The sequence below is a fragment of the Nuphar pumila genome, chromosome 15, assembly GCF_984573655.1.
Source record: "Nuphar pumila chromosome 15, dmNupPumi1.hap1.1, whole genome shotgun sequence".
Classification (NCBI taxonomy): Eukaryota; Viridiplantae; Streptophyta; class Magnoliopsida; order Nymphaeales; family Nymphaeaceae; genus Nuphar; species Nuphar pumila.
In genome coordinates this window covers 45,891,358-45,963,446 of record NC_143263.1, presented here as the reverse complement: position 1 = coordinate 45,963,446, position 72,089 = coordinate 45,891,358, and the positions used below count along the sequence as shown (strand labels likewise).

The 72,089-nt window shown below is 36.1% G+C and overlaps 2 protein-coding genes and 1 non-coding gene across 3 annotated transcripts; all 3 read left to right on the top strand.

Annotated features, from left to right (window-relative positions):
* Positions 1-23,718: 23,718 nt before the first annotated feature.
* On the top strand, positions 23,719-25,297 carry LOC149815316 (uncharacterized). The gene is made up of 6 exons (XM_089990521.1): positions 23,719-23,793; positions 23,871-23,954; positions 24,155-24,339; positions 24,449-24,587; positions 24,669-24,728; positions 25,157-25,297. Exons 1-6 carry the CDS (start codon positions 23,719-23,721, stop codon positions 25,295-25,297), a joined length of 684 nt encoding a protein of 227 aa, XP_089846647.1.
* A 16,089-nt stretch (positions 25,298-41,386) lies between these two features.
* On the top strand, positions 41,387-42,706 carry LOC149815315 (uncharacterized). The gene is made up of 2 exons (XM_089990069.1): positions 41,387-41,612; positions 42,435-42,706. The coding sequence occupies exons 1-2, from the start codon at positions 41,391-41,393 to the stop codon at positions 42,519-42,521; spliced, it is 309 nt and encodes a 102-aa protein (XP_089846195.1). The 5' UTR covers positions 41,387-41,390; the 3' UTR covers positions 42,522-42,706.
* Positions 42,707-69,661: 26,955 nt separating this feature from the next.
* On the top strand, positions 69,662-69,733 carry TRNAP-AGG (transfer RNA proline (anticodon AGG)). Its single transcript has one exon. It is a non-coding gene; the product is annotated as a tRNA-Pro (tRNA).
* Positions 69,734-72,089: the final 2,356 nt, after the last annotated feature.

Here is a 72,089-nt window from a genome sequence, read left to right as displayed (position 1 = left end):
TGCATCGGAATCAAATGATCTAAGAATTGATTCTTATAAAAACAAGCATATATATCACATTTGTATGGTCAAAATTTTGAAAAAAATATCAAAAATCCAATAAAACTTTCATTGGGAAGGTTTTCTATTGGTGAGGTTTTCATTTCCCTATATATATATATATATATATATATATATATATATATATATATATATATATATATATATATATATATATATATATATATATATATATATATATATATATATATATATATATGCAAACCTCCTAACATTCATAAATATGCAAACATTATGCATGACGTTTGCACAAATATATTGTGAACTGAATATGGTTAAAATCATCAAAAATTAAGATTTACAACATATTTGTGATGATATGTAGTGAATCACTTGAAGTTCACACAAATATGTTGTTAACCTCCTTACGTTCACACAAATATGTTGCTAATCTTCTAGGTGATTGTAACTATTTCCACAACATAAATTCGAAGGTTCACAACATATTTGTGTAAATGTCACGAGGTTCATATATATATATATATATATATATATATATATATATATATATATATAGTAAAGCGTAGGTGTTTGTGATACATGCTTGATGGATTTTTCTGCTCTTTTAGTGTTTTTTTGCAGTTCCACCCCCATAAATGTGTTGGGCATAGACGATTTACGAAGAATCCACACCTCAATCATGTGTTTTTGATGAAAAAATGATATTTGGAGGCTAAAAATTTTACAAAGATTTTAGACCGTTGAATTTTTAAACCTTATAAAAAACCACCAATGTGTCAAAATTGAATACTTCAAGAGCTGATCCCTATAAAATCAAGTACATAGATCACATGTGTATGGTCAGAATTTAAAAATAAAATGAAAACAAAACTTGAAAAACCCATCAAGAACATATCGCAAACACCTAATGTTCAAGCACCTACTCTCTCTCTCTCTCTCTCTCTCTCTCTCTCTCTCTCTCTATATATATATATATATATATATATATATATATATATATGTAGTGAAATTGAAATATGTTTATCAAACAAATATGTTTGCTGGTATGAATCGAGATTTTCATAATTTTTTTGCTAATCTAACCCTGTGGATGCATTTGACGTGATCCATTTGCTAGGAATTGACTGTTGGATCATCGTAATCGGATCAAGAAATATGATTTTTATGCTTAAATATTTATGAAAATTCTAAGTCATTGATTTTCAACCCTTAAAAGATCGTAATTGGATGATCTAAGATTCTGTTTCTATAAAACCAAGCATCTAGATCACATGCGTACGGTAAAAAATTCAAAAAAAGTAAAAAAACTATAAAAATCTTGATTCATATTAGTAAACATATTTGGTTGGTAAACATATTTTAATTATCCTATATATATATATATATATGAGTAATGGGCTCCTTCGGTCCCCTTTTTATTTTGCCCAAATAGGCCTCAAAGTGACCGTTCAAAAAAAAAATAGAACGGTCCATGATCTTTTTCTTTAAATGAAAAAAAAGAGCCCGCCACATACTCTCTCTCTATTTGCAAGGGCCTTCGACTGCGACCCAAGAACTCTGTCTCAATTCACAAGGGGCTTCGATTAAGACCCCAAAACAAGTCACAAATTTGAATTTCATGATCAACATATATCTCCATCAGATTCGAACCTTCTATATCGTCTGGTTGTTTGTCTTCTCGTTCTTGCTCTACCCAACTGTGGCAGGTTTGTTCTTCCTTTTTTCTGACAGCCCCCCCTCTCTCTCTCATCGTCCCTCTTTTTTTTTCCAACCAATGTTCCTAAATTCAAACACATCGAGGTTATCATCCTTTGCAACCTTGCAGCTTTTGTTTTTTTTGGCTGCCATATGCCCTTCTTGTTGGCGTTCATGTAAAACCATAATCGGAATGTATTAAAGAAATAGCACATACCAGTATTCGACATAAAAGAAATGAGCATTGGCGTTCACCTCAGCCTATCGATGCCCACGATGAGACTAGGCCATCAAGTCAATGGTGAGCAGGACCTTGAATCCAATAAAAAAAAAGGACACCTTGGTTGCTCTCATCAAGCAGCCATGCCTCAATTTATAATGGGGGAGTGTGGGGGTTTACATGCATGGCATTCATGTATGTGAACCCTTCACATGCCATATTGAATGTGAACCTTTCACATTCATGTAACTCCTTCCTCACTAATTTCCCACTAATGCTTTCACTAGTGTCAAACTGGGTCACACTTAGGGTTGAACCTGATCCAAAATGTTCAATATTCTTTCACTTGACCTATTGACACGAAAAGTTATAAAATCGAGATCTATACCATTATCTTGACTTAATTTTTTTTATGTGGGTTTACATGCTATCCGGTATCACAAGAATGAATCATATGAGTTATAGAGATGAACACCTTTTTATGAAATGTTATATTTTTCTGCACTACAATATAATTCATTTTCAGTATTTTAGCATGTTAAGATTACTTGTATAAATAGGTTGGTCTCTAACCCATTCTATTGATCCTTTAATATTGTTATTTTATTATTTTGTTATTTTCTCTAACCAAATGAGAGATCTTTTATGAAGAATCAATAATACACAAAGGCATAGAGAATCAATTTAATTTTACAAATGTGATCACGTATAACCATAATGTATTGCTATACATCAGAAGGAATCAAACAAACTCATCCCCTTTACATGTTAAGAATATAATCTCATTGTTAACCCTTCAGTAATGAGATATGCAGGCATTTCTTTCGTACTGATTGTATCAATACATATCAGATGATTCTCAGTTATTTTCTTAACAACAAAGTACTTTAACTCCATGTATCGACACAAAGTTGAACTTTTGTTGTTATTTGAGAATGACATAACTGCTTCATTATCACAAAAGATCTTTAGTGGTCTCTTAATAGAGTCCATAATTCTAAGACCCATAATAAAGTTTCTTATCCAAATGGCTTGAGATGAAGTCTCGTATAGAGCATTGTATTTTACCTCTATGGTATGAGCAGTAATTATAAACTGCTTTTTGTTTTTTTATAAGATGACACCACCTGCTAGTACGAAGATGTATTCAGTAGTCAACTTTCTATTATCGAGACATCCTCCTAAGTTCACATCAGAATATCTAATAACCTCTAGGTAGTCAACTTTTCTATATGTCAACGTATAGTCATTCATTCCTTACAAATAGCGCATGACTTTCTTTATTACCTTTCAGTATGCAATGTCTAAATTTAATTGATATTTACCAAGCATTTTCACAACAAATGTTATATCGGATCGTGTGCAAGTCTGCGTATACTGTAAATTTTTTTACCACCAAAACATATTGAATAGTTGTCATATGAACTTTTCATTATCATTATGAGAACAGTCTTTTAAGCTCAATTTATCTCCTTTCACTATAAGTGTTGAATCAATAAAATAATTCTTTATCACGTATTTTTTAAAAACCTTAAACTTTTACTACTCATCTAACAACTAAGGTCCACTCCAACTAGGTTGATACCTTTGGGGTTAATTGTTATCCAAAATCAAGTCAGCTTAGTCTTTTTTTAATTTTTTAAAAATTTCAAAATAATTGTTAATATAGACTCTAGCCCAAGGAGTTATATTCTGTCAAGACATAAGTTTGATAGGTAAAGCCAGCACGACTTAGTCTTTAGGTTGGTTTCTTCGTTTAAATACAAAAAAATAGTAATTTTTTAATAATACTGGTAATGTGCATAAGAAACGTGGCAATAGATCAATCAATGAGCTTATTTTTAGAACTCAATTGTCCCTCGGAGCCTGAGACACATTTAGGTGGTGGAGCGGATGACTAAAGAATGTGGCACGTGGAAAGATCTCAATTCAGCAAGGGGGCACGTGATAGGTGGAGCGGGGCGAGGGGAATAAAACCCCAAATATCCCATTTCGCGTCGCGGCCAGCGATGGATGTTCCCTCTACCTCATTCGCATAGAGGGTGGTGTATGTTCCCCCCCGATGATTCACTGAATCCCACGTCTGTGTTCGGGGCTTTGATTGAGCACCACGTATACAAGCACATGGGGCTCGTATTCCCGTGTATGTTGACGTAACTTTGCATCGGACTCTGGTGTTGTTGCAAAGACTTAAGTACCCTTTCTTGCTATTCTTCTCATAAAGTGATGGTTTGAGAAAATGACAAAAATGCCCTTCATTCAAAAAAAGGACAAACATGTCCTCCATCCAGAAAGTCGAGGATGATGTTGACTCTTCAAAGTCTTCTTCTTCTTTCTCCGTTCAAAAAAAGGACAAACATGTCCTCCATCCAGAAAGTCGAGGATGATGTTGACTCTTCAAAGTCTTCTTCTTCTTTCTCCGTTCAAAAAAAGGACAAACATGTCCTCCATCCAGAAAGTCGAGGATGACATTGACTCTTCAAAGTCTTCTTCTTCTTTCTTCGTAAAACACTGTAAAACCCTCTCTCTCTCTCTAGAGAAGAAATCAAGGGAGGCAAAGAGTTCTCCCTGGAGAAGGCCATGAACATCAACCCTCTCACTCTCTCTCCCTTCTCTCTCTACTTCTGTGCACATCCAACAGACGATCCTACATTGCTCCATCAAACACTGACTGACCTGCACACTGACTGTAGCATCGTTCAACTTGAAGAGTTGTGGAGTCTGATTCAGAGTTTTTACCCTTACAGAAGGGGGGTCTGAGGGCTCCTCTCAGCGTGGGTAGCATCATTCAACTTGATTCGTTGTGGAGCCTGATTTAGAGTTTTTGCCCTTACAGGAGGGGGGTCTGGGGGCTCCCCCCCGGTGCGGATCCCGTTGCGCGATCAACTTTTATTTGGTCTGTAGATCTTCTTTTGTTTATAAAACTGTGTTGGCGCTTTTATTCTTGATAATTTATTTGGGACAAAACTATGAAACTTGTTCATATTGGGGCTTTGTGAATTTATTTTCTGCCTTGTTTGGGGGCCAAGATTTAGGGTTTATCTTTGTTGAGTTCTTGCATTTGGGACATGGTTCAAGTCCTACAGGTCCTTGCTTGTCTTCTGGACAAAGGTACCATGATTGTTTTTTTACATGAACTGATAAAACCACCCATGGAGTAAGAGACCTGGTCTTGCTGGTCGCTGGTCAATGTCTGCCAGCCTATGGTCACTTACTGTGGTGCACCCCTCAGCTATAATGCAAGGGGTTGATGCCCATGGGATTCGTATCTTGACCGCCGTTTAGTGGCTTTGGCCCCATTCCACTGTACCAAACCCCTTGTGGTTAAGGTACCATGATTGTTACTCTGTAACTTTTGTTTGCTCGATTTGATTCAGTCTTGTTCAACTTGGCTGGGTCGTGTTAAAAACTCAGTTCGTTGCTCCAACTGCTAACAATGAACTTAGATTTATGTCTTGCATTTCCAACACTTAAAATAGAGCTAAAGTGCAAACATTTGAAATCACTGAGTCCACTTTTCATAAACAGAAGCGATGAACATATTGGAGCAAAAGGGATAATAAGGCCACAGACACAAGTCAATTCTACACATTTGGTTGTTATGTTTTTGTTTTTTCCTTTTTTCTGGTTTCCTCTTTGAAATTAACACACACACTGCGGGTTGGACTTTTCTTAGAAAAAGTCAACCCGTTGAGTGCTCTTGTGAAAAGAATTTCTAAAGATTGTGCATGTAAAAGCATCACAATAGAAACATATTAGAAGCTTTGTCCGAGGGTTGGCAAGGTTCGAACTGATTCTTGTTGGACTCTTTAGTTATCATTAGCTATGTGCAATTGAAATTCACAGATCTTAGACAGCATGAAAATTTGAATACATTGACATTTCTATGAAGATCAGAAAAGGTAATACCAAACTTGGTCCATTTGAGTGGCAGATTGTTCAGGATGCAGATCAGGTCATGCTGAACATGAGTTTTTTTTGCTCATGCTGACATCGTGGCCATCCGATTTGCATTTTAAAAAGCTCAAAAGTCAACAAAACCACATGGCATTCATCCAAAATGCAAACAGACGGCCACAATGTCGACATGAGCAAAAACGCTCATGTTCAGCATGACCTGATCTGCTTTCGATAGTTCAGATTCAATTCCTGGGGCCCCTTTTTTTTATTCGAGCTCGACAGGTTCATGCCACAAATTTTTGAATGTCACAACGTAGATACGTTGCGAACCTCCTTTAACTAAAAACTCGCACAAAGTCTGGATGTACATATGCAAATGTGTGTGACATTCACAAATATGTTATGTGAATGTCCTTACCTTCTCATGTTTTTTGATTGCAGGTTCGTGTCACATATTTGCAGACTTCATGACATTCATGTAGATACCATGGGAACCTCCTTTAACTAAAAACTCTCATAAAGTTTGAATGTATGTCCACAAATGTGTTTGACATTCAAAAATATGTGTTGTGAACATCTTGTTAATGCAATGACAAATTATTTTAAAGTGTGAATGTCATTTTACGAATGTTCTTATCTTTGCATGTTTTTTGATTCATATATAAAGTTATTGGTAGTTTTTTGTTTCTTGTTAGAACCCTAACCCTTTTTTCTTTAGAACCCTAACTATTTTTCTCTCTTTGTGGTGATTCTTGAAAATTTCATCTTGCAGCACTCCGATAAAGTTGTAACAACTTTTTGTTCAACCTTCCTCATTTTTCAATTTCCAAAACCTTATGAAAAGTGAGTTTCATATGTTTTCTTGCTTGATTAAGGTTTTTTTATAGATATATATTTATTGGCCTTGTAGTACTTGTGTTCAGCTATTTTTGTTGATGATTTATGTTTGTTTGTATTTTATTTAATATTTGGTATTAAATTGTATATTTATAATTATTTTATTTTGAAGTAATGGGGTTAGTGTTGATTGTGTATAAACATTCATTTGGGGTAACGATGTTATGGTTGAATTGACTATTTTTCAGTGTGAGACAACAATGTGAAAGGTGTAGGCAATTTTGTTAATTGAATATATGAATGCTATAAGAATGGTCTTTTGTTACATGCTACTTTCATTTGATGTATGATAGTACACTATCGCCTCATTGAATATCTATAATGGTGTCCAAAATATTAACTTTAAAAAATTTATGACTTTGATGTCTCATAAAATTGGATATGCCAAAGAGTATATGATCTTTAGGTATAATTATTCTATAAACATAGAAAGCCAAAAAATAACTATAGTGATGTAGACTCGATGTTGTGTAGTAGTGATGTTTACTTAATTATTTTTATTGTACTACATGACAAAGTTAAACAAGAAGTAGTTGTAAGTGACCTTCAAGTAGCAGTTGATGAACAAAATAGTTATCAAAGAAACAATGCTTCAAACGAAGATAGAAAATCTGCAAAGAATGCACATTTATATTAGACAATATTTGTTGAGGGCAATCACAAGGTGAACATCTAACTCTCTCAAATAATTGACAATATGGATGTTTGTAACATGCACGCAGAGATAATGCAATTGCTCCAACCAATTAGAGATATAAATGTCATACGTGAAGGCAATGAACAACTTGCTCAAACAATTAACATTATACATGATCAGCGGATGTGTGCAAAAAATGTGTAGTTATGTCAGCAAACCAATGCTATTGATGTTCACTGTAATTATATGGATAACATCTAGCCTTCTAAGGCAAATGACATAATGAGGTACAAGTTATTGGACTGTGTAATTTATGCTTGAGATGTAGGTGTTGTTATTTTTATAGTTAATCATGAAATTTGGAAATGTAGAAATAATGCATCCATTCAAAAAAATAAAGAGATAAATATAATGTCTTTGCTTTAGTTTGTATATTTAAATAACTAATTAGTGGTAGCAATGATCATGTAGACAATAAAGAATCAAATGATGATGATGACTATATCGTGTCAAATGATGGTGATTCTCAAACGATAGGAGAGGACCGAGACATAGATAACATAGGACAATTATTGGTAGATGCAAAAATGTTAATTGAAATGTTAAACCCTTGGTATGTTGTGTAAACTATATAAGCATTTATTGGTCAATAAAATTATTTTTTCTACTAATGAGATGTGGTTGAATATGCTATAATTCAATGAATTTTCATACAATAAAGAGCAATTGAAAATCATTAAAGTGGCGACATCTAAAATGACTGATGAGTTGCATAATGAAAAACTTAATGATTAGGAATCTTTTCAATGGTTAACGACATACTCAAATGATAGAGACACTATTGTCAGTCAAAAGTTTAATGATATAAAGCATTGTTGAAATTTTTTGAAAGATCATATGATCATGCACCACTATAAAACAAATTTGTTGAAGAACTGCAGTAATAGAGTTATTGTTATATACATGAGATAAAACCCACAGACTATGGCTAATTGTCCTTGGAAGACCTATTGCACAAAGGTGCACAAAACAACATTCTTTCAAGTAAAAGCATATGAAAGAGAGCATATATTTGATGATTCATTAGGCAACCTTTGAGTGAAAAAGTATCTTCCATGTGGATTCAGGTGTTATTCGCAAACGCCTGCATGATAACCTTAAGATTGAAAGTGCAGTAGGATTGAGGCAACAAGCACTAGAGAGGGGTGAATAGTGCCTTTAAAAATTGTCTGCGGAATATTAACGGATTTTACAATTTGAAAAGCAATCACACAAAGAACACAGTAATTTATCCTTGTTCGGTCTTTCCCGACCTACATCCAGTCCGCAAGCAAAACCCGCTTGAGATTTCCACTATCAACCTTGTGTAACTACAAGATCATACGGACCAAATTCGGTCCCACTTCCAGTAACACACCTACTGAAAGCAAACAACTCCTTTAAACCAAGGAGTCCTTCCTTTTACAGAAAATTGAAACAAGTAACAACTTATAATACAACCTATGAGCCCTTCTTTTGAATGCAAATGAAATGTAATTGGCTTTTGAGGTTGTTGAAATACTCTACTCACGAATTCACTATCTCTCAAAGAAATTTGAGTGAAAAACTGAAGTGAAAAATATCACGTGAGTGAGAAAATAAATACTTGAATGAATAAGAGTGAAAAGCAAGAAGTAATTCAATTGGATTTGATATATTTGAGTGTAGAATACACTCATATTTATAGTTGAAAGTTTTCATATGTTGAGGGTATGAAAGGGTGTCAAAACAGTCCATTTTGAACGATCAAAACGTTTGAAAAATGAAAAGACACGCCTTTTTGAAGTTTCAGAAAAAACGACAAAATTAGTCGACTGGAACAATAGTTAGTCGACTAATAGTTAGTTATTAGTAGACTGACAGTTATCGTCGGTCGACTGATCTGTTAATCGAGCTGTTTGAAAATCTGAACTTTTGAAACTTAGTCGACTAGAGATAAAATTAGTCGACTGATAATATCATCAGTAGACTGAAAAACCTTTCACTCGACTGCTGCTAAAATCTTCTGAAAAACAAACATTCTGTCCGGTCGACTGATAAAAGCATTAGTCGACTGCTGCTAAATTTTCAGAAAACACATGTTTTGTCCAGTCGACTGATAAAACCATTAGTCGATTGCTGCTAATTTTCCAAAAAACAGACATTCTGTCAAGTCGACTGATAAAACCTTCGGTTGACTAATTTGACAAAAATGATTTTTTAGAAAATATGGCGCGAAAGGATTAGTCGACTGGTGAGTCTATTGGTCGACTAATAAACACGAAAATTTAAGAAAAGAGTTTTCAAAAATGATTTTCATGAGGGGTTCTTTTAGAAAAGTTTTTCTAAAGACTTTTTAGGTGAAATACAATCTAAATATGCACTCTAAGTAAGGCTCTTACAAGAATCTAAGACTTTTAATGAATTAAACATTTGCACACTAGTCTTCAAAGATTCTTTATCGAATTCTTCAATGTCTTCATTGCCTTAGCTGAAATGTAGTTGATTTCACTTGCTCATCATCAAAACCTTGTACTTGAAGTATCATGTACGACTTCATTGTCGTAACAATCTCCCCCTTTTTTATGATGACAAACTTAATCAAAGATGAAGCATTTAGATGCATAGATGGAGATTTTACTCCCCCTATCAATATGCTACAAAACATTAAAAGTTAGCACATTTAAAGCACATATATCACGTATTGATTGGTTTGCATTTCCATTCATCATTACTTCATGCATTTAAAAACTTTTTCATAAATGCAATTTTTAATGCTTTCTTTTTCTCTTAATTTTGCATTTCTCATGCAATATCTCCTACAATTTCAATGTAATGCTATCTTTTATCTTTTTCTCCCCCTTTGTCATAATAAAAAAGAATAAGGGCAGAAATAGCATAAGCAAAATTGAGATATAAGTTTAAAATATTACAACCCATAAAGTATCAAAGTTTAGTAAAGACAGAACATAAAGATCAGAAAAGTGAGTTGAGCAAGTCCTTGATTGAAGTAATCTCTTTCTGAATCGAAGATAGTTGTTGAGTCACATCTTCACGAAAAGTGCGTTGATGCAGCTCCAATGCTTCCAGTCGCTGCAAAACTTCATCATTGTCTTGACTTGTAGAAAATTTCTTTTTTTTTGCTTGAGATGAAGGCGTCGCAAAAGATGGTGAAGGTTCAGAAATTGATGGTTCAGTAGGATCAGATGGTTCAGTTTGATCAACATTTAAAGGAGGTAGATATTTAATTTTCATTCTTTTAGAAATTGTTTGATCAAAGAACTCCTTTTGCTCAATATATTTTTCATTTGTTAAAGGAACTTTGAAATGTCTGAAAATACGAGTTAGAAGACAACCATAAGGAAGAAATGGTTTTTGTTTCCACAAATTAGTAAAATACACATTAGCTCAATTTACAGAAATATTTCCAAATAAAACATAAAGAGCCGTAGATAGATCTGTGGAATAATAATCAAAAGAACCAGCTTTAGGTAGAACATTGTGGGCAAGGATTCATCCAGTAATGCGTGCACGAGTTTGAAGATTAGTATTTTTGAAAGGAGGGCAATGAGGTGCACCTGAAAGAAGAATTTGTTCAAAAATTCTTTCATCATTTAGTTCAACAGTATTGAAAAGAGTGTCTGAAGATGAAATTTCTAGAATTTCTCCAAGTAGTTTAGAATCAAACTCGATTTCAACATCACAAACAAGAGAGGACAGAACTCCAGTTTCATGATCAAAATGTAAATTCGTATAAAACAAGTGAATTAGAAAAGGATAATGAAGGGTATCTGTATAAGCATCAAAAAGATGTAAAATTCCTGGAAATAATTCTCTTATTTTGTAACGAGAAAACAGGTGAAACAGTATATTTCGGTCTGGTAAAATAGGTAGTGCAGAAATCGATCCAAAAGTATCATATAAAAGAGGATTTTGGAGTAATCTGAGTGAAAATCCATGTCTTGAAGAAGGTGTAGGAGGAGGAGAACCTAAACCTTTTGCAGATGCAAACTTCGAACGAGGCATGGTTAAAAACATATTTACCAAAAAATAGTTGCAGAGAATGATGTTGACTTTCAAATGGCGTTCGGCGAGAGGAGGATGTTGTCGTGCGTCGTGCAACAGAAATAGAGGAGGATACGGTGGCTGACGGCGGGTGAGAAGGCCGCCACAAGGGGATTCCGGCAATGGCTGAAGATGTATCGTCACGGCAAGAGGGTTCCGGCGTGATTTGAAGATGCGCCAGTTACTGCAAGAGGATTCTGACGTTTCCTGGTCACGGCCAAAAGATTCCGGCGTCTCCTTGTCACAGCAAGAAAATCCCGGTGAGGATAGGATCGAACGACACTCCGAGGGTTTTTCAGAAGAGAGAGAGGAAAGAGAGAGAAAGAGAGTTTTCATTTTTTAAAGGGTTTTGTTTTTAAGAAAAACGAAAAGGTGTAAAAATAAAATGAAATGATGCCCTTAAAAAAAAATGAGTGTTAAAAAATCCAAGGGGTATCGAGTCCCTTCAGTTAAAATTTAAAATTTTTTTTAGTCGACTAAAACTTTATCGGTCGAGTAAGAATGTGCGACTCATTCTAAAAATTTTAAAACATCAGTCGACTAGAAATATATCGGTCGACTAATATGGTGCGATTCATTCTAAAATTTTAAAGCATCAGTCGACTAAAATTTTATCGGTCGACTAATATAGTGCGATTTTGAGACTTTGTTCAAAAATCAACATTTTTATAAATCCAAAAACGAGCAAATACCTAGTTCTCTCCTAATTCTCATAAAATCTTCATTTTTAAGAGGTTTAGTGAAGATATCAACATGTTGTTCTTTAGTGGAAATAAAATTTAACGAAATATCTCTTTTTAACACATGATCTCTTAAGAAATGATGTCTAACTTCAATATGCTTAGTTCTTGAGTGCTGAACAGGATTTTTAGAAAGATTTATAGCACTAGTGTTATCACAATAAATAGTTGTTGTGGAGTAATTCAAACCAAAATCTTTTAAGGTCTGTTTCATCCATAGTACTTGTGAACACGTTAAACTAGCTGCTATATATTCTGCTTCAGTTGTTAAGAGTGACACTGAATTTTGCTTTTTACTAAACCAAGAGACTAAGGAATTTCCAAAGAAATGACAAGTTCCACTATTACTCTTGCGATCAGATTTACTTCCTGGAAAATCTTCATCATTATATGAAACTAAATCAAAGGAAGATGATTTTGGGTAAAACAAACTGAAATCTGAAGTATCTTTCAAATAATGAAGAATTTGTTTTACTGCAGTTAAATGAGATTCCTTTGGATTAGCTTGAAATCTTGCACACATACAAACACTAAACATTATATCAGGTCGACTAGCAGTTAAGTATAATAGAGATCCGATCATACCTCTGTAAAGCTTAGTATCTACACTTTTACCATTTTCATTTTTATCAAGAGAAGTAGTTGTACTCATAGGATTCCTTCTTGATTTTGATGAGTCCATCCCAAATCTCTTGAGAAGTTCTTTTGTATACTTAGCCTGATTGATGAAGATTCCTTCTTCAGTTTGCTTTATTTGAAGTCCAAGGAAGTAGTTTAATTCGCTCACCAAGCTCATTTCAAACTCTTCCTGCATAGCTTTAGTAAATTCTTTACAAAGAGAATCATTAGTACAACCAAATATTATGTCATCAACATAAATTTGCATAATAAGAATATCTGAATTAAGATTTTTAATAAATAGAGTGGAATCTACCCGACCAATGGAAAAACCAGACTGTTCTAGAAAATTTCGTAGTCTTTCATACCACGCTCTGGGTGCTTGTTTAAGTCCATACAAAGCTCTTTTTAATTCGTAGACTTTTTTTGGATATTTCTCATTTTCAAAGCCTGGAGGTTGCTCTACATAAACTTCTTCATTGCTGTGTCCATTTAAGAATGCACTCTTAACATCAATTTGATATAACTTGAAGTTCATGTAACTAGCAAAAGCAAGTATCATTCGAATTGACTCCAATCGAGCCACTGGTGCATAGGTTTCATCAAAATTTATGCCTTCTTCTTGATTATAGCCTTGTGCTACTAGCCTTGCTTTGTTACGAATGACTTCGCCATTTTCGTTCAGCTTATTTCGGAAGACCCATCTTGTTCCAATTACCGGATGATCCTTTGGTCTATCAACTAGATCCCAAACATCATTCCTAGTAAATTGGTTAAGTTCTTCAGACATGGCCAAAAGCCAAAATTCATCATCACAAGCTTCAGTGATATTCTTTGGTTCTATTTTAGATATGAAAGAAACATTTGCAATATATTTTTCTAATTGCCTTCTAGTTTGGACACCACGCTTCATCTCTCCAATAACTTGTTCATGTGGATGATTGGGAACTTCTTTCCAAACTGGTTGAAGAGAAATATTTTCTTGAGAAGTATTCTCTATCAAGGGTTCTTCTTGAGGTATTACTTCTTCTCCTTCGCTTAGAGGTATAACTTGCTCATAATTCTCATCAAATGCAACATGTAAAGATTCTTCGATGCAAGATGTTCTTTTATTGAAAATACGATGAGCTTTACTTCTAGAAGAATATCCAAGAAATATTGATTCATCTGATTTTGAATCAAACTTATCAAGATTATCTTTGGTATTTAACAATAAGCATTTACTACCAAAAATTTTGAAATATGAGATCTTTGGTATACGATCATAATACAATTCAAAACATGTTTTATGTAAAATTGGTCGAATAAGAACACGGTTTAAAATATAACATGTATTTATTGCTTCAACCCAAAAGTATTTTGGTAAATTTTTATCTTGAAGCATGGTTCTAGCACATTCTTGCAAAGTTCTATTCTTTCTTTCAACAACTCCATTTTGTGGAGCCGCTCTAGGAAAAGCAAAGTTGTGAGATATACCATGTAGATCACAAAACTTTAGAAAAGATTCATTTTCAAATTCACCACCATGATCACTACGAATTTTAATTATAGTTGTAGATTTTTCATTTATAATTCTTCTACAAAGTTTAGAAAATTCTGAAAAAGCATCATTTTTGCTTTTTAGAAAAAGCACCCATGTAAATCGAGAATAATCATCTACTATAACAAAAGCATACTTGCTACCATTCAAACTTTGAATTCTAGATGGTCCAAATAGATCTAAATGTAAAAGTTCAAGAGGACGTTTTGTTGAAACTATATCTTTTGCTTTAAAAGAACTCTTGATTTGTTTACCCCTTTGGCAAGCATCACATAAGTGATCTTTCTTATATGGTATTTTAGGTAGGCCTCTAACAAGATCATTCTTGGATAACTTGGAAATTATTTTAAAGTTGACATGTCCAAGTCTCTTGTGCCATAACCATTGAATTTCATTTGAAACAATAAGACATTTTTCATTAAAAGTGGGTAACTCATCTAGATATAGTTCATACACATTGTTCCTTCTTTTACCTTTAAAAATGAGTTTTTTAGTTTGAAAATCTGAAATTAAGCATAAATCATTTTCAAAAGAAACATGAAAATCTTTATCACATAATTGACTAATAGATAATAAATTATGCATTAAATCATCTACTAAAAGAACATTTTCTATCAAGGGAAATTTTGGATTACCAATATTACCAATACCTATTACTTTTCCATTGTTATTGTCACCAAAGGTGACGGTTCCTCCATCCTTACTTTGGAGGGTGGAAAATAACTCTGGCCTTCTAGTCATATGTTTGAAACAACCGCTATCCAATATCCATTTGCTCCTTATTTTGTGTACCTAGAACAAAATTAGAAGACAAAGCATTTGACCCCTTTCTATTTTTAGGTCCATGAGAGTTAGTCTTAGGAATCCATATCCATTTGGATTTTGGTTTCCTTTGATAATAAATATTCTTTCTATAAAAAGATTTAGCATTTCTAGAATAATCATGTCTAGGCTTATAAGCATTGTAAGTTCCATGATTAGATGCAGTTCTATTAGAACTAGAAAGTTTAGTTCTATGAACAAATGGTTGAGAATAATGTCTTTGATTCTTCACCACATAGTTTGGTCTATTTTGAGTATCAAAGAAGCTATATCCCAATCCGGTTTATTAACCGAGCATCTTTGAGAACCAAGAAGTCTTTCTAGATTCTCTTGACCATTTGTGAATTTGGTCACTATAGAAAGAAGATCATTTGATTTTTCTTTTAGACTAGTTATTTCTTTTTGTAAGAGATTGGTTCTAACTCCACTTTCTTTTATCTCAAATGCTTGGCAAAAGTTTTCCTTCTTGAGATCTTCTATCTCTTGAAGTAACACTTTATTTTGAGAGTCAAGAGTTAAATTTTTAGTTTTCAACTCTTTGTTTTTAGAACTTAGACTCTTAAATTTAGCATATAAATCATTAAATGCTTCTAATAACTCATCATAGTTAAATTGACTTACCGAATCTTCTTGTGTTACAAAACACATGTTGGCGACTTCTTCATTTGATTCTTCATCAGAAGAGGAGTCACTATCATCCCAACATGCTTGAAATGCCTTTTTTCTTCTTGAATTGGTCCTTGGGCTTGATTTTGAGAAGAGGACAATCTTTCTTGATATGTCCAGCCTTTTTGCAATTAAAACACTTGACTTCAATAGGATTGGAAGAATCTGCTTTCTTTACCTTTCTTTGAAATCTTCCCTTTTTGATGAATCTTCTTAATTGCCTTGTAATGAGGGCAATATCTTCATCTTCATCTTCTTCTGAATTTTCTGAGTCAGAAGTAGTCTTAAAAGCAAGAGATTTCTTCTTGGGTTCTTCTTCTTGTCTGTCTTGAAGTTGGACTTCATATGTCATTAGGTTACCAACAAAATCTTCAAGAGTGAGAGTGTTTAAATCATTTGCCTCTTCAATAGCACTGGTTTTTCTCTCTCATTCAGGAGTTAAACACCTTAGGATCTTTCTGACTAAATCCACTTGTGAATATTTTTTTCCAAGGGATTTTAGAATGTTAGTTATATCGGTCATTCTTGTTACCATGTCCGATATATATTCATTTTGCTTCATTTTAAACAATTCAAATTTATGAACCAAAGAAGCAATTTTAGATTCATTTACCTTTGACGTACCTTCGTGAGTCACGAGAAGAGTATACCAGATTTCATTTGCTGTAGAGCATTGAGAAATACGATTGAACTCTACCTTGTCAACGGCACAATATAATGCATTCATCGCCTTGTCATTTAGTGAAGCAGTTTTCTTTTCTTCATCGGTCCATTGGCTGAAATCAGTTGATGGAGTTTGGTATTTTTCTGAAACAACTCTCCAAATATCGAGATCCATGGATTGCAAGAATATTGTTATTCTCACTTTCCAGTATTCATAGTTTGTTCTGTCGAAGAGAGGAGGATGAACAGAGGAGCTTCCATCTTTGTGCTGAGATGTTGTAGTTGCCATGCTAGATGATGATCAAATCAAAATAATAGCAAACCTGCTTTGATACCAAATGAAAGTGTAGTAGAATCAAGGCAACGAACACTAAAGGGGGAGTGATTAGTGCCTTTAAAAATTATCTGCGGAATATTAACAGATTTTACAATTTGAAAAGCAATCACACAAAGAACACAATAATTTATCCTTGTTCGGTCTTTCCCGACCTACATCCAGTCCGCAAGCAAAACCCGCTTGAGATTTCCACTATCAACCTTGTGTAACTACAAGATCATACGGACCAAATCCGGTCCCACTTCCAGTAACACACCTACTGAAAGCAAACAACTCATTTAAACCAAGGAGTCCTTCCTTTTACAGAAAATTGAAACAAGTAACAACTTACAATACAACCTATGAGCCCTTCTTTTGAATGCAAATAAAATGTAATTGGCTTTTGAGGTTGTTGAAATACTCTACTCACGAATTCACTATCTCTCAAAGAAATTTGAGTGAAAAACTGAAGTGAAAAATATCACGTGAGTGAGAAAATAAATACTTGAATGAATAGGAGTGAAAAGCAAGAAGTAATTCAATTGGATTTGATATATTTGAGTGTAGAATACACTCATATTTATAGTTGAAAGTTTTCATATGTTGAGGGTATGAAAGGGTGTCAAAACAGTCCATTTTGAACGATCAAAACGTTTGAAAAATGAAAAGACACGCCTTTTTGAAGTTTCAGAAAAAACGACAAAATTAGTCGACTGGAACAGTAGTTAGTCGACTAATAGTTAGTTATTAGTAGACTGACAGTTATCGTCGGTCGACTGATCTGTTAATCGAGCTGTTTGAAAATCTGAACTTTTGAAACTTAGTCGACTAGAGATAAAATTAGTCGACTGATAATATCATCAGTAGACTGAAAAACCTTTCACTCGACTGCTGCTAAAATCTTCTGAAAAACAAACATTCTGTCCGGTCGACTGATAAAAGCATTAGTCGACTGCTGCTAAATTTTCAGAAAACACATGTTTTGTCCAGTCGACTGATAAAACCATTAGTCGATTGCTGCTAATTTTCCAAAAAATAGACATTCTGTCAAGTCGACTGATAAAACCTTTGGTTGACTAATTTGACAAAAATGATTTTTTAGAAAATATGGCGCGAAAGGATTAGTCGACTGGTGAGTCTATTGGTCGACTAATAAACACAAAAATTTAAGAAAAGAGTTTTCAAAAAAGATTTTCATGAGGGGTTCTTTTAGAAAAGTTTTTCTAAAGACTTTTTAGGTGAAATGCAATCTAAATATGCACTCTAAGTAAGGCTCTTACAAGAATTTAAGACTTTTAATGAATTAAACATTTGCACACTAGTCTTCAAAGATTCTTCATCGAATTCTTCAATGTCTTCATTGCCTTAGCTGAAATGCAGTTGATTTTACTTGCTCATCATCAAAACCTTGTACTTGAAGTATCATGTACGGCTTCATTGTCGTAACAAAGATGACTACAAAAAAAAATCATTAATGACATCAGTCACGAGAAAGGTATGGTAATTAGTTACAAATAAGCATGGTGTAGACGAGAATGCACAAAAGAAGTGTTATATGGTACATATGAAAAGTCTTTCAAGATGCTTCCTTTATATTTGAATCATTTGATGAAGACAAACTCAGAAAATCTATGGGCCATTAAGACCGATAAGAAATATCAATTTAAGTGATGTTCGCATATCCCAGTGTGCAAACGCCAGGACATTCAAACACTCAGATATGCAAACATCACTAAATTTGAAGGTTAAGTTACTATGAAAATGTCTTGACCTCACACTAAGATATATAAACATCACTGAATTGGGAAGTTTAGTAACTATGCAAATGTCTAGATGTTTGCATATTAGACTGTGTAGATGTTACTGAATTTAGAGGTTAAGTTGTATGAATGTCTTGATGTTCGCACACTCGTAGTTTGCAAACATTTTTTTAATTGTGAGGTTAAGTTATTGTGTGAATGTTCTAATATTCGCACAATGAGATATGCAAACATCACTTAATTAAGAGGTTAAGTTACTGCATGAATATCATGATATTTGCATACTCTAATATGCAAACTTCACCGAATTAAAATATTAAGCTATTGCGTGAATCTCTTGATGTTCACACACTCTGATATGTGTACATCCTCATTCAAATATATTATAAAAAATATGATATTTACATATAATCTCATGTTTTTTGTCAAAATGTATTAAAATCCTTATAATACACTCACCTATTCAAACTCTGCTAATACATCCATACATTCAAACACAGTATAAACATCTATACATTAAAGCACAATATAAAAATTCTATTATCTACATAAAATCTCATATTTATGTAAATATCTTAGAAAATTACAACATTATAAAAGGTATTTAATAACTGCTAATACATTCATAAATATCAATCGCAATATAAAAAAGGTATATTATTTATAAAATATTTTATGTTTTTTTAAAACTTAAGTATCACATAGCTGAGAAATCTAAGGGTTGTGACTCTTATGGATGTCGTAAATCCTACAGGCGTGCTCTAAGGTCATGAAGATCTTTATCCTTCATAGAGAGCAACTCTTTCTGGGCTTGTAGAAGCTTATCCTTCATAGTGACTCTTCTTGAGCTTATAGAAGCTCCTCTTTCATAGTGAACAACTCTACCTAGGCATATAAAAGCTTCCTTCAGAGTTGCATGCAGTTGAGAGATTTCAACCTTCGCAATTGCTAATTTTGCCTTTGCACCTATACAATTAGTTGCAACTCTCACTCCACTTGAAGTCCTATGATTCAGATGCATAGCCCCAATTTGCTCACCCCCATTGCATTTGTAAACAACGTATATATATAAGTTTGATACTAAAATTCTGAATATTAAAGTGTATGAGGTAATCAAAGTATGTAATTTGCATTACCATCTCACTGCCCATCTTGATGATGAAATTGTCAGGCAACTGTTGGTTGTGAGCATCTATATACGCTTAGCATACACTTGCATCAGAGTAATATGCAATCTCATCTCCACCGTCATGCCAGTTTTGCAGTTCATTGAGGAATAGGGTAGGGTAATCATTCGATCGATCCTTTAAACAACATGAAATGCTTTTGCTCATAGTCGTTCAACTTCATTTATGTTATGCAACCATATGTAACCACATCATTATCATAATCTTCATTTTCTTCATAGGAGCACCACATTACCTACATAATGAAGTTTCATTAATTAATAAGTATATTACATTATTTATAAAATAAAAAAAACTCTTGCTTCACGTATACTCACATGAGTTTTAGTTTGCATGTGCAACTTCACACAGCAAAGGGACTTTCCTATGGTATAACCCTGCCATCTTCCATCTTTTTTCCTCACCCACCCCTTCCACTTTGTCTTTATTCTCTCCCTTACGTAACTTGTTTCACATTGCTATACGTAAAAACTCATGCACTAGGTCACACCTAATGGGACTTTCAATGGATATGTGCTCCCATATTCAAACCTACAAAGTAGACAAGTTATACTCTACGGATTACATCAATGATCACAAATTCATGTTTTTATATAAATAAAGTAAAATCAAGATATTATTTTACGTACCTTCAACAAAACTACCATGCTAACTAAGTTTTTTTCTGTATTGCTTCACCTAAGTCAGACTTGCATATAAGTGTTCAAGCGAAGTTACCCCACATACAAAGTCATTGTCATGATCGAGGCCTTGCACACAAGATGAATGGACTATCTTCCCAGCAATGTCGATAAATATACAAGTACCAAGGCAATACAATATAAATGCCCTCAACTCACTATCTATTTTGTGACAACCCTTTCCTCCTACACAAGGCAACTTCCCCTTCAGTTTCCTTGCTTCGCTAATTTCATATGTCCTCCTCAACCATGACAAGTTCAACCTATCCCCATTAAATGCATCATCGATTGCTCTCAATAAAACTTCACATTCATACTTGAAGTTTCCAAACCTTAGTGCATTTACTGGATTTTAGTGGCATTTTAATCTTATGATGTGTGCTATGTATTCCAAGGTGATGGCCAGGTCAAATTCAGAGAACTGGAAAGTGTTAGCAATGAGATTCCAAAACTCAAAACTGTATCATAAAATCTACAAAACTATGACCAATAGTCCATGGTGCAACCTTGAGGAACCATCGAAAGTGAATTTGATCCAGTCAGTTCTTTTGCTCCTATGATAGCATTAAAAACCATGCATGTGCTTGGAACCAATAGAACTGATGTTTTAAACAGTGTGGATCCTATAATAACAATAAAATTTGCATGGAATAAGTTGCATATCACAATTTATTCATTGAATATAACATTAAAATTGATTAATTTTAGTTTACTAGTTATAACTGCACATATCAACAAATAATTGATCCACTATTGCATACACATCAATAATTGAATATATGATAATAAATTATAACATATAACCGGTTCTCTTACAAATGTATTTCATACAAATTCATATATCATAAGCTAATCATTTAATATAATATTAAAATTGATTCATTTTAGTTTACTAGTTACAACTGCACATATCAACAAATAATTGATCGATTATTGCATATACATTAATAATTGAATACATGACAATTAATTGCAATATATAATTAGTTATCTTACAAACATGTTTTATATAAACTCATATATCATAATTTAATCATTGAATATAACATTAAAATTGATTCATTTTAGTTTACTAGTTACAACTGCATACATCAATAAATAATTGATTGACTATTGCATATGATAATAAATTGTAATATATAACTAGTTCTCTTACAAACATGCTTTATACAAACTCATATATCATAATTTAATTATTTAATATAATATTAAAAATTGATTTATTTTAATTTAATAAATAATTGATTGACTATTGCATATGATAATATAATTTTTGTAAGCATTATTTTAAAACATTATTTTATCATTGAAAGCATTTTGGAAAATCTCCAATCAAGTAATAAAACCAATTTTTCACGTAAGTGGTGAGTCAGATCGATCCATAGGAAACATGATACACTCAGATTAAAACTAAATATTGCATTTTATTGATATAGAACTTGTTCAATTATAGAGAATATTACAATGAAATCAAATTTGAACAAGAACGAAAAAGAAACATATAGTGACTTAAGCCCGCGAGTGCAAGGGCATTTTTGTCATTTCACTGATGTGATGATCGGCCATTGGTTCAAATTGCTCTTACTGCAACTTAATATCACTTGCACGATATAAAAACAAAGTTAGTAAGCTATTTACAGGAATAGAAACAACTATTTCTAAGTTAATGCTAAAATTAATCGCTAACCTAATTCTACGTAATATGAGAAACACTACAAGAAAAATGGCCATTAGCGACAAAAGTTTGCGATGGATTTTTTCTGTCGCAACTTTACGATGGATTAACGAGAGAAACAAATCCGTCACTAAAATCTGTAATATTTACGAAAATAGCGACGAAAAAACTTTCGTCGCTAATTAGCGATGGCTTAGCGACGTCAGGTTTTTGTCACAATATTCGTGGCATTTAGCAATGAATTTGGCGACAGAGGTTTTTTCTTCGCTACGTAGTGACGGAAATATTCCGTCACTAACTGGTCATGTAAATTTGACAGTGCGATGAAAGTAGGCCGTCACCAAATCCGTAGCTAAGTTTTCCGTAAATCCCTAATCAAAACCCTTCTTTCTCTTTCCTGTTTTGTCTATCCCGCCCAACGCACTCCCCCGACCGCCACCTTTCCTGCCCGACGCACTCCCTGGCCCACTGCCCGTCGCTCCCCGGTCCGCCACCCATCCCTCCCCCGGCCCATCGCCCCCCGTCCCTCCCCCGGCCCATCACTCCCTGTTCCACCGCCCGTCGCCCAGGTAAGTGGGTCATTCTTTTTTTCCAGCAGGGGGGGTTGCCCTCTGCCTCTTTTTTTCCGGCAGGGGCGGGGGGGGGGGGGGGGGGGCGAGGGGGCTGCCTCGTTTTTGCACAATCGAAGTTAGATCTTGGGGTTAAGGTGGTCTAACTGAAGGCATTTCTACAAATGAAAGCTCTCAAATTCTCAAAAATTCTGAAGCATATGGACTTCTTTGGATTCCAAATCCTAGATGAGTTTTGAGCTTCTTTTAGTTCAACTTTTTAAGATCCTTACTGGTTTAAGATCTAATGTAATCAATGTCTACTACCTATGAGTTTCTTACTTTGGGCCAAGGTGTTAACTAGAAAACACAGTTTAGCTTTTGCCTTTCAAAATTGTCGGCTTTTCTAAAGCATGTACAATACAACCATGGTGTTTGGTTTTGGTTGTACAAAGTTTGATGGTTGAAATTCTTGTTTTTCCGCCATGAATTAAAATGGTAGAAAGTAGAAACCGTGAAAGATAAGGATGCTTGGTAAGGTAAATACATTTTTCTGGAAAAGATATTTTACTTTATTAAGCAAAAGCCTGAGAATAAACCAATGTTATGGATCTTAGCATGTATTTTCTACATAAATTTGAAAGTCTTCATGCCTATTAGACCACATGGATATGCTAGATGCAAAAGTAGTTTTCAAAAACTGATCCTTACGTTTAATTTGATCTGTGCATGTTATACATCTTAATTTATCTCATGACTTATGAAATGGACAACTAAGCTTTTCTTGTGTTTGTGGGCGGATGTACGTTCACACAATGGCCTAGCATGGTGTCTTTCTGTAGATCTCAATAAATGGTTTATCCTTCAGCATATGATTATTATACAATTAGGAGATGTTTTAGGGTTTAGATAATGATTTCATCTAATTGATGAATCATATATGAGTGCATTGTCTTGTACATACTATAATTCATGTTTTGCTTATGTCACTTAACCAGCCTTGCAAGGGAATACTCCTTTTTGGTCCACCGGGAACAGGGAATTAAGACAATGCTAGCTAAAGCTGTGGCGACAGAAGTTGGTGCAAACTTTATCAACAGATCAATGTCAAGTATTGCATCCAAGGTATTTGATGCGTCTGATGAGTTATGTGCATCTTTAGTTATTGTTTCTGTTTAAATTTATGTTATTTTTGGTGGCAGTGGTTTGGTGAAGGAGAAAAGTATGTTAAAGTTGTTTTCTCCCTTGCAAGTAAAATTTCTCCCAGTATTATATTTGTTGATGAGGTTAGTCTTATGCACCAATAAAAGTGTCTAATTCCTGCATAACTATGTATTTTGCTATTTCTATATTTTTGTATGCTTATTCGTGGCTGCTGACCTTTTTATTGTTTGAGTCATTTACATAGACTGGATAGTCTTCTGTGGACTGCCATACTTTAGGTGTTCCAAACTTTCCCGCATCACTTATTTGAACTTTTTGATAGGTCGACAGTTTGTTGAGTAGGCGAGAAAATCCTGGAGAACATGAAGCCATGCGTAAGATGAAGAATGAGTTTATGGTTAACTGGGATGGTTTGCGAACTAAAGATAAAGAACGCGTTTTGGTACTTGCTGTTACCAATAGACCTTTTGATCTCGATGAGGCAGTCATTAGGAGGCTTCCGCGGAGGTGTATATTTTGGCATTCTTATTGATAATTGTGTACGATTTCTCTGGATGATAAATCCTCTTGCTCTAGTTGCTGATATCCTGGACTCGGTGATAAACAATACCTGCAGGTTAATGGTGAACTTACCGGATGCAGTAAACAGGGAGAAAATCCTCAAGGTGATATTAGGTAAAGAAGACATGGCACTTGATGTTGATTTAGGAGTAATTGCTAGTATGACTGATGGATATTCTGGAAGCGATTTGAAGGTGATCCTTTTAGCCACTCATCTTAATTATCTTGGAACTTGGTTACTTTAATATCTCATCTAATTTACCTTTTTGTTTCAGAATCTCTGCGTGTCAGCTGCTCATTGTCCTATTAGAGAAATTCTGGAAAAGGAAAAGAAGGTCAGTGCATTTAAGTCCATGAATCATGAAAGATCACTTCAAGAACTTGAATGTTTTTGTTATTCTGTTTTTTGGCTATATGCTATATGTTATATGTTTATGAAAATGCAAAAACAATAAGCTGAATAATTAGGCTGGGCTCATTGGCATGCTTACTTACTATTTATTCTTCAATTCCTCTTGGGTTCGTAGAGAATGCTTTTCCATAAGAAACCAAAGAGGGGAAGAGTTCATATAATTCTTTCCTAACTGTGAATCTGTGCTGAAGAATAAATACTATTCAAGCCCTTCTAACAAGACTTGTTCTACTGATATTCCTGCGACATTAGTTTTTTGGGAGAAACTTGATGTTTGGTTCATGGTGTTTATTCTGCACTCTTTCTCTCGAGTTTTTTTTCAAACTGTTTTTTTTTTAATCTTTTTTGCAGGAGAAAAGCCTATCATTAGCAGAGGGTAGACCGTCGCCAGCACCTAGCGTTGGTGCAGATATCCGTCCCCTCAGCGTGGATGACTTGAGATATGCACATGAACAGTTACTCTATACCCATGCTCTTTGTTTACTGTTTTGAGCCTGGTTTTTTAAATTGAATAATTTATTCCATTTGTTCAAATCAATGGGTGGAGAATTCATATGATTTGTGGAAAAAAAATCTTTACACTGTTTTGTCATTGTACCGTTCCTTTGAAACTAACGCTTAACAATGGCAGGTATGCGCAAGTGTATCGTCAGAGTCTGCAAATATGAACGAGCTGCTCCAGTGGAACGATTTGTACGGGCGAAGGTGGTTCCAGAAAGAGGAAGGTACTGAGCTACTTCATGTAGGTATCCATTTGTACAGCCCCCATTTTTTTCGTCCTCTTTTTTTTTTATTTCTTTTCCCCAATGTTAAGCTCAAGAGAAAGCATTGGTTACCATAGACATGGCCTTTCTCCTCTAACCTTCATGTACGGAACTCTGCTATTTTAGTATCAATGTAATGGTAATAATTGCTACTCCCATCTGTGTTGCTTCCATGGTTTTTTGGTGCCACGTATTCCAAAGTTTCCAAATTTCTTTTAGTTTCCCTCGGTACCCATGATCCATGACATTGACATTCATGTCCAGATCAGTTTTTGGTTGAAAATGACAAGAGTTGAAATCAACACATGAAATTTATGGATGGTGCACAATAATCCATAAATGGATTTGATATTTGATGTCGCATGAACAAAATTGAGTTCTACTATGGGTTCTAGTAATGTAACAACTGCAGTAGATAAAGAATCACCAAACGATGCAGTTAGTAGATTTTATGATTTACTTAGAGATGCTGATGATCCACTTTGAAACGGTTGCGAGAGTCACACTATCTTATCTGCAGTTCTTCAACTAATGAATTTGAAGTCTGAGTATAATTTGAGTCAATCATGTTTTGATCGTTTGTGCATGATTGCGAAGAGTATGTTGCCCAAAGATGAGAAATTGCCACAAAATTTTTATCGTGCGAAAGTTATGGTCAACGCTCTAGGTATGGGGTATAAAAAGATAGATGCTTGTCCAAATCACTGCATGTTGTATTTCAAGGATCAGGAAAACAACATATCATGCCCGTCATGTGGGCATCATCGATTCAAGTCAAAGACAAGAGGCAATGGTAGCACGAGATCAAAAGAAGTTTCATACAAGTTGCTTCGCTACTTTTCTATCACTCCTAGATTGCAATGATTGTATATGTCTTCAAGGACAACTAAACACATAAGATGACATGATGTAAACATTATTTTATAGGAGTCATATGAGCAACAGATGGTAGAGCGATATGACGATGAATCTACTCAGCATCCATCATTTGATCCTGCAGCATGGGTGACTGCAGCAGGTGAACCCAAAAAGGGTCATGCGTTCAGGTTTAGGAGTAATATGAACACCTCACCAGTCGTTGCTTCCTTCAGTCATGGCTCAGAGACTTCTTCCGTCAATATCAGCTCCAAGCATCCGAATGATTCTTGGGATGATGTACGCGAGATCGTTAAGGACACAAAGCGTGACTACTTCCATGAAACAATTGTCGACGTTCTCTAGGATGAGTTCAACAGTTTTTTGCAAAACAGGAGAGCTTCGTTTGCAGGTGCCTCACATGTATGAAAGTTTCATGTGATATATTGCATGTTGTTAAATTTCATATAACTTTGATTGCCTTAACTTAGGTGCATTACATATAATTTATTTCAATATATTTTGTTTATCAATACTGACCTTTTATATGATATTTCAGTATAATATTTTTACTGCCTTAGAACGCATATGAGCATGATAGAATCACATATACAGCTTTTTTACTGCCTTTGAACACATATGAGTACGATAGAATCACATATACAATTTTTTTACTGCCTTAGAACACATATGAGCATGGTAAAATCACATATACAGTTTTACGACTGCCTTAAAGCACATATGAGCATGGTAGAATCACATATACAGTTTTTTTGACTGCCTTAGAGCACATATGAGCATGATATAATCACATATACAGTTTTTTGCCTGCCTTAGAACATATATGAGCATGATAGAATCACATATACAGTTTTTTGACTGCCTTATAGCACATATGAGCATGATAGAATCACATATACAGTTTTTTTGACTGCCTTAGAACACATATGATCATGAATAATCACATATATATTTTTTTGCCTGCCTTAGAACACATATGAGCTTGATAGAATCACATATATAGTTTTTTGACTGCTTTAGAGCACATATGAGCATGATAGAATCACATATAAAGTTTTTTTGCCTACCTTAGAACACATATGAGCATGATATAATCACATATACAATTTTTTGTCTGCCTTAGAACACATATGAGCATGACAGAATCACATATACAGTTTTTTGACTGCCTTAGTGCACATATGAGCATGGTAGAATCACATATACGGTTTTTTTGACTGCCTTAGAACACATATGAGCATGATATAATCACATATACAATTTTTTACCTGCCTTAGAACACATATGAGCATGATAGAATAATATATAAAGTTTTTTGTCTGCCTTAGAACACATATGAGCATGATAGAATCACATATAAAGTTTTTTTACTGCCTTAGAACACATATAAGCATGGTAGAATCACATATACAATTTTTTTACTGCCTTAGAGCACATATGAGCATGGTAGAATCACATATAAAGTTTTTTTACTGCCTTTAGAACATATATGAGCATTATTGAATCACATATACAGTTTTTTGCCTACCTTAGAACACATATGACCATGATAGAATCATATATAAAGTTTTTTGCCTGCCTTATAACACATATGAGCATGATAAAATCACATATAAAGTTTTTTTACTGTCTTAGAACATATATGAGCATAATAGAATCAATATAGTGTTTTTTTACTGCCTTAGAGCACATATGAGCATGGTAGAATCATATATAAAGTTGTTTTACTACCTTTAGAACAAATATGAGCATGATTGAATCACATATAAAGTTTTTTAACTGCCTTCGAATACATATGAGCATGATATAATCACATCTACAGTTTTTTGCCTGCCTTAGAACACTAATGAGCATGATAGAATCACATATATAGTTTTTTTACTGCCTTAGAGCACATATATTTGAGTATGATAGAATCATAAAAACCATTTAGTTACTGTCTTTAGAACACATATGGGCATGATTGAATCACATATAAAGTTTTTTTACTGCCTTAGAACACATATGAGCATGGTAGAATCACATATACATTTTTTTGACTGCCTTTGAGCACATATGAGCATGATTGAATCACATATAAGTTTTTTTACAGCCTTAAGAACACATATGAGCATGATAGAATCACATATACTATTTTTTTACTGTCTTAGAACACATATGAGTATGATAGAATCACATATACAGTTTTTTTACTGCCTTAGAACATATATGAGCATGGTAGAATCACATATAGAGTATAACTTATTTCAGTATATTTTGTTTATCAATACTGACATTTCTTTTCTCGTGTAGGTTACTAACGATAATCAGCATAGTGGAGCTGAAGGGACAGATCAAGACAATGAACAAGAGGACACACAAAATCTTGGCGATGATTAGATTCATGTGTTGAATTTGTTCTACCTTTTTTTTGTTTCAAAAATGTAAATGTTGAATTGTAAATAATTAGAACTTGTGAATTTTACAATGGATCGATTAATTGTTTTAGTTTCCTTTTATATGTATTTTGATGTGTACTTTGTTTTTTATTCACAGGAAATATAAATTATTCAGGAAATATAAATTGTATTACGAGAATTTTTTTCTCGATATTTAATTTTCAATTATTTTTTAATTTTTTTTCCTTGTTTACGATGGATTAGTGACGGATATATCCATTGCTAATTACTATCAGCGTTGAATGTAGCAATTGATTAACGGCGACTATAAATCCATCGCAATACCAAAATTGTCATATAGTAACAACGACCTTGCGACGAATGTTGGCATTTGTTATTCTGTCGCAACTTAGCGACAAAACTGGCGATAGATACATTCTGTCGCTACCTAGTGACAGAATGGGCGACAAATATATTATGTCGCTAATTAGCGTCAAAAATTTTGTGATGGAAGCTATCCATCTCTAATCTGACGCTAATCCATCACTAATCTATTTAGCGACGGATTAGCATCGAATTAGCGACGGATTTAGGTCATCGCTAATCCACAGGTTTTTTGTAGTGAAAATACCAGAGCTAACTTCCTAAACTAATTATCCTAACACTATCATTAACTCTGGACTAATGTTAGGAACCTAATAAAACACTAAAAATTAAAATTAGAAAACTATAAAAAATTATGAATGACTATTTTGCCCCCACGCTGAGCGAAACTGTAATTTCTGATAGACAGTCGGAAAATGATTTATAGACACTCTAAACGGAGTCTAATTGGGGCGATTTTTGTTTTGTTGTATTCCTGACAGAATCATGAATTCAGCAAAGCTTACGGATCCTGAATGTCACTCTAGGAGCTTCGGATGTAAGTGTCACAATATTAGACAAAAATACGAAATGAGCCTATCTAGAAATTCAAACTGTGCGATGGACAAGACTATGAAGAAAATAAACCCTAAAATGTTAATTATCAAACTGACACATGCATATACTAATGATTAACCTCAACTATACTGCTAAACAATGAAATCATCCAACATGAAAGGACAATTGCTAAACAAACCTACTATGCATAGCAAGGATCGATAAAAGGGAAACGACGTCTAACAATGCTAAAATGAAAACTAAGCTAATTTCCTAACAACATACAACAAATAAGCAACTTAATACTGAATTAACTCAAGAAATGAAATGGAAAACATTTAAGAACCTACTAATAAAGCAAAATGCAAACAACAATCAATAACCTCAACTATTCTTTACAGAATGCCCCAAATTGGGTAACAAGAAATTGACCTATTGAATTCTAAAACATGCCAAACTAATTGCCTGAATAAAACCCGTTGAAACAGTCCTAATATAATCTAATTTACGTTGCTAACAACTAGGAAATGATTGCAATAGCTATGCTAAGAACCACAAAGCATCCAATTAAATCTAACACACCATATGCACTTCAAATAGCATACAATTATATTCGACTAGGAACAATACATAAACTACCTAAATCATCTAACTATTCAACCAACAAAACTATAAACAAATGCTGAATTAACCTACTGAGTGCAAGTAGAATAACTAAATCTAACTACCAAACAAAAGATCAACACATTAAAACATACTTGAACACACATAGAAATCGGATAAAGTGAAAATAACCCTAACACCATGCGATTTTTAACATTGAACCATTATCTAATCAAACTCAGCAAATACCCAAGTGTATACTAAATTAACTCAGAGAAAGTAATAGAATGTAATAAATACCTACTGTTCAAACAAGCTTCTGACAGAAATTACTATCTAAGCCCTTAACGGTGAAACACCTACACTCGGATGGGCATCTTCCACCAAAGTCTTATCAGCTGAGCAGAACTTACTCAAAACATAACACATCTTCAACAATAAACAATTAATCACAGGATTGAACTTAAACACATCTATGGCTGTAGCAAATAAACTAGTTATAGAAATCTAATTCGCATTAAAACACGAAAATCGGGTAGAATCACTCTACCCGGTTTTAGATGTTCGAATAAATCTCAAGTCAAAACTGCAAATCCAACTAAAGAGAGCACACCTACCAGATTAAAAGTACTGTCTAAATGCTAATATAAAATGTAAAGTAATCTATTTTAAGCACCTAAAACAGAATTTTAAGCAAGGCCTTTCAGCCGGCTAGAACAAGTCCAACCGTTTGAGGCTATAAACATGAAAATGCATTAAATCAAATTCAAAACCATGAACAACTTAAGGCTAAATTCGACTTACGTGCTGGTTCAAGCACTAACACATTAATCTACGACTGACAAACATTCAGAAAAACGTAGAAAACAAAAGAAATAACATCACACGCAATTGGGTTTTACTCTAAAAGAGAGGGAGATGAGAAAGACTTACTGTGGCCCAACGACAGTCCGAGGATTGGAGGGGCACGAAGAGAAGTTGGTTCAAGCGAAGAAAAATGACCTTGCATCTACCATGGGTGTTGTGCTACACGAAGTTGCAGCGTTGACGGGTGCCGAGTTGAGAAATGGGGGAATAGAAGCCGACAAGAGAGGGTCGACATTCCGGACAGTGTGGACGTCACACTAGACCGGACATGCTCCTCCAACTGCTACTATGAGGTGTGGCTTCTCTGTCCATGGCTGCGTTTGGAGGGGATGCTGCATAAGGTACGAGTGTCGAAGGTGCACTACAAGAAAATTGTGGATTAGAGATGGTCTCTATTCATCGCTAATCCGTCGCTAAGTCGTCGCTAAACAGTTTAGCGACGGCTTAGCGACGGATTAGCGATGGATAGAGACCATCGCGAATTTTTTCTCGCTAATTAGCGAAAAAACTTATCTGTCGTTAATTCCGTCGCTAATTTGCGATAGATTAGCGACGGATAATGTCTGTCGCTAAATTTTAAAAAAAATTGATCCATGTCGGACGGTATTTCGGCAGCAATAAGCCAGACTTATACCGCACCCGACAGGCATTGCACAGAACCAGTGCTCTCCAGCGTCGCCGTCCTCCGTGAACCGGCGTCATTGTCCTCCGTGAACCATCCTCCGTGAACCGATGCTCTCCGGCGTCGCCGTCCTCCGTGAACCGGTGTTGTCATCCTCCGTGAACCGGCGTCGCCGTCCTCCGTGAACCGGCCTCCCGCACCGATGCCTCGAGGTTAAAGTGGTTCGAGTCTCCCTCCGACTTCACTCCGGATGAAAGGACGATCGCAGAGGAGAAAGACAACATTCCGTCTTCAATATTGTCGTTCCTTGACAGTCCAGAGGCCGGCCACTTCTTCTCATCCACTACAGCTGCTGGCACCGCCATCTTCGGCTCCAACGAGCTGCCAAAAGCTGAGGTTCCGGCCACCGCTTTTGCATCTGCCTCGTCGCCGTCCTCCGTGAAATGGCATCCTCCGTGAGACAGCATCCTCCGGCGTCGCCGTCCTCCGGCATCGCCATCCTCCAGCGTCCTCCGACGTCGTCATCTTTCGGCGTCGCCGTCCTCCATCGCCGTCATGCTCTCCGACGTCGTCGTCCTCCGAAGAAGGCGGTTTAAATCGAGCGCGGCCGATTTAAATTTTGAACGTAAAGAGAGGGAAAATTTCGCGCTTTGTTAAATCGAAAATTAGCAAGGGATTTAGCGAGGGAATTTTTCCGTCGCTAATTAGCGACGAAAAAATTCCCTCGCTAAATCTTTCGCTAAAATGTTTTTCTTGTATTGAGAATTAGCGATGAAAAAATCATTGTCGTTAATCCGTCGCTAATTAGTGACGGATTAGCGATAAAACAACTTTCATCGCTAATCCATCGCTAATTAGCGACGACTTAGCGATGAAACAACGTTCATCACTAATCTGTCGCTACTTAGCGACGGATTCATGAAGAAAGTTTTCTCTAGCTAATCTGTCGCAAAGTTGCGACGGAAAAAATCCGTCGCAAATTTCCGTCGCTAATTAACATTTTTCTTGTAGTGGTGGAGGCAATTCGAAGTCAATCGATTGGGGAAGGAGCCCGGCTAGGAAGGGCCGGTGGCCGGACGGCGTGGGCTTCACGCCGGCTGGCTGGAACTCGTTTATGTGGCTGCAACCTTCACCTACACAGCAAAGACAAGGATTAGCACACAGAAAAATCGAAGAAGGAAGAGGTGGAAAAACGGTGAGGAAGAAGAAGTATAGAAGAAAGAAGAGGATGCGATAATGGCGATGGTGGAAATGGCTAGCAATGGAGGAAGAACTCCATGGAAGGGACAGTGGTGAAGAGGAGGAGATGGTGGAGAGGAGGAGGGCGAGCTGGGGCAGCACGGTTCCCAAGGCAAGAACACGAATTAGGGTTTGCTAATTTGATTTTAAGGTCAAGAGTCCTCTTTTTTGTATTTTAAAAAAAAGGATTAAAATATTTTTATTTGCTAGGCACCTAGTTTTTGAAGGGGTTTTTAGCAAATTATTTCAAAAAATGGTTTTGGGTCTAAAATGATTTGGATTTGATGTGATTTTCATTGATCCATGGCCTAGATGGGCCAATTGGATCCGTTTTGACCCGTATCACCGTGAGGTCTGACCCATTTCACTAAAAGTACGATATCTCTCTCATTTTAAGTTCGATTTGAACGAAATTCAAACCATAGCTCAATGACATCTAAATGCATCTAAGTGAGAGTTCTAAGCCTATAAATGATGCATTTATGTAATAAAAATATATTATGTTTATGAGTAATTAACGCATCATCAGTACACATCAACAAATAATTAACTTACTATTGCATACACATCAATAATTGAATACTTGATAATGAATTGCAATATATAACTGGTTGTCTTATAAACATGATTCACATACACTCACATATTATAATTTAATCATTAAATACAATATTAGAATTGATTCATTTTAGTTTCTTAATTACACACTACAAAAAAATAGTTGATTAGCGACGGAGTTATATCGTCGCTACTTAGCGACAGATTAACGAGAGAAATGAATCCATCGCTATATTTGTAGAATTTTACGAAACTAGCGACAGATTTTATTCCCTCGCAAAATCCGTCGCTAAGTAGCGACGGATTTTGCGAGAGAATGTTTTGTCGCAATAAATACGACAGTTAGCGACGGAATTGCGACGGCTAAGATTCCGTCGCAACATAGCGACGGCCTAGGCGACGAAATATTTTCTGTCGCCTTTTTTGTTTTTTGAATTACGATGGCTTAGCGACGGAATTAATCCGTCGCTAAGCCGTCGCTATATGTCGCATTACCCCTAATCCCAGCCCTCTTTTTCCTTTCTCCTTTCGCTGCTCCCGCCCGCCGCCCTCTCCCTCCTGCCGCCCTCTTCCTTCCGTCAACCTTCCGCTGCCGCCGTCGCTGCCCGGAGCAACCGCAGGTACGTAAATGGATTGGAGGTCGACCCCCTGCTTTTTCCGGCAGGGGGTCGACTCTGCCAGGCGGTCGACCCCCTGCGTTTTCCGGCAGGGGGTCGACTCTGCCAGGCGGTCGACCCCGGTAGGTGGTCGACCCTCTGCCGTGTCCGGCCGGGGGTCAACCCTGGTAGGGGGTCGACCCCCTGCCGTGTCCGGCCGGGGGGGGGGGGGTCGACCCCCCGCCATGTCCGGCCGGGGGTCGACCCCCCGCCGTGTCCGGCAGGGGGTCAACCCCGGCAGGGGGTCAACCCCTTTTGATGTCCGGCAGGGGGTCAACCCCCTGCCTTGTCCGGCCGGGGTCGACCCCCTTGCCGTCTCCGGCCAGGGGTCAACCCCCTGCCTTGTCCGGCAGGGGGTCAACCCCTTTTGATGTCCGGCCGGGGGTCGACCCCCTGCCGTGTCCGGCCGGGGGTCGACCCCCTGGTTTCTTGCTCTTTTTTTTCTTTTTTCAGAAATTAGGGTTTTTATTTTATTTTTATTGTTTAGTTTTCTTTGATTTTCATTGATTAGGATTTTTTATTTTGATTTTCATTTATTAAGCAATTGAATCAAATTTCTTAAATTAAGGCTATTTGTAGTTAATTTAATTAGGGTTTTTTATTTGATTTTGTTTTATTAGGGCTTTGAATCAAAATTTAAAAATTAGGGCATTTTATAGTTAATTTGATTAGGGTTTTCTTGGATTTGATTAGAGCTTTTATTTTTATTTTCTATGATTAGGGATTTGAATCATAATTTTTTTAATTAAGGATTTTTAGTTAATTTGGTTAGGACTTTAAATCAAAATTTTTTAATTAAGGCTTTTATAGTTAATTTGATTAGGTTTTTTTTATTTATTTAGAGTTTTTATTTTTATTTTCTATAATTAGGGATTTAAATCACATTTTTTTAATTAATACTTTTTAGTTAATTTGATTAAGGATTTTTTTGTATTTGATTTGGGCAGGTTTTTTCCTTGTTTGATTAAGGTTTAAATTGTGGCTTTTTTATTTAATTTTATGGTTTATTTTTCTTATAGTTTATGATGTTTTGGTTTATTTATAATTTATTTTCTTGTATTTTAAGGTTTTATGATTTAATATGGTCGAATAATTTCATGGTGACTTCATTTTAAAACATCATTTTTTTTTGCAGATTTCTCAACAGAACTTGCTTGTGCCCCGCCACCCGTGGTAAGTAAGTGACAAAAACAATGCAAATCGGGTAAATACCCGTGGTGAGTAAGTGATGCAAGCGCATCACATGTTATTTAATTTATTGAATATAACACTTTATTGTTCACACACTCACTTAGTTGTTGATATCTATGACTACTTTGTTGGAGTTCGGAGATCATGCTGAGCATGATTTTAATGTATGAATATGGAAGTGTTCTTATTTTTGGAGTACGGAGTCCATGCTATGCATGGTAGTAGTTAGTGGGATATTGAAGTGTGTTTGCTGCAGGTACATGTTTGATATTTGTTTGATATGAATTATTTCGATGTATTGCAATGTTTGATGTGATTGTATCCATGCTTACATGTAGTTACTTTCAATTTGATTATGTCTTCCATGTGAAATTGTATACTGAAAGCATGCTTCAAATGAATGTATCGTGTCATGAATAGTTTGCACATGAAAATATTAAGTTATCAATGCATGCATCATAATTCTTGTGATTGTATGACATCATATATTGCATGATAAATTTGATATTTTCTTCATCATAGTATTCTGATGGTTCTATTTTAACTGGTTAGGATACTATTCGTAACATCATACGACAGAATGACTGCAAACCGTGAATGGATGTACCGTAGGATAGTAGACAATGAGTTATCGCATGAATATATGGATGGTGTCGACAGTTTTATTGAATTTGCAACGGCAAGTGTCAGTACGGTAGATCCCACAGGTCGGATTAGGTGTCCCTGCAAGATTTGTAAGAATAATCGATTTGTAGAACCTCATGGCGTTAGACATCACCTATACAGGAAGGGTTTTGTGAGTGATTATCAGAACTGGACGTTTCATGGAGAAGAATTTAGAAACGATTTTGATGCACGGGTGAATGTGGTGCACGATAATCCATATACGAATTTGATATTTGATGCTGCAGGAACAGAACTGGGTTCTGCTATGAGTTCTAGTGATGTAAGAACTGTCGTAGATGAAGAATCACCAAACGATGCAGCTAGTAGATTTTATGATTTACTTAGAGATGCTGATGAGCCACTTTGGAACGGTTGTGAGAGTCACACTATCTTGTCTGCAGTTCTTCAACTAATGAATTTGAAGTCCGAGTATAATTTGAGTCAATCATGTTTTGACCGTTTGTGCATGATTGTGAAGAGTATGTTGCCTAAAGATGAGAAATTGCCACAAAATTTCTATCGTGCGAAAGTTATGGTCAACGCTCTAGGTATGGGTTACAAAAAGATTGATGCTTGTCCAAATCACTGCATGTTGTATTTCAAGGGGCAGGAAAACGACATATCATGCCCGTCATGTGGGCATCCTCGGTTCAAGCCAAAGACAAGAGGCAATGGTAGCACGAGATCAAAGGAAGTTTCATACAAGTCGCTCCGCTACTTTCCTATCACTCCTAGATTGCAGCGATTGTATATGTCTTCAAAGACAGCTAAACACATGAGATGGCATGCAAATAAAGTTCGACACGATGAAAACAAGATCACGCATCCTGTTGACGCTGAAGCTTGGAAGCACTTTGATCGTACTCATCAGAACTTCGCAATGGAAGTGCGAAATGTTAGACTCGGTCTATGTACAGATGGATTTAATCCATTTGGGGGTAGATCAACTCCATACTCATGCTGGCCAGTATTTGTAACTCCATACAACCTTCCACCAAGCTTGTGTATGAAACGTCCAAATCTTTTCTTGTCTCTGTTGATCCCTGGTCCGACCTCACCTGGCCAAAATCTTGATGTATATCTAAGGCCATTGATTGATGAATTAAAAGTACTGTGGGATGACGGTGTTACCACGTATGATGCCCACAAAAAACAAAATTTCAACATGAAGGCCGCTGTTCTATGGACAATCAGTGACTTCCCTGCATATGGTATGTTATCTGGTTGGAGCACACATGGGAGGTTGGCTTGTCCGTACTGCATGGAGGATTCCAAAGCTTTTAGATTGAGGCATGGAAGGAAGCCTTGCTGGTTTGATTGCCATCGTCGATTTCTACCCAGCGATCATCCGTTCCGACGTCAAAAGAATGCATTTACAGCAGGCACAACTGAAATGGAAGGTCCATCCTCAAGATTGTCTGGCATAGAGATTTTAAGAAGATTGCGATACTTTCCAGATGTATTAACAGATGCCCGCAGTCCTACACCCTTCCGTGGATTTGGGAAGGAACACAATTGGACGAAAAAATCTATTTTTTGGGAACTACCGTATTGGCCGACCCTATTGATACGACATAATTTGGATGTGATGCATGTAGAGAAAAATGTGTTTGATAATGTGTTCAATACAGTAATGAATATTAAAGGAAAAACGAAGGATAATCCGAAGGCCCGTATGGATTTAAAATTAATTTGTAAAAGACCAGAATTGGAACTCAAAGAGTATAATGGCAAAGTACTGAAACCAAAGGCGAAGTACGTGCTCGGACCTGATCAAATAAAACATGTATGTCAATGGTTGAGACAACTGAGATTTCCAGATGGATATGTCTCTAACATTGCTCGGGCTGTGAAGATTGACGATGGACAGTTATATGGGTTGAAGAGCCATGATTGTCATATCTTTATGCAACGATTGATACCCCTAGCATTCCATGATATGTTAGACAAACCTATATGGGGGGTATTGTCTGAGTTGAGCGGATTTTTCAGAACATTGTGCGCATCGGAGGTCATTGTATCAGATGTAAAGAATCTCGAGGACTCTGTCATCACCACTGTTTGTCTGTTAGAAAAGATATTTACGCCAGCATTTTTCGATGTTATGGAACATTTGATCATACATCTGCCATATGAACTAAGGGTTGGTGGCCCTGTGCAATATCGATGGATGTACCCATTTGAAAGGTATATGTTTTTTTATATTTGTCTCTTTAATGACAGATATTTAAAATTTGAAATGTATATTCTTGTCAGATGCATGTTCGACCTAAAAAAAAAGGTTCGTAATAAAGCAAGAGTAGAAGGCTCTATTTGTGAGGCGTACACTTTAGAAGAGATTTCAAATTTCTCATCTATGTACTTCGAACCTCATATTTCAACACGTTACACATGCCCGCCCCGTAACGATGATGGAGAACAAGTAACTGTAGCTGACAAGCTGTCGATATTTCAACGACTTGGGCATGCATTTGGTAGTTGCCGATCAAGGCTATTGACAGATCGAGAGCAAGATGCAGCACACATCTATATTCTTTTTAATTGTTCAGCGATCGACCCATACATCGAGTAAGTATATGTATATGCAACTCAATTATAAATCCTTTTATGTTCTATATGTGGATACATGGCTCGGTAATATAAGTATTTGTGGTTTGCAGACGATTTGATCTGGAGTTGCAAAGCAAAGTTTCACATCTCACTAATGCAGAAGTACAAAAAGAACGTGAAACTAAGTTTGTGGAGTGGTTAAAACAGTTGGTAAAGAAGCTAACATAAATTTTGTACTTATAAACAACACTAAGTTACTTAATTGATCGTGATCACAATAATTGTTTATGTCTGTGCGTAGGTTCGCCATGGTGATGTTAAAGATCAAGGAATATGTGATTTAGAAAATGGTCCGACCAAAGTTGTGCAATGCTACAACGGGTATATCGTAAATGGTTATCGATTCCATACAAAAGACTACGGTATAAACAAATCAACGATAAATAGTGGCGTGTGTGTCAAGGGTAGCAGCTACGGTGAAAATGAACATGATTACTACGGTGTTATAGAGGAAATAATGGAGTTGACTTACTTAGGCATGAATAACAGGGTTACGGTATTCAAGTGTCATTGGTTTGATCCAACTGCAACAAGACTCGACAAAGCTTCAGGCATTGTGGAGGTGAATCATAAATCCAGGTTTGGAACATATGAACCATTCATATTAGCCTCGCAAGCTCAACAAGTTTATTATACTTCATATCCGAGTATAAAAAAGTCAGATAGAAATGAATGGTGGGCAGTTTGCAAGGTGAAATCCAAACTATACCCCGAGTATGATCAGTTACAAGAAGATGAGTTAGCTGAAGACAGTGATTACTATCAATCAGATGATGTCTGTGACTTCGCTTATGGTCACGATGTTGCGCATGATATGCATGTCATATCTCCATTGGCTGATGAAACATTCATAGAGGAATGTGATCCAAATGATGTACCAAGTGGATGGGCAAACAATGAAGAAGAAGAAGAAGAAGAAGAAGAAGAAGAAGAAGAAGAAGAAGAAGAAAGTCAAACTAGTGACGAGGAAGAATTCTCAAGCTAGTGAAAAAAATCTTATACTACAAACCTCTATTTAAATGCATTGTAATACTTGATGTGAGTTGTATTGCAATACTTGGTGTGAATGATTAAAAATTTTATTTCAATGTATTGTAATACTTGATACGAATGATTCGAATGCATTGTAATTTATCTGAATGTATTATAATTTATGCAATTAACGAATGATTTGAATTAGTGCAATACTTGATGTCAATGATTTGAATTATTTGAATGCATTACAATGCTTGATGTGAATGACTTGAATGCATTGTAATACTTGATGTGAATTATTTGAATGTATTGTATGACATATGTTATTTGTTAGAATATGGTTCGTGGAGGTTATAGTGGTCGCTCATCCAGTAGTAGCCAGGCTCAACCTTCATCTTCACGGGCTCCTGTGATAGGTATATCATATAACTAATTAGATGCTTGACTAGTTCAAATGCACATTCTGAGAACTTGGTGTGTATTTTTTTACAGATGATGTTGCGCCTGTATACGACCCACCTACACCAGTTGATCGCACAAGTCAACAGCCAACACAGGAAACAGGGTCTTCACAGGCTGGCACAAGAAGACTCATTCGAATAGTGTATATCGATAATCGACCGTAAGTATTTTGTTTTCAATTATTGCATATCTTTTAAATATTTTATATTGATATTTACTGTGTAACAATTCATGTGCAGCACGAGGTTTGAGCCACAAGAAGTAGTACGGGAGATTAGGAATTCACTTCTTCAACATCTACCAGGACCAGTTGCTCAATGGAAAGAGTACCCAAAGGAGGTATTAAACAGATTGTGGTCCTCATTCATGGTATACAGTTGTTCCTCATAGTTAATGTGTTTCATATTTAATTTATTTAAGCAATGTCTACTAACTTTCTGAAAATATTTGTAGGCTTCGAATCGCTTTGCAACTACGGTGGAAGAAAATGATGCAAGGAAGGTGTGGCAGAAGGTGGCTGCCAATCGATTTGCAGACATGCTGCACACTATGAAGACTGCAGCAAAAAAAGCATCTGGCGTAGTAGATGATCCATTACTGTGGAAGGGCCATGGTCCTATTACTATCAGGAGAGATTACTGGGATGAAATGTGCGATATGTGGGCGGGAGATGCATTTAAAAATCGCTCTGCGAAGGCTTCACAAAATCGATCGAAGATGCCCGAAGCCCATCTACACACAGGTGGATCTAAGACATTTGGGAGCCACCTAAAGAAAATGGTAACTCATCAATATATAATATTAATTTTATAAGTATAGTTGCAAATTTGTGTACTAAATCTTTTGTCATTTAACTTCGCAGGAAGCAGAAAAAGGAGGCAGTGTACCATATAAGGATGTGTTTGTAGAAACACATAAACGGAAGACCACGGGAGTCTTCGTATCAGAGAAGGCGAGAACGACAACGGTATGTATTAATTCTATTAATAATCATTGCAATATATATGCAAGTCATCATAATGTTATCATTAATTATTAATGAATACTTTAAACATTATTTTGTAGGAGGCATATGAGCAACAAATGGTAGAGCGATATGGTGAAGACGCTACTCAGCATCCATCATTTGATCCTACAGCATGGGTGACTGCAGCAGGTGAACCCAAAAAAGGTCGCGTGTTCGGGTTTGGGAGTAATATGAACACTTCACCAGTTATTGGTTCTTCCAGTTACGGCTCACCAACTTCTTGCGCCGACATAAGCTCCAAGCAGCCGACTATTCTTTCCGGTGATGATGTACGCGAGATCATTAATGAATCACTGAATAACTACTTCCAATACACCGTCGCCCCCTTTCTCCGAAATGAGATCAAGGCCGCTGTTCAGGATAGGGGATCTTCGATTCCAGGTCCCTCTCAGGTATAATCACATATATAGTTTTTTTGACTATCTTAAAGCACATCTGAGCATGGTAGAATCACATATAGAGTTTTTCTAGATGCCTTAGAACACATATGAACATGCTATAATCACATATTCAATTTTTTTACTTCCTTAGCACACATATGAGCATGATAGAATCACATATATATATATTTAACTTTTTGTCTGTCTTAGAGCACATATGAGCATGATAGAATCACATATAAAGTTTTTTTGATTGCATTAGAACACATAAACATGCTATAATCACATATTCAGTTTTTTTACTGCCTAAGAACACATATGAGCATATTATAATCACATATTTTGTTTTTTGACTGCCTTAGCACACATATGAACATGCTATAATAACATATAGAGTTTTTTAACTGCCTTAGAACACATATGAACATGTTATATATCATTTATGATAGAATCACATATAAAATTTTTGGCTTTGCCTGCCTTAGAGCACATATGAGCATGCTATATTCACATATTCAATTTTTTTACTGCCTTAGCACACATACGAGCATGATCGAATCACATATATAGTTTTTTGCTTGCCTTAAAGCACATCTGAGCATGGTAGAATCACATATAGAGTTTTTTTATATGCCTTAGAACACATATGAACATGCTATAATCACATATTCAATTTTTTGACTGCCTTAGCACACATATGAGCATGATAGAATCACATATAGAGTTTTTTTATTGCCTTAGATCACACATGAGCACATGATAGAATCACATATAGTGTGTAATTTATTTCATTATATTTTGTTTATCAATACTGACTGTTCTTTTCTTGTGTAGGCTGCTAGCGATAATCAGGGTAGTGGAGCTGAAGGGACAGATAAAGACAATGAACAAGAAGACGCACAAAATCTTGGCGATGATTAGAGGACTGTGTTGAAGAAGTTCTATTTTTTTTATTTTTCCTAATTGTAATTGTTGAATTGTAAATAATTAAACTTCTTAGTTTTAAGGTGGAACGATTAATTATTATAGATACTTGTTATATGAATTTTTTTGTGTGGTTTGTTTTTTATTTACAGGAAATATAAATTGTACAGGAAATATAAATTGTACAGTTCTCCGTAATTAATTTTTAAATAAATTTTTTTTTATTTTTTTTCGTTTTTGCGACGGATTAGCGACGGATGATTCCGTCGCTATTCATATTAATCTAGCGACGGCTTAGCGACGGAATTAAATCCGTCGCCACGCCGTGGTCGCCGTTTAGTACCGGCGGATTGGCGACGGAATATAGCGCTCGTTATTCCGTCGCAATTAGCGACGGACTTGGCGACGGAATAATTCCGTCGCCAGTTAGCGTCGAAATATTCGCGACGTAAGCATACTGTCGCCGCGTTGTCGCTAATCCGTCGCTAACATGGTTAGCGACGGATTAGCGACGGATTAGCGACGAAAGGTGGTCGTCGGTAATCTACTGCTCTGTTGTAGTGACAACTACACATTAATAAATAACTGATCTATTATTGCATACATATCTACAAATTTAAAAAGTACCAATCCATGAGCACTGGACTTTGTGACCCATTATGATCTCTTTATGGAAGCATGCACTTCCTCCCCCATGGGATAATTGTGTATCTCCCTCTTTTCTACCCTCTTATCACTCTCATACTCTATTGTAATTTGGTTATCCTCCCTCTCCACTCTCAACTCCACCTCAACCTCCTTTATTTGTTGACGATCCTCCTCTGCCCTCTCACGACCCACACTCTCACTCTCCACTTCAGCCTTTGACTCCTCCTTTTGTTGAGGTTTCTTATCTGCCCTCTTACGACCCACACTTTCACTCTCCACCTCAATATTGGCCTCTTTATTTGCTTGAGGCATATCTTCTTTCTTCTCCACCCTCTCCTCTACCTCAACCTTGGCCTCCTCTATTTGTTGAGGTTCCTCCTTTGCCCACTCCATGCTCATGGTGTCTACCCTTTCTCTCTCTATCTCATCATTGCCACTACAAGTGGCTATGTCTGTTGCTTCTTCTGATTGGGCTTGCAGATTAGTAATGATCGGAGAATCAAAAGTCATGGCATTGACTGCTCAATAACATCCCCTTATTTGTATGTTTCATGGATGGTAGAGATGAATGTCGACAGAAATGCATCAACCATTTTTTTTGCAAAAAAAAATCTTACAAAAGCCTCTTTTCTTAGTGCGGTCTGAGGTTTCTTATTTGATTGCATCAATCTCAGCCTCATCTTACTATTGTTGCATTTTTTGTGAATTAAATCAGAAACCCATGCTCTTGACCAAAGAGCAGGTTTCCTGTTTATCCACTTATCAAGCTTTTTTTATACATCATAGCATAAACCATCAACCAATGGGTATTGTTTATGAAAAAACAATATTTAATAGTGAGCAACTTAGAGAGAGCATTTTCAATCTGCCTATTGTTAGCATGTATATGTCCTACATCTTTCTTAGATGAACCGGTAGGTGTTGGTACCTCCATGACACTTTGTTCAATTGTCATCTTTATAGTACAAGATGAACAATTTTCTACATAGCCAAATTTGAGGATAGAGGTAAACAAGCAAGCAAATATTAGACTCACATGAAATTAAATTACATAAAAAAATAGAATAGACTATTGAAATGCAAAAATAACTTGAGAATCTTGTCATTGTTCCCTTGTCATGTTTATAATACAAGATAAACAACCAAATTTGAGGATAGAAACATATCAAATTAAAAAAAAAGCAGGCAAAGGAGACTCACATAAAATTGAATTAAATAAAAAAATAGAATAGGCTACTGAACATGCAAAACTAACTTAGAGAACTGAGTTATTGTTTTACAAAATAATTGATTCATGCCACCGTTTCAAAAAAGAACTCATTCAACTGTTATAAGGAGTAAAACTTGTGCTTGCCAAAAAATCTCATCGTCGATGATGTGTCACCGTATGACGGAGATCAAGAAAGATCAACAACAACTCAGTGAAAAACTTGTTAGAAAAACTTGCGAAGAGAAACAGGTTGAGAACCACAAAACCCTTGCTAAGAAACCCTAATTTTATGCTAAAATGGTCCTCAAATATGAAACAAAACTTTTATACATACAAAGAGTCGCATTAAGTGCATGTGCTAAGGTTCGCAAATGTTACACCTGAGTGTTAAGAGATTCATAGAAAACTTATGAGGATATTTGTGAAACACTTTGAATATGTGAATGCTTGGTGTGTTCGCAATTGAGGTCAAAAGTTTTGCATATACAGAAGATGTTTGTGAGTCATATATGTGAACGTCAGCAAATATATGGTATGATTAAAAGCAAAAAAGAAGTGGATGTAAGGACATTTACGAATCTGAGACTTATGTGAATGTCAACCTTTTGCGAATGTTTGACATTTGTGGAGGTATGTCCAAAATTATGCAAGTTTTTAGTTAAAGACGGTTTGCATGGTATTTGCGCAAAGGTCGTGACATATGCAAATTTGTATGTGAACCTACAAAGCGAGAATCAGAAAACATGTGAAGTTAGAGACATTCACAACATATATTTGCGAATGACAGTCATATGATTGTGAACGTAAGTCCTGACTTTAAGCGAGATTTTAGTTAAAGGAGGTTCACATGACAAATGCACGAATGTCAGGACTGCCACAAATTTATGGAGCTAACCTGCCAAACTAAAAGTTTTAAATTCTAGAAGGTTTGCAACGGGCTTGCGAAACTTAGAAGATCTGCACATTTCATATGTGAATCTCCCGTGTTGTGATTCAAGTCAGCCATTTTTGCAAATACTTTATGCAAGTTTTGTCAAGTCCATGAAATATTTATGTGAACCTCTTTTTTATTGAGATGTTGCTACCTTCAGACATTGTACATATCTATCGCATGAACATCAGCAGGTTCCATCGCGTGTGTGAAAGATAAAAATGTCTAAAAAAAAGTCAAGAATCGTAATTTTGAGCATGGTGAGGATTTCGGCAAATTGTGAGGCATTTCCGAAATTGTGCCATTTTGCAAGGACAGTGCAGTCATTTTTTGAAACATCTTTTCCTTGTTTTAGCCTTGGGGCGAGGGATGCACACCATGGTTATTGAACTCATAACATCCTTCAGCTTGGAGCGCTTTAACTTGAACCCCCCTATCTGTGCTTTGTCTCAATTACCTTTCATTTTATGAAATTTATTACTAAAGTTAAAGAGTTGGGTCGCATAACTTGCTTGTCAGTGCAACTCGGACCCATCAACTTGGATGACCGTGTTAAAGTCGTCCGTACGTAGGGTCTTGACACTGAAATTGAAGCGAACCAACCAAAGGGAGCCCATGTGGTACTGTTTGAAATGTCTACGGATCAATGAGCTGTCAATGGTAAACTTGCAAGTTGACGGCTTTCCTTGATGGCTCCTATTTGGGAGGGACCACTAAAGAAATGTTATTTTGACTAATGGGATGGGTGTGAACATCCACATGAAAGCGTGTTTGGATTCATGGAGTTGGACGGAATCACAATTCAATTACCTTCAAAACTCTTCTATCAAAAACAGGAGAAAAAGGGGATTTTGATGGAACTGGATTTCAATTCAATTCAATCCAATTGCATGAATCCAAACACACCCTTACACTCAAACGACAATGCATACAATAAGATGGCTGTAAACATGGAATTTGCACACTTCTAACACTTACATGGGCTTGTACTAAATCCCATAGCTAGGAGCTTCCCCAGCCACTTACGACCTCCTTGCAGTACTCAAACTAAATGCATGTATGAGGGAGGGTTATGGCAGCTGTGTTTGGATTCAAGGATCTCAGTGGAATTGGAATCCAGATCCGCTTAATCTCTCTTTGTGGCTGGAAGGTGGCCAAAGGATTTCCCTAAATCCAAACACATTCTTACACGGTCTTCTGTGCCATCATTTTATTCAGACCAACTGCTCTTAAGATAAGATTATTGTCCCAAATAATTACCATGGTCAATGGATAAATATCATGTTTGAAAAGCATGGCAGTTAGCAATAATAATATAATACATTATTACAAACACATCCATAGTTCTTACATAAAAAAACGTTGACTTTAGATGAAAAAAAAGAAAGAAAGATGCAGGTCTATAAGAAGGCTCTTATTCTCAAACCGCTTCTCTCTCTCACGGGTTCCTGGTTGCTGTAAGCCTGAACATTTGTGATGTCTTCACCAGAACTTGAGGATGAAGAATCATCTAAAGGAAAGGAGCTACATGGTCCTCGACCAACGCCCCTCAAGGTCCGCAGAGATTCACACAAGTTGAAGAAAGCAAAGCCTCCCGTCATCATCTACTCGGTTTCACCAAAACCAATTCATGTCAATCCAAGTGAGTTCATGCCTTTGGTCCAGAGGCTCACCAGCCCTTCTTCTTCTTCTTCTTCTTCTTCTTCTTCTTCTTCTTCTTCTTCTTCTTCTTCTTCTTCTTTTTCTTCTTCTTCTTCTTCCTTTGATAAGATTGATGGTGCTCCTTCCTTGGCTAGCAATCAAGTGCCATCTCCAGATGGTAAAGTTGTTGAATTGAATGATTGGAAACCGGCATCAGATCATGCAGTAGGATCACCTCTTCCTTCGTCCTTGCCTCCAATCTCTCCAAGCATGTACCTTCCTTCACCATTTTCCAGTTTACCTGTCTCCTTAAATGAACCAAGTTCAAATCTATACACCGACAGTGACAAGGGCTCGTCAGCCTCTTCAAACTATGATACACCGGGTGCTGACTTGCGGTGATGATGGGAATGATCGTGATCTTCAATCAAGGTGACCACTTTCCTTCCGCTACCACTTCAAACCTCATTGAAAATTTCATTGTACTGTCACCAAAATATTTTCAGATTGGGTCATGGATTGAAGTGGGTTCAAAATTCAAGACAACCACAAGCAGAGATAGAGAGGTCTGGATTTGTGGGTCCTTGGTTTTGGTTGTAATTTACCCAGTCCTTGGTTTTTACTTGTACTTGTAATGTCCTTGTTGGGACATCACTAATGATCCATTGGTAATCTTGTTTTCTTGCTAGTTTTGTTTTTATATCGTTGATTATATTTCATTGATTGATCGAATGGATAATCCTAATCTCCTAGAGCAGGAACGGGCCTCCATTTGGACCATGACCAATGCCCGTTTTGTTTCAAGAGTGAGCGCAAGAAAGTGGTTTCGTGCAAAAGCGTCTGCTTAGGGAAGGGTGTGCTAGCGCATTTTCATGCGAAAACTTTTATATATATGGAAAATGTGACATCACTTGGCTCCATCAAATTAAGAAGAGTTTCGTTCATCCACTGCAGAAAATTAGGGATGTACAAACAGGTTGGATTCGGGTCGGACGTGGTTAATACCAAATCCCAGCAATCAGATCTGTTCTATTGGGAGACAGATTCAGACTCCAACATTGAAAAACTAAAACGGAATCCGAATCTGACTGTGTTAATCATAACCAAACCCGAACTGATATTTGCAATTTGGTTAAGATTCGTGTCCATCTTTTGTGTTTATCAAAAAAAAAGTTCTCTTATTCTCACAAGTAGGGATGTCAACGGGACAGACCTGCAGGGTGAGTCTGAATCTGGTTCTGACTTTGAGGTGTTGGAGGGTGAGTCTGAATCTGGATCTGACTTTGAGGTGTTGGTACTTGTTGATCCCTAAAATTTGAAAAACCAAAAGTAGGGTTTTATGTCAGTTATTCAAGTTGTGTGTCTTTTCTCCTCTCTTGAGCAAGGATCAGTCACATCAAGAGCTTGAAATCTTTAACGTTGGGTTTTAACATGAGAATAGGAATAGTCGTACTTTGTACATGAATCCTAAAAAAGGGTTAGGTTGATGGTGCAAAACACCATAAATGCTCAAAAAATCACAAAACATGACAAATATGATATTCATTAAAAAGTTCATACTTTTATAATAAAATAAATAAAATAAAAAGTATAAGAAAATTGAATCTCACTTTGGGCTTAAGTAGCCCTTTCTTATTACCATATGACAAGCACATAGAGACTTCGACTAGGCATGGGCTCTGAAAGACTAAGTGAGATAGGAGATCTATACATATAGTAGGCTATGTGGGTTCAGCAAGGTTGTGGACTCATGTGGGCAAAGTCAGAGTGATGGGCTCTAGAATGCAAAGCTAGATGGTAGGTGCAACAAAGTTTGGATACTTAGGTGTTAAGGGGTTCCTATTTATAGATTTTGAGATAGGTATGACTTCAAATCCTATGAATCCGACATATAAAAATCTAGATCCGAATTTTGATGACATGACACAACCCTATTGGTTGGAGGTTTGAAGGCTTATTTTTTATTGGTTCTTACTGCTAGGTTGAATCCTATTTGTTGGAGTTACCTAGATTAGGGGCTAAGAAACCTGAAACTTATCAAATTCAATAAACCTAAGATAAGAGCAATTCCTGAGAAATTAGGTAGGCTTATTTCTAAGAGAAGGGAGAAGCTTCTAGTTGGATTTTAGGATTTTTTAAGAAGATAAGAATTTAAGGGCATGGATGGAACCTCTAGAAGTTTTCTAGAAACTGGATATGAGAATTTTGGATCTCCACGCTTCAAATTGGGTCGTACATCAAATCCATTGAGACACGGTTTGATGTATTAGAAAGCTAACATCTTCAACTTTAATTAATTTTCTAAGGAAAAACTACATTTTTATAGTAGTAAAAAAATTACTCAAAGTGAGACTTACTGAAAAATAGGATTCTTACTAAACAAGTCACCTTGTTTTGGTCATTATTTTCTATTTTGATGTTGTATTGATCTAATTTTTGTTTTGTTTGAAAGTTAAAATAATCTAATTTAATTAATCTTTTGGGAAAAAAGACCTTGAGAATGGTATTTTGATGGCCAAAAATGAAGTTGAAGTTAGCATAACTTTGAAATAGGCAAAAAACACTGGATTTTAGCATATGACTCATTATGTGAAATAACTCGATCAAAATTAGGGTGTCTATAGATGCCCCACTTTGTTATCAAGTGTAAGAAACTCGATCGATAACAAAGAAAGTAGAAATGCCAGTTTTGGAAACAACAAAGAATTGACTCTAGCACTGCGCTTTTTGAAAAAGTCTTGTGAAAAGACAGACATTGAAAAAAGATTATACACTCTATAACTAAAGACAATATGTATCTCAATACGAGGGTCTCTCTATGATGTATGTCAACGACGTAGGTATAGATGTATGGTCAAACGAGGTTAGATAAAAGACTAAGTTAGTACATTTTCTTACACGAAGGCTTTTCCTTAAACTTGATAGGTGAGCGAGATGTCTTTATTGAACGAGGTTAGACGAAAGACAAAATAAGTGCTTTGTCACATAAGATGAGTAACAAGTTTTTCAAAAGACAATGATTTCTTAAAAAGATAAGGGCAAAGACATTTTCGAATGTGACACACATTTTGTCCATACATGCCTGAAGATAAAGATGGTTATACACTCGTCAAATGGGTATCGGTTTGTTCCATCAATCCATGGGACAACCTATGGACCTAATGTCTATCTATCTATAAGATGATGGTTCATACATGCTTGGAGATAAATATGGTTATATGCTTATCAAATGGGTATCAGATTGTTCCATCAATATGTGGGACAACCTATGGACCGAATGTTCATCTATCTGTAGGTTGATCTTAAGATATGACTAAGTAAGCTTTTTAATGAAACAATTGGGTTCTTAAGAACTATGTTAGTTACAAGAAAATTAATTAGTAATATGCAAAAAAATGCATATGACATAACATGATGATGAATGATAAATTGCTTTAATTTGACCCATTTTGATCAAGGTAATCGTGAAGCAAGTTCGTAAGACAATTTTTCTGACTTATGAAAGATCAACTTTTTTAGATAACTATGCGAAAGATACTTAATCTTAGCTTGCTTGGAGTCATCTTTGATAAAAAAATTTATTGTTGACAAAATGCATTGCCAAATGTTCATTTTCCTAACTTCATGATTAGTTGTTTAAGGTGGAAGGGTTTTGTTGACAACTAACTATCAGTTTCAAGATAAAAGCAGGAACCTTGTTTCATACAAGGGTCTCCTAGATATAATGAGTAATCATTCAAGGTAGGAGGACTTGTCGATGACCAACCATCAGTCTCAAGACGAAAAAAGATGAAATAAGAAAGACACAGATATGTTTTTAAAAATTGGCAAAATGATAATTTTTACAAAAGTTATGACAATTATTTATGCATTGTGAAAAACCTAATTTCAATAAAATCAACAAAAGATTATAAAAAAAAAAATCAAAAGAAATCGTGTTGTAGGATTAACTTGTAGACCTTTGTGGGTCAAATAAGACAACTTGAATGATTGACTACAATATGAATTCATGATATAATTAATGACACAATGTTATAAATGACAAACAAATGACATTTATAACTGACAGTAGTACATGACACAATGCTAAGTGTCATGGTGGGACTTATGAAATGCAACGTAAATGATGATCTAAGTCTAAAAATTGTTCCATTTTTTTCAAAAAAGAAAAAAAATGCTCCTTGATAAAAAATTTAAAAGTGAATGTTGAAAATAAAAATTTTCATCACATATCTGTATGCTTCCCTTGGAAAGTATCGCAAACATGAGAAGAGTAAGTGCAAAATGAGTGTGTGCAACTTGCATTACTCAGTAACAATTTGATTATTTGTCAATGTTGATTTGACTTTACTTTTTAGTTTTTGCCCCTAATTGAAGTCATCATAAAATAATAATTTCACTCTTTTTCCCTAGAATAAATCTTCTATTTGGCTTTTAAATTTCAAAGTAATTAATTTTATAAGGCTATGTATAAATTTATGCTTCAATAGTTGTCAATCTAATCTCACAAAGATTGATACTCTGAAAACTTCTAAATAAGCAAGACTCATTGGCCATCTAGGCTTGAAAATAAGAGTTTCAAGTGCATAAAAGCTTGCGACTTTTCATTTTAATGCACTTTAACTTCATCACTTCAAAGTTTTCATCAAACTTATCCATATTAAATATTTTCAAGTGACCAACCATTTTTCAAAGACTTTGAAGAAAACAAATAGGACATGGGTTATTGAACTTTGAGAAATGAAGTAGATGGTAATGAAAATGGTATTGGATGAGATGATAATGCTTTTTTTTTGTAAGGTTGTTAACAAAAATTTTGTGACAAATGAAATATAACGCTCCAAAATTTTAACCAAAAAATAGAGCAAATTTTTTTATGCAAAGCCTTATTGATGGCAATACTCCAATCAGACTAAGCACTAGAGAGCTTGCTTATGTGCAAGCGTTAGCATATATTAGGCCACTAAAACTAAGATCACAAAGGAGACAACCAAGGAAAAGAATCATTTATCGAGAAAACAAAAGTATAATGAAAACATTTTTGTTTTGGTTAGAATTTCAGACAGGTTATAAGTATGATAATTTAGCATGAGACTATATTCATTTCCTGTATTGGACTTGGATCCATGTCTAAATCGTGGATCGATCTAAATCATGGATCCAAAATTCAAGATAAAAATAAAATACTGTCATTCATGAAGTAATTAAATTGTTTGAAAATATGATTAATAAAAATAGTGTCTTAACAAAACATAAATTGTCTCCAAATAAATCCTGAATCTAGATAGTTAGTTATTGGCACCACCTATAGCATCCTGCCATTACTCCAGCACATCTATTCATTACCTGAGTGGTTATAATATAGGGGTTAAACTCATCGAGTCTTAGTAGGAATGCGATAACAATGTATGTGTATACAAAACTAAGCATACATGAAAACATACATTCTTTCAGAAAGTGTATGATGCAACATCATATCATAATGTATTCTAATGAACAACGATAACAATTAAATTCATGCAGTATATATCAAAAAATGAACATATCCATGGTTAGGCATTTACATTATCAAAGCATGTTTTCAATACAAGTTTTCGCATATAAAAATGTACTCAAGTGTAAGGCTTTTGTTTCTCTTGCAATGTATTTTTGTGGGTACTCACAAGACCATATGTCAAGACGAAGAGCCCATTCATGGGTTTATTATGCTATATATTTTAATGATCTGAGTATCTCATCGAATCGATTCCACTGTTGGTTGTTCGTGACTAAGAGAAATCCCACCAATGAAAGCAAATAGAATATATTCTACCACTTGTATAGAAGACATATATATACCACCTACAACACATTGGTAGTCTGACCCCTTAACTTCGAGGTCTAGAGACCAAATAAGAAACTTTGCTCTCACAAACACATAATGGTCCAATGGAGTTTTATAGCACCTACCCTCTCTAAGATAAGTCACAGACTAAATGAGTTATAAGGTTCTCTTTATTAGAGTTCAATGCATTTTATCACATGTGTCATACGACATTCGGCCCCTCCTAGCCAAATAGTTCAAGTACCCTTCCCTACCGCTCTAGGGTAACTTTTTAGCCAAAACTACCTTTTCAGACTCTAGGGTCTATTTTATCGTTCAAGCTCCTTTTTGTCCATTAACACTTTTACGTAGGTATGTGTGTTCAGCGTCAGGACAGAATACAAGCAAGACTTGGGTAGACTTCTTCTCCATAACCAGCACTTAGGTATGAGATTTTCAGATGACCAGATTATAGGGGTGGGCTCTTATTTTTTGGTTTGAACCCAACCCAAATATATTTGTTCGTATCTTTATGGAAAGATAAGACTCATCCAAGAAGACTTCTGCTTGGGATAGGACTTTCGGTAGGACATGATTCTATTTTTTTGGGACTCTAGGGAGATAAGGATAGACTTTTGGGCGGATTCTATCTAAATAGCATATATGGATGGGATTTCTAGAGGTTTTCTTTGGATTGGATAATGAAATTTTGGATCTCTACACTTAAATTGGGTTGTACTTCACATCTGTTATAACATGATAACTTGTTTTGGCCATAACATTACATCCAGATGCTAGATTGAGTCACTGTTTGATGCGTTGGAAAGCTAACATCTTCAAATTTAATTCATGTTTGCAAAACCAAATTTAATCATTTTGTTGGTTAAAAAATGAAGTCAAAAGAGCATAAGTTTGGGGCTTTTGCTATTCTTCAATGATAACCAACTTATGGACCTATATTACATGCACATGTTGAAGGGCTGGTACATCAAGAGGCAATATTTATCTCTTGGCATGACTGTCTTGAAAGCAACTTACAGGGGCATGAGCAAGTTCTCTATATCCAGTAACCCAAAGTTTCTTTGTTGCAAGATTCTCATTCAGTTGTGGTTCTTTGAGCATTTTCAGTCTGAACGACCTGTTGCCACCCTCCCTTTAGATCTAGTGGAGGCCTAGTATCATTGTGTTTGAGATCAAAATTTCTCAACTTCACTTTGCTTTTATCGAGAGCATCTAGAGTGCTTAACTTCTTACTCGGTGACATGGGACACTTTAAGTCACTATCACTATATTGTCTTCAGAGTAATTCATCGTCCTTTGGTACTCTTTGGTCCCTTTTATAAGGAGCTATATGTTCCAGGCCACTGTCTTCATCAGTTGTCTGCACGTCAAGACATATCATATAATATTATGCCTAAAGAACCCTTTATTGAGTACTCTTTCGGTTATTAGTGGGTTTATCATATGAGATTCATGCATGACTTATGGGATGAGATAATGCCCCTTGTTGTTAGTCACTTTACTACTGTAGTCTATGATGCTTGATGGTCTAATATCTGCCCCTCATTCATGCCTAAGCAGTCATGGGAGAAAGACTATTTGCCTACTCATTTTTTTAGCATGCATTGATGTACATGCTTCATTTGAATAACAAAGTCATTGATCTATTTCCATTATTTTTTGCTATTTTTTTTATTTTTGGTATTGGTGACCAAAAAATACCTTAGAACAGTTGCTCTAGTTCCTGTTTTTCTCCTATTTTAGGTAACTTTTGGGGGTTGAATCTCATCACCGACGGATCACTTTCTGACGAATAAAGTGTTATTGGAAAGATATCTGAGTCTACTTTCTCTATTCTTTTGGGAGTTATTTTAGAATCTATCGGTTTTTTAATCCAAAATTAGTGTAAAAATCTGATATGGATCTTAAATTTCAGGAAACCCTGGTAACTCTCTAGTTTGTGGATTGTATTTGATTTTCGAGTACAAAAATCTCACGATTCCATTACCCTAAGTTTTTATTCTTTAATTTGGTTGTTAATGTTCTCCATTTGGACTCGAGGAAATTCTTAGGTGAGGGTTTCTTTTGAATCTGATTTTTTATTTTGTTAGAAAAATAATATTCCTTCAAAAATCATTTTTTTAGTTTCTTAAAAAATTGAAAAAAATTTGTTTTTTTGGGTGTTTATTTATTACTTTATAGGTAGAAACCCTAGATAGAATTTGATGTTTGCTTAGATATAGCTAGAGACACTTGTTGGAGAATATCTTGACAAGCAGATTTTGTAGGAAAATTTTGATAACCTCCAATAAGTTAGCTTCACATTTTGTGTGGGACATTGCTTGCATCGCCTTTGTTCTCTCTTGATTTATCCTCATTTCTTAAAACTTTGATGGTAGAGCCATTGTTTTCTTACTTGAAATTCTCAAAACCTCTCATCATATCCTATATTTTTGGATCTTTGGATCTCTCTACCGGTACTAGAAGCCATCCGCTTGGGTATATCGGTGGTAGTTCAAGAAAGTTGAGTACTTACTCGCACGTACAAGGAGCCATAGCTCAAGTATATAGTGACAAGTTCGGCAAGAAGGAACCCCTACCTATTAGAACCCATTGAAGTGACCTCACAGATCCACGGAGCATTCAAAGCGACCTAGAAAACTTGGTTTTTAAACATTTGATTTATGTGTTATGTGAATTATGTGGACTCTTGTTTGTGAATATATCCCAGGCCAATGGTTCAAAAGAAGGATTCTCATATGGATCTCCTTGAGAACTCATGATTATCTAATCAATGACAAGGTTTTGAGAACCTCCAACACAAATATGCAACCTTAGTCCATAGCCCAAGATCCACCTAGAAACCCTGAGAAGTAACCCTAAGGTACCAGGGAGTTGTGAGCCTTGTTAGGGAAAAACTCACTCCTAGGAATGGTGGTGACCTTCCCATCTAGAGGGGATTCTTTCAGTAAACACAATGTGGATTAAACAGATTCTAAAAATGAAGATGAAGAGGTATAATATGATATGTCAGACATGGGTAAAGGAATATTTCAAGATTTCTTAGGAGGGTCTACCTTTGAGGAATTAAAAAACTTCAATGTCACCCTAAAATTAGCGATGCAAGAAATCCAACAGAAGATTATGGAAAATGAGGCCAAGTTAAAGAACTACAGGAATGTGCATAAACAAAAGGGCTATGATGTCCTCGTCAGAAGAGTCCAATCCACTAGTGTGCTAGAGATAGTAGTCCCAACAGTCAGAAGCATATCCTCCCAACCCAATCAATATGAGAAATGGGTTTGGAACTTGAGCGATTAGTTGAGGAGCATGAGTCACTAGATAAGGGGAACAAAAGGTGAAAGAAGACCTTATGAGATTCAGGATTTTGTTTTAAGTCAAGATAATGAACATTTGGGTCATACCTCTCAAAAGTTCATCAAGTTCAATGGGATAGAAAATTTTGAGACTTATGTCACCTTGTAACTATATGCTTGTTTGAATTGTTTGAAGAATGATTGTGCCCTAATTTGATGGTTCTTAAGGAGTCTCAAGGGAGAGGCCTTATCATGGTTTTCTACCATATATGTTCATCAGATAGGACAGTTTCAGACCTTCATGAACTTGTTCATTGAGCGATTCCAATTCAAAATAGATGCCTTGTCAATGATTAACCAAGTCTATAATCTAAGGCAGAAGAAGGATGATAATACTCAAGATTTTATTAATTGATGGATATTAATGTACCATCACATGAAGGACCTACACTACAAGGAAACACGTTGTTAGCGATGGACGGTAGTGATGAAATATTTCTGTCGCTAGTTAGCGACGGATTAACGAGCGAAAAACATCCGTCGCTATAATCCATGAAGCATATGAAACCAGCGACGAAATATAGTCTGTCGCCCAGTCCATCGCTATTTTGCGACAGATTTTGTGACATACTATTTTGTCGTTACGTCCGCATAATTTACCGACGACTCTTGCGACAAACTTTAGTCCGTCGCTAAGTAGCAACGGACTTGGCGACGACGTATCGTCCATCGCTGGTTTCGTAAATTTGATTTACGTGGGCTTAGCGATGGATTAAATCTGTCGCTAAGCCGTCGCTAAGTTTCGAATAACCCTAATCCCAGACACCTTTTCTTTTTTTTCTTTTGCTGCTCCCGCCGTTCGCCGGTCCCACCGTTCGCCGACCCCGCCGCCCGGAGAAAGGTAAAGGACCCCCCCCCCCCCCCCCCCCCCCCGCGCGTTTTCTGGCAGGGGGTCGACCCCCTGCCGGAAACGGCATGGGGTTAACCCCCTCCTGTTTCCGGCAGGGGGTTAACCCCCTGCGTTTCCGGTAGGGGGTCAACCCCCTGCCGAAACAGCAGGGGGTTAACCCCGGACCCCCTGCCTTTCCGACAGGGGGTTGACCCGAGCAGGGGGTCGACCCCGATAGAGGGTTTAACCACCTACCGTAACAGGCAGGGGGTCAAGCCTTTCCTGCTCAGGCAGAGGAGCGACCCCCTACTGTTCTGGCAGGGGGTCGACTCACTGGCGGAAAGGCTGGGGGTCGACCCCCTGCCCGAACAGGGGGTCAGTTAACTCCCTATGTTTCGTAAGGGGGTTAACCCCCTATGTTCCGTAAGGGGGTCGACCCCCTGCCGGAACCGCATGAGAGTCGACCCCTTGCCAGAACAAATTTTTTTTTTCGTGGTGACTTTATTTTAAAACAGTGTTTTTTTGTGCAGATTTTTCAACGAAACCAGCTCATGCTCAGCCACCTGTGGTAAGTAAGTGTCAAAAATAATGCAAATCGGGTAAATATCCGTGGTGAGTAAGTGATGCAAGTGTATCACATGTTATTTAATTTATTAGATGTAACACTTTATTGTTCGCACACTCACTTAGTTGTTGATATTTAGGGTTGCTTCATTGGAGTTCGGAGATCATGCTGAGCATGATTTTAATGTATGAATATTGAAGTGTTCTTATTTTTGGAGTACGGAGTCCATGCTAGGCATGGTAGTAGTTAGTAAGATATTGAAGTGTGTTTGCTGCAGGTACATGTTTGTCATTTGTTTGATATGAATGATTACAATTTATTGCAATGTTTGATATAATTGTATCCATGCTTGCATGTAACTTTCAATTTGATTATGACTTCCATGTGAAATTGTATAATGAAAGCATGTTTCAAATAATTGTATCGTGTCATTAATAGTTTGCACATGAAAATATTAAGTTATCAATGCATGCATCAAAATTCTTGTTATTGTATGACATCATATATTGCATGATAAATTTGATAGGTTCTTCATCGTAGCATTCTGATTATTCTCTTTTAATTCGTTAGGCTATTATTCGTAACATCATAAAAAAATGACTACAAACCGTGAATGGATGTACCGTAGGATAGTGGACAATGAGTTATCGCATGAATATATAGATGGTGTTGACAGTTTTATTGAATTTGCAACGGAAAGTGTCAGTACAGTGAATCCCACAGGTCAGATTAGGTGTCCCTGCAAGATTTGTAAGAATAATCGATTTGTAGAACCTCATAGCGTTAGACATCACCTATACTGGAAGGGTTTTGTGAGTGATTATCAGAACTGGATGTTTCATGGAGAAGAATTTAGAAACAATTTTGATGCACGGGTGAATGTGGTGCACAATAATCCATATATAGATTTGATATTTGATGCCGCAGGAACAGAACTGGGTTCTGCTATGAGTTCTAGTGATGTAAGAACTGCCGTAGATGAAGAATCACCAAACGATGCAGCTAGTAGATTTTATGATTTACTTAGAGATGCTGATGAGCCACTTTGGAACGGTTGTGAGAGTCACACTATCTTGTCTGCAGTTCTTCAACTAATGAATTTGAAGTCCGAGTATAATTTGAGTCAATCATGTTTTGACTGTTTGTGCATGATTGTGAAGAGTATGTTGCCCAAAGATGAGAAATTGCCACAAAATTTCTATCGTGCGAAAGTTATGGTCAACACTCTAGTTATGGGTTACAAAAAGATTGATGCTTGTCCAAATCACTGCATGTTGTATTTCAAGGTGCAGGAAAACAACATATCATGCCCGTCATGTGGGCATCCTCGGTTCAAGCCAAAGACAAGAGACAATGGTAGCACGAGATCAAAGAAAGTTTCATACAAGTCGCTCCGCTACTTTCCTATCACTCATAGATTGCAGTGATTGTATATGTCTTCAAGAACAGCTAAACACATGAGATGACATGCAAATAAAGTTCGACACGATGAAAACAAGATCACGCCTCATGTTGACGCTGAAGCTTGGAAGCACTTTGATCCTACTCATCAGAACTTCGCAATGGAAGTGCGAAATGTTAGACTTGGTCTATGTACAGATGGATTTAATCCATTTGGGGGTAGATCAACTCCATACTCATGTTGGTCAGTATTTGTAACTCCATACAACCTTCCACCAAGCTTGTGTATGAAACGTCCAAATCTTTTCTTGTCTCTGTTGATCCCTGGTCCGACCTCACCTGGCCAAAATCTTGATGTATATCTAAGGTCATTGATTGATGAACTAAAAATATTGTGGGATGACGGTGTTACCACGTATGATGCCCACAAAAAACAAAATTTCAACATGAAGGTCGTTGTTCTATGGACAATCAGTGACTTCCCTGCATATGGTATGTTATCTGGTTGGAGCACACATGGGAGGTTGGCTTGTCCGTACTGCATGGAGGATTCCAAAGCTTTTAGATTGAGGCATGGAAGGAAGCCTTGCTGGTTTGAGTGCCATCGTCGATTTCTATCCAGCGACCATCCATTTCGACGACAAAAGAATGCGTTTAAAGCGGGCACATCTGAAACGGAAGGTTCATCCTCAAGATTATCTGGCATAGAGATTCTAAGAAGATTGCGATATTTTACAGATGTATTAACAGATGCCCAATGTCCTACACCCTTTCGTGGATTTGGGAAGGATCACAATTGGACGAAGAAATCTATTTTTTGGGAACTACCGTATTGGCCGACCCTATTGATACGACATAATTTGGATGTGATGCATGTGGAGAAAAATGTTTTTGATAATGTGTTCAATACAGTAATGAATGTTAAAAGAAAAATGAAGGATAATCCGAAGGCTCGTATGAATTTAAAATTAATATGTAAAAGACCAGAATTGGAACTCAAAGAGTATAATGGCAAAGTATTGAAACCAAAGGAAAAGTACATGCTCGGACCTGATCAAATAAAACATGTATGTCAATGGTTGAGACAACTGAGATTTCCAGATGGATATGTCTCTAACATTGCTTGGGCTGTGAAGATTGACGATGGACAGTTATATGGGTTGAAGAGCCATGATTGTCATATCTTTATGCAACGATTGATACCCCTAGCATTTCATGATATGTTAGACAAACCTATATGGGGGGTATTGTCTGAGTTGAGTGGATTTTTCATAACATTGTGCGCATCGGAGGTCATAGTATCAGATGTAAAGAATCTCGAGGACTCTGTAATCACCATTGTTTGTCTGCTAGAAAAGATATTTTCGCCAGCATTTTTCGATGTTATGGAACATTTGATCATACATCTGCCATATGAACTAAGGGTTGGTGGCCCTGTGCATTATCGATGGATGTACCCATTTGAAAGGTATATGTTTTTTTATATTTGTCCCTTTAATGACAGATATTTAAAATTTGAAATATATATTCTTGTCAGATGCATGTTCGACCTAAAAAAAAAGGTTCGTAATAAAGCAAGAGTAGAAGGCTCTATTTGTGAGGCATACACTTTAGAAGAGATTTCAAATTTCTCATCTATGTACTTCGAACCTCATATTCCAACACGTTACACATGTCTGCCCCGTAACAATGATGGAGAACAAGTAACTGTAGCTAACAAGCTGCCGATATTTCAACCACTTGGGCATGCATTTGGTAGTTGTCGATCAAGGCTATTGACAGATCGAGAGCAAGACGCAGCACACATCTATATTCTTTTTAATTGCTCAGTGATCGAACCATACATCGAGTAAGTATATGTAGATGCAACACAATTATAAATCCTTTTATGTTTTATATGTGGATACATGGCTCGGTAATATAAGTATTTGTGGTTTGCAGACGATTTGATCTGGAGTTGCAAAGAGAAGTTTCACATCTCACTGATGCAAAAGTACAAAAAGAACGTGAAACTAAGTTTGTGGAGTGGTTGAAACAGTTGGTAAAGAAGCTAACATAAATTTTGTACTTATAAACAACACTAAGTTACTTAATTGATCGTGATCACAATCATTGTTTATGTTTGTGCGTAGGTCCGCCATGGTGATGTTAAAGATCAAGGAATATGTGATTTAGAAAATGGTCCGACCAAAGTTGTGCAATGCTACAACGGGTACATTGTAAATGGTTATCGATTCCATACAAAAGATTACGGTATAAAAAAATCAACGATAAATAGTGGCGTGTGTGTCAAAGGTAGCAGCTACGGTGAAAATGAACATGATTACTACGGTGTTATAGAGAAAATAATGGAGTTGACTTAGGCATAAATAACAAGGTAACTTTATTCAAGTGTCATTGGTTTGATCCAACTGCAACAAGACTCGACAAAGCTTCAGGCATTGTGGAGGTGAATCATAAATCCAGGTTTGGAACATATGAATCATTCATATTAGCCTCGCAAGCTCAACAAGTTTATTATACTTTATATCCGAGTATAAAAAAGTCAGATAGAAATAAATGGTGGGCAGTTTGCAAGATGAAGTCTAAACTATACCCTAAGTATGATCAGTTATAGGAAGATGAGTTAGCTGAAGACAGCGATTACTATCAATCAGATGATGTCTATGACTTCGCTTATGGTCACGATGTTGCGCATGATATGCATGTCATATCTCTATTGGCCGATGAAACATTCATAGAGGAATATGATCCAAATGATGTACCAAGTGGATGGGAAAACAATGAAGAAGAAGATGAAGAAAGTCAAAATGGTGACGAGGAAGAATTCTCAAGCTAGTGAGCAAAATCTTGTACTACAAACCTCTATTTAAATGCATTACAGTACTTGATGTGAATGATTTGAATTATTTGAATGTATTGTAATAGTTGATGCGAATAAATGAGTTGTATTGCAATACTTGGTGTGAATGATTAAAAATTTTATTTGAATGTATTGTAATACTTGATACGAATGATTCAAATGCATTGCAATACTTGATGTGAATGGTTTGAATTATTTGAATGTATTGTAATACTTGATGTGAATGCATGAGTTGTATTGCAACACTTGATGTGAATAATTAAAAATTTTATTTGAATGTATTGTAATACTTGATACGAATTATTTGAATGCATTGTAATACTTGATGTGAATGATTTGAATTATTTGAATGTATTGTAATACTTAATATGAATGATTCAAATGCATGGCAATACTTGATGTGAATGATTTGAATTATTTGAATGTATTGTAATACTTGATACGAATGATTCGAATGCATTGCAATACTTGATGTGAATGACTTAAATTATTTGAATGTATTGTAATTTATGCAACGAATTATTTGAATTATTGTAATACTTGATGTGAATGATTTGAATTATTTGAATGCATTTTAATACTTGATGTGAATGATTTGAAGGCATTGCAATGCTTGATGTGAATGACTTGAATGCATTGCAGTACCTGATATGAATGATTTGAATTATTGTAATACTTGATGCGAATGACTTGAATGTATTGTAATACTTGATGTGAATTATTTGATTGTATTGTATGACATATGTTATTTGTTAGAATATGGTTCATGGAGGTTACAGTGGTCGTTCATTCAGTAGTAGTCAGGCCCAACCTTCATCTTCACGGGCTCCTATGATAGGTATATTGATTAACTAATTGGATGCTTGATTAGTTCAAATGCGCATTCTGAGAACTTCTAACGTATTTTTTTACAGATGATGTTTAGCCTATACACGACCCACCTACACCAGTTGATCACACAAGTCAGGAGCCAACACAAGAAGCAGGGTCTTCTCAGTCTGGCACAAGAAGACTCATTTGAATAGTGTATATCGATAATCGACCGTAAGTATTTCGTTTTCAATTATTGCATATCTTATAAATATTTTATATTGATATTTACTGTGTAATAATTCATGCGCAACATGAGGTTTGAGCCACAAGAAGTAGTACAGAAGATTAGGAATTCACTTCTTCAATATCTACCAGGACCGGTTGCTCAATGAAAAGAGTACCCAAAGGAGGTGTTAGACAGATTGTGCTCCTCATTCACGGTATACAGTTGTTCATCATAGTTAATGTGTTTCATATTTAATTTTTTTAAGTAATGTCTACTAACTTTGTGAAAATATTTGTAGGCTTCGAATCGCTTCGCAACTACGGTAGAAGAAAATGATGCAAGGAAGGTGTGGCAGAAGGTGGCTGCCAATCAATTTGCATACATGTTGCACACTATGAAGACTGCAGCAAAAAAAGCATCTGGCGTAGTAGATGATCCATTACAGTGGAAGGGTCATGGCCCTATTACTATCAGGAGAGATTACTGGAATGAAATGTGTGATAAGTGGGTGGGAGATGCATTTAGAAATCGCTCTGCGAAGGCTGCACAAAATCGAGCGAAAATGCCCGAAGCCCATCTACACACAGGTGAATCTAAGACATTTAGGAGCCACTTGAAGAAAATGGTAACTCATCAATATATAATATTAATTTTATAAGTATGTTGCAAACTTGTGTACTAAATCTTTTGTCCTTTAACTTTGCAGGAAGCAGAAAAAGGAGGCATTGTACCATATAAGGATGTGTTTGTTGAAACACATAAACGGAAGACCACGGGAGTCTTCGTATCAGATAAGGCGAGAACGACAACGGTATGTATTTATTCTATTAATAATCATTGCAATATGCAAGTTATTATAATGTTATCATTAATTATTAATGCATACTTTAAACATTATTTTGTAGGAGGCATATGAGCAACAGATGGTAGAGCGATATGGCGATGACGCTACTCAGCATCCATCATTTGATCTTGCAGCATGGGTGACTGCAGTAGGTGAACCCAAAAAAGGTTGCGTGTTCGGGTTTGGGAGTAATTTGAATACTTCACCAGTTATTGCTTCTTCCAGTTACGGCTCACAGGCTATTTTCGCCGACATAAGCTCCAAGCAGCAGCCTATTCTTTCCGGTGATGATGTACGCCAGATCATTAAGGACACAATGAATGACTACTTCCATGACACTGTCACCCCCTTTCTCCGAGATGAGATCATCAGTATTGTGCTGAATAGAGGATCTTCGATTGCAGGTCCCTCTCAGGTATAATCACATATTCAGTTTTTTGACTGCCTTAACACACATATGAGCATGATAGAATCACATATATAACTTTTTGCCTGCCTTAGAGCACATATGAGCATGATAGAATCACATATAAAGTTTTTTTATTGCCTTAGAGCACATATGAGCATGCTATAATCACATATAGAGTTTTTTTATTGCCTTAGAGCACATATGAGCATGCTATAATCACATATAAAGTTTTTTGCCTGCCTTTGAGCACATATGAGCATGCTATAATCACATATTCAGTTTTTTGACTGCCTAAGAACACATATGAGCATGATAAAATCACATATAAAGTTTTTTTGACTGCCTTAGAACACATATGAGCATGCTATAATCACATATTCAGTTTTTTGACTGCCTAAGAACACATATGAGCATGTTATAATCACATATTCAGTTCTTTGATTACCTTAAAACACATATGAGCATGCCAAAATCACATATAGAGTTTTTTTACTGCCTTAGAACATATATCATTTATGATAGAATCACATATAAATTTTTTTGCTCTGTCTGCCTTAGAGCACATATAAGCATGATATAATCACATATTCAATTTTTTGACTGCCTTAGCATACATACGAGCATGATCGAATCACATATATAGTTTTTTGCCTGCCTTAAAGCATATCTGAGCATGGTAGAATCACATATAGAGTTTTTCTAGCTGCCTTAGAACACATATGAACATGCTATAATCACATATTCAATTTTTTGACTGCCTTAGCACACATATGAGCATGATAGAATCACATATATAACTTTTTGTCTGCCTTAAAGCACATATGAGCATGATAGAATCACATATAGAGTTTTTTTATTGCCTTAGAACACACATGAGCACATGATAGAATCACATATAGTGTGTAATTTATTTCATTATATTTTGTTTATCAATACTGACTGTTCTTTTCTTGTGTAGGCTGCTAGCGATAATCAGCGTAGCGGAGCTGAAGCGACAGATAAAGGCAATGAACAAGAAGACGCACAAAATCTTGGCAATGATTAAAGAACTGTGTTGAAGAAGTTCTATTTTTTTATGTTTCCTAATTATAATTGTTGAATTGTAAATAATTAAACTTGTTAATTTTAAGGTGGAACGATTAATTGTTGTAGATTCCTTTTATATGGAATTTTTTAGTGTAGTTTGTTTTTTGTTTACAGGAAATATAAATTGTAAAGGAAATATAAATTGTACCGTTCTCGGTATTTAATTTTCAAATAATTTTTTTTTATTTTTTTTGTTTTTGCGACGGATTAGCGACAGAAACATCCGTCGGTATGTATATATATCTAGCGACGTCTTAGCGACGGACGTAAATCCATCGCCAAGCCGAGGTCGCCGTTTAGTACCGGCGGATTGGCGACGGAATAAAGCGCTCGTTAGTCCGTCGCAATTAGCGACGAACCTGGTGACAGATTTATTATGTCGCCAGTTAGCGTCGAAAAATTCACGACGAAAGCATATCGTTGCCTCGTCATCGCTAATCCGTCGCTATGCCTTTTATCAACGGATTAGCGACGGAATGTGGTCGTCGCTAATCTACTGTTTTGTTGTGGTGATATTCAAGAATCACATGCTATTACGTACCCTTATTATGAATAATTTTAATTAGCCACTAAAATAACTCCTGACTACCAAGAAATATGAGACATTAATTGAACTCATAGATCGGGATGGAGTCAAATCATAAGCGAGGGATGTATGATGGTCTAATGGTTAAGACTGAAAACAACAAAGATTCTAGGGTCAAGAGGACAAACTCCTAAAACAAGTCAATATTGTGAACCATAAAAAATGCAAAAGACAATATGAATATTCTCAAAACCAGAACTAGCAGAAGCCTCAAAGACAATATCACAGACATGGAATATCTAGTTCTAGTTGGAACCCCAACTGGATACATGATTGTAAGTTCACCTGATTCTTGCAGTCTCTAACAAAAGCCATGAAATCATTACTACAGGCTCGATTGATCAAGTTGTCAGAGGTTCCTAACCCTCCCTCAATCAAGGAAAATGACTCTACCAAGTTTTGCAAATTCTATTGAATCATGAGGCATGATACCAAAAGGTGCATCACTCTTTAACATGTTATTCAAAATCTCCTAAATAAGGAGGATCTTAAGCTAAAAGGAGAGGAAGAACAAACAGCAGGAAACAAAAATCTAAGTATCTACATTGATCTGTTTCCTAACCATGAGCAGATAAAGGCAGTTGAACCTCTAGATCACATGGAACAAGTACAACCGTCTTCATGCCATTGACAGTGTAATGTCATAATTCCTTGGGTCAGTGTCAGCCAATTTGACAAAAACTATTTCTGGACTATAGACCACGGTATCAGTTGTTAAGGTGGAATAGATTATGCAAAAAGAATAGAAAAAATGCTGAGAAGTAAATATCGTGTAGAGAAATTTTCTTAGAAACTGGATATAAAATTTTTAAATCTTCACGTTTTAAATCAAGTCGTACTTCAGATCCATTATGACATGCTGACTTATTTTGATCATAAATTCCTATTCGGGTGTCAGATTGAGACATAGTTTGATGCATTGAAAATATAACATCTTAAAATTAAATTTATTTTTAAGTGTAAAGCCAAATTAAATTATTTTGGTGATAAAAAATTATTCAAAGTGGGCCTTACATAAAAAACATGATTTTTAATGAACAAGTCAACTTGTTTTGCTTATAATTTTCTACTCTTATGTCGTATTGATCTGATTTTTATTTTGTTTGAAAGTTAAGATCCTCTAGTTTAATTCATCTATTGAGAAAAAAACCTTGAAAATAATGTTTTGATGATAAAAAATGAAGTTGAATTTAGCATAACTTAAAAATAGGTTGAGAATAGCGGATTTTGTCATATGACTCATGATGTGAAATGATTGGGGTGCCTACAATAATAGGTTCAGAATTGGGTCCAATCAGTCCCACCATAAGAGAAACCATATCTCAGTCCTATAAAGATTACATGAGCCAGACCCAGTAAATAATTTGTTTTATCTTTTTCTACATTGAAAATTTGCAGGTCTTAATCAAAACTCAAGTCAGACCCAGGTCAGGTATGAAATTTCACAAACTATACCCCTCTGCATATACTAATAGACCTTTTTTATCCAACCCAAATTCTAATCTTACCTCCTTCTTTGGTGCCAAATCCTGATCATATGGGGTTCGCTACCAGTGAGGTCCAGGTCAAACCCCACCAATTGACACCCTTAATCACAACTTACAAGCTTAAAAGTAAGCAGGTGGTTGTTACAGCTGGGTAAAAGGCGCTGCCAGCCTAATGTCTGCAGTTAAGTCCCCACAGGAGTCTTTTCCTTTTAAGCATTGCCAAATGTCCAATAGGATTCCATCCACTACCTGAATCCCACTCGGAATTCAATCCTATTCAGACATCTAAGACCAAATCTTACTGAAATGGATTTTGGTTTCTTTTTACTAAACCCGACTAAACAGCTCTGGCTAAGACAGATATCCAACCCAAACCGGTACCTATTTACATCACTACATAGTAGATTTTCCTCTGATACGCGGTGACACAAAATAAGGCTGGTAAATGAACCAAACAAACCGAACATCGCATGTTTTGGCACAGATCATTTGCCAATGGATTGTGCTTGTGACTAGGCTTGTGTTCGCCTTTAGCCGAGCCGAGCTTGAGCTCGGATCAATCCCAAACAAGGCGAGCCGAACAAGAGCTAGCTCATGCAAAAAGATCCATGTTGTTTAAATATGAAAATAATTTTTTTATATATTACACTTAAAGTATATATATTTTATATATTACATAATAATTTATATTATATTATATATACATGTTTTCATGCATCCTTCACTTTATTTATATATTTTACGCATTCTTTCCTTTATATATTACACTTAAAATATATATTATACATAAAAAAAATATCTATACGAGTTCACCAGAGCCTAGACGAAGACTCAATATTTGGGTTCGTCGTTTAAGCTAAACGAGCTGCTCTCGGCTCCGCTCAGCAGTTATACGAATCTATCACCAAAGAGTTTATGGCGAGTCGAACCGAGCTGAGTCACGAGCTGGTCGGTTAGTTTACCCCTAGACACAAATGAGCATTGGGAGAGTGAATTCTCTTGGAACTTTTTAGAATGATTTTGAAATGAATATATATTCTTGGTGGGCACCGTAATGAACCATGCAATGGGAGGGTCGCAACACAGTTAAAAAGTGAGTACACTACCACTCCCTCCATCTTGAGATGGACGGTTCATTGTGGCACCACTGCATATAAAAGGACATCTCTTTATAATATGGTATGTGCAGATAATATGATGAATTTTCCAACTTGAGGTGGAGCGTCAAATCAACGTGCCGCGGACTTGAACCATTTTGTTTTCTAGAAAGAACCAATTTTTTGGTTACTAACGAAGGTATGAAACTAATGAGTAAAAATTTTTGTAAATCAAATGCGACGGATGTGATCTACATGGTTTGTTTAGTAGGAAACTTGATAGGTAATTAAGTTTTTTAAGGAGTCCAAAATTCAACAGCCTACAATGTGCTAAAATTTCATAACTCAAAAGATCATATTTTTACATTAGAAAAGCATTGTCCAAGGCTTGATCACGTTGAACACATCTATGTGATTACATTGTGTCAATACAACTTGCACTTATGATTTTTATCTCATTAGTTATTTACCTTCATTAGTAGCAAATATTTACCCTTTTTAATTCCTTTTTTTCACGCCCACAAAAGCACTTTAATATGATATACATCTTCCACTTGCAGGTAGGAGTGTCAAGGGGCCTGATTTACCCGGACCCAACCCGAACCAAACCCTATAGGGTCCAGGTATGGTGATAAATAAGAACACACAGGTTCAGACCCGAAGGTCCAATTAATACATGAACCTGGGTATAGTTTGTGAAATTTTATACCAGACTCGGACCCGACCCAAGTTTCGATTAAGACCCACAAATTTCTAAGGTAAAAACAATAAAAACATATGGTTTTATCGGGTTTGGTTCATGTAGTTCTTATAGTGTCCAGGTTTGGTTTTTCTTATAATAGACCTGATTAGACCAAGGTCCAGACCCGATACCATACCCAAAAATCTGGTCTAAGTCTGGTTTCACCTGGGTCTGAACCAAAACCCAACCCAACCCGTTGACACCCCTGGGGTAGTGGGGGGTACTTGACCATTTTATAGCTGCTCTCGTGTATGTTCATGCTTCAAATGTCAAACCTAATGCCATCTCGTGCCTTTCTGAGAACAGTTATTTTCATATTGTATATAACGTTATATTCAATCCCCACCACACATCACACATGGGAACCTTGGGATATGTGCGATTGGGGCCATGATGTGCGGTACTGATTGAATATAACCTCGTATACAATATGACAATAACTGCTCTCTCACGCCACCACCCGTGGTTGTATCTCTATGTATTTTTTTTTCCCTTTTTTGTTGCATAGTTGTTTTAATATTCTTTAAGGGCTCATCAGGTTTGTTACTGATAAAATCGTTTTGAGACTTATAAACAAACGGGCATTTGGTCTAGTGGTATGATTCTCGCTTAGGGTGCGAGAGGTCCCGAGTTCAATTCTCGGAATGCCCCTCTTTTTATTTATCTTTTAGTTTTATCACTTATTTATCTACTGCTTAGCACCCAAAAACCGCCTACTCTTCTTACTCTTTATTTTGTTTTAATTTTTCAAAGGTGAATTTCCGACGATACTTTGTTCCTAGCTTGTTTACATGATCACCACCAAAGTCCTTCCTGTTTGGGCTAGGCCACTAGCCTACTTACGTTAACTTGCCCATATTGACCTAAGCCCAATCAACGCACTCTCAACCATTGACTTAGTTCTCAACATACCCACACCAACAAAAACGAGCCATGATATATACCCATCCACCTGCTCTTAGCTGGTTCAAACTTGACAGTTCCTCAACTAGGGGTAGACTGGGTCTAGCTAAGGCTGGACCCACAATGGCCTGTCGGACCTGGCGTAAAGACCTCACGCCTGCTGCTAGCCTGGCCCAGTCCTTATCAGGATTCAGCAACTGGGTTAGGCCTCCCTCTACTTTGGAGCCTTAGCATCAGCACTTAATGAACTTTTACCTCATTAATTGTTGGGACATTGGCCCAAGTACTAACTTGAGCTCATCCTAAGGACCCAACACAATCAATGCCACAAAGGCCCCGAGTAGTTGGACCACAGCAATCCACAAATGCACAAATTGACCTAACAAAGAACCATAACTCACATATATTGTGCACACCTCGTTAACTCTATCCTTTAGAGCATTTTCGGTTGAAAGTGAATCTCATTTGTATAAGCAGCTGAACATAAAAAAAAAAAGTAAGATGTGAGAAAGGTAATCTCACTTTCTAATATGCTTGAGATTCAAAATCACATGAGACCCCATGTGTCATTTTTTGAAAGGAGCAGCCGAACGTGCCCTTAGATATGCATGCGGTGACAAAACAAAAGTAATTGACCTAATTAACCAACAGGGCTTAGCTTGTCAGGTAGAAGCAGCCAGTGCACGTCACCTTGTGTTGGGACGTTGTAGGTTCAAAACCTAATGGTATAGTCTTATTTGGTAGGAGTCTGCTTAACCCCAGCTTGCCTTTCAGAAAAAAAAAAAAAGTACTTGGCCTAGGGACATGGACCTTACGTGATAAAAAAGAACATTTAAACGGACATGGATGTCAACAGTTCCATCTAATGGGAGTTGGATTCAGATGTAAAATTGCTGCAACTGAATATGAATCTGACTAATATAATGAAATCCAAAACCCGACCAAAATCCTAACTTGGCCAGCTTATTATCAACTCTTTTCATTATGAATAGTTTGAATTGCAATGTTTGGATGGTGCGGCAGTCGAGATTAATGCAATTGCTGAATGGACGATATTGTCCAAAAAATAATTCCACATTGGTGTTGTAGTGTACCGCCTGTAAACGAGCCGAATGAGCGCAGGCTGTTCAGGCTTGGCTCGTTAGGGGTACACCCTTGCTTAGGTTCGGCTCGTTAGCTAATCGCAAAATGAGCCGAGCCCGTGTTCATTAAGAGCCGATCATGAGTTGGCTTGTTTTTTAAAAATAATATTATTTTTAAAGTGTTTTTTAAAGCTTGATAATATATATATATATAGAGAGAGAGAGAGAGAGCAAATATTGATTATTAATGAAGGTACAAAACTAATGAGTAGAAATATGTGATTTATATGGTTTGATTAAAAGAAAACTTATTTTTGAATCATGTGATTATAGCAAGTAATTAGGTTTTTAAAGCGGTTAAAAAATCAACTGCCCATAATGTGTCAAAATTTCTTAACTCCTAAAATCACATTTTTATATCACAAAAGCATGATCTTTAGTAAACAAACCATGTTGAACACATTTACGTGGTTGGATTAAGTAGATACAACTTGCACCTATGATTTCTAGCTCATTAGTTTAGTACATTCAATAATAACCTATATATATATATATATATGTGTGTGTGTGTGTGTGTGTGTAAGGTAATGTGCTCCTCTTGCCCACCTTTTCGTTTTGCCCCCTCAAAAAATATTGGTTTTAGATTTTTTTTTCTCACATCTAACACCATAGATGTGATCTATAGGTTTTGTTTAGTGGGAACTGTCTTTTGGATCACCGGAATCTAGCTTGTATACAACTTTTTTTGGTGATCCAAAATCAATGGCTATGTAGGTACCAATTTTTTGGCTTATAAAATCATGTTTTTTCATTGAAAAAGCATGATCTAAGAATCAATTCTCACTAAATCGAGCATGCTAAACACATCTAACGGTTCAGATCTATCATAAAATACTTCAAAACTATGGGGCATAACGAAAAAAAGGGCTAATATATATATAATAATAATAATAATTGAAATATGAAAACTAGAAATGTGGGCATTGCATTTCCAATACTTTTTTTTTAATCCAACCATATGG

Excerpts from the sequence above, each read along its gene's own strand:
- LOC149815315 (XM_089990069.1), top strand. The coding sequence starts at position 41,391 with ATGAACACTTCACCAGTTATTGGTTCTTCCAGTTACGGCTCACCAACT. Across the intron at positions 41,613-42,434 it reads CGATTCCAGGTCCCTCTCAG|GCTGCTAGCGATAATCAGGG; the intron begins GTATAATCACAT and ends TTTCTTGTGTAG.
- LOC149815316 (XM_089990521.1), top strand. The coding sequence starts at position 23,719 with ATGCTAGCTAAAGCTGTGGCGACAGAAGTTGGTGCAAACTTTATCAAC. Across the intron at positions 23,794-23,870 it reads TGTCAAGTATTGCATCCAAG|TGGTTTGGTGAAGGAGAAAA; the intron begins GTATTTGATGCG and ends TTTTGGTGGCAG. Across the intron at positions 23,955-24,154 it reads GTATTATATTTGTTGATGAG|GTCGACAGTTTGTTGAGTAG; the intron begins GTTAGTCTTATG and ends ACTTTTTGATAG.